Source organism: Ananas comosus, linkage group 13 (assembly GCF_001540865.1).
Source record: "Ananas comosus cultivar F153 linkage group 13, ASM154086v1, whole genome shotgun sequence".
Lineage (NCBI taxonomy): Eukaryota > Viridiplantae > Streptophyta > Magnoliopsida > Poales > Bromeliaceae > Ananas > Ananas comosus.
In genome coordinates, this window is record NC_033633.1 from 8,101,188 (window position 1) to 8,173,276 (window position 72,089).

A 72,089-nucleotide genomic window follows, 5' to 3' on the forward strand; every position below is an offset into this window, starting at 1 on the left:
GAGGACGAGGAACAGATGGGTCTCCGCTAGCACACCGAACTCATTCCATTATTGGACCCATACTATGTCGAGAAGAAGCATCAATGTCCAACAAAGCCTTTGTGCAAGGAAATCGAAAGATCCCCTTCTTAAACCCACTTTTTGCTCGAGAATGAAGGACGTATCCCGATTGATCAGAGCTTTGGTTTGTTTCTCCCAATGACTGATGACAATACATAAAAAACGGCATTGATAGGCCACCCTTCTGATTGCCAAAATCGACATAGGATAGAAGGCCAGCTTTGCAATCTAGCGAGTCTAAGTTAAGAGGGTGAAAAGAGTGGAAGCAGTATTTTGAGGCATCCATCTCCATGTGTGCTCAGTTCTTCATTGATTGCCAATATGCAGTACCAACAGACCCATCAGCTAATCCGCAAATGCCTTTTTGCCTCCTCCGCCAATAGATTAACGATTTGTTGCATACTCTCCGTTCATTCACCTTTAGCATTCTTAAAACAGAAGAAGAAGAAGAAGAAGAAGAAGAAGAAGAAAACTGAAAGAAGCATTGTGCAAGTACGAGTAAAATTGAGAAGGGCGTCCAATTTGTAATTGACCTGCAATCCATGGGTGTCGCTTTCTTTCATCAGGATGATGTTGATGTAACACAGCATACCTCAGGAGAATCTTGCATCCCACCACAAGAAGAAAAACAAAGTATTTCAAGCTATTCATTTATATTATAATGCTAGGTGATTATAATAAGAGTTTCTAAATTGTATAAATTTATTAAATTCAGTTATTATTATTATTATTATTTTGAGAAAAAAATTAATTATTATTCATTAACTGAATTTGACTATATTTAATGAATTTGATCACATGTTAATATCACTAACCACAAATCTGGCCTATACTTATCTTCAAGATTAAATTCTTATAAACAAGCCGCTCCAGGTAGGTGCCTTCGAAGTTGGAAATGAGGCTCTCCATGAGTCTATAACTCGGCTTAGGACAGCAAGTAACTCTTGAGTCAATGATGGCTTGTAGTCAACCAGACTACCACCAAACTCAAAACTGATAAACATCATCAACTGCTAATGAAAAATGGCAGCGTGAACAACAGAGTTGTTATCTTTGTAACCATGGTCCATGTGTAAGCGCAGAAAATTCAAAAATTCAAAGCAAATCTCAAGCATACCTTCACAATTTTGAATTAAGACCTGACTACATAATTCAGGGTGTACCTATAGTTGCCCTCGACAAGACTCCATCAGCGAGCAAGTTCCCCACTTCCCAAGTCTGCCTCTTAATTACGAATGTTTGGAAGGAGCAAGAGCATTTAGGCCAAAGCATACATAATCCCCTTCTGTTACAGTCCATTAATCCCCTCTCAGCCTCTCCCTTTATGCTCCCTTGCACCATGTACTCTCCATTTCATCATCTACTTCAAAAAAAGGAAAGAATAGATATGGTAAAGCGAACTGAACTTACAGGCAAGATTGGCCGTCCGGTGGTTTCCATGCCTTAGTGATCCTCTCGATTTCATGAGGAAGCAGAACTGTTTAGTTGAGTAGGTTAAGCATAAGGGATTCAATGATTCGAAGCAAGAACTGAAATTATCTTCAAACCTCAATGAGACACAAAATTTGAGGTCTCCTATCCAATAAGCATATGATGCAAAATATGCAGCGACTACAAAGAAGAAATCAAGAAACACTTATAACACTCCATTCTTGAGACAGCAGAGCTGACTGGATTAATGTCACTCCTGCCATTCCTTGCAAGGAAATTAAGACCACTAAGAAACCCTACAAAAGAACGTCACACTATTCGAGGCCCAACATACAAATATGGAGTTTCTGACATTCCATGCACATTCACTGAAAATTATGTAGGGGCACAAAAGGAAAGCATCCTACCATTCTAGAGAAATATGACATAATATATTTAAACTATCCAATGACACTTAGGGTCTGTTCATGTCACCACTTTGTAACATATCAGAAACATCATATATTTTATATTTGAAATGGTACATTTGTTACCAACTTACTATACTACTTGGGTTGGGAGGTTATTAGGGACTTGTATATTGTTGTTGATAGATTACTCATAATTCTCGTCAAGAATGGAAATGACGAAACCTCCAAATCCATAGCATTATATAATATGCCAAATAATTGGGAATCAATGATGATTCCACAACTTCACCAACACCTTTTAAAACATTCCCAACTTGAGTTGCATGGCAACAATTTGAATGTCTTGAATAGAAAATATAAATATTTTCTAAATATTACAAATCATAAAACAAACCGCCAGTGATTGTTGTTGTTGTTGTGGTGGTGGTGGCGGCGGTGCTATTCTTAGAGTTTATTACATCGTAGGAAGAATCCACCATCCGCAAGAATAACTCTACGGAAGCCTCACACTAGTTCCTTGTCAAGGAAAAAAAAAGAAGCTAACACAACTGCAATTTAAACAAGAAATAACAGTGTGGATGCATTTAGACATGTACATCACTAAAATAGAAAAAGACACTTACGTGCACTTATATTTGCCAGTTGAAAAGATACTGGAACAATTGAGTTTGATCAAGAGACGAAACGACTAAAATTCTGAAGCAGCCGCATAGAAAAACAAAGAGAATAAATACACAATGATGGCCCCACCAACATTATTTTGGGGAGATGAAAAACACAATGAATTGCTACAGCGCTGCTACCTAGATAGAAAATTCTGCCACTAACAATTATATGAGAAAATGTTTGAATCTAATTCCCAAACTATGCATAAATGCAAATAGTTCAAATTAATAAAGTAAACAGCATTAATGCCCGGTCGGGTGATAGACAAATTGGTATGCATGTTCTTCATCCTTAAAAAATTATTGAAGAGACCCTATTGTCAATAAGAACAATGTGGAAAAATCCAAGTTTGAGACCTGCGGAATAAGTTGTGCAGCAAATGGAAGCTGTTCATGAACGATTCTCCAGCATCATTGTCACTGCAGGACTTAGTATCCAACAAATCTAGAATATGCAGACTTAAGAGAAAACTTTAAGAAATAAGGACACAATGATACAAGCAATCAAACCTGAAAATGGTAACGGATTCCAATGTAATATGGAGAGTTGTTTTGCACTGTTCATCAAAACATGACCAGAAAGATTTAACTGTTTACTGAAGAGAGGAAGTTCTCTTATTTCAAGCTAAAAATGTCAGGTAAAAGTCATAATATTAAGATAGCAAGTAAACAATACTGCAATTTCATATATTGCATATAGTTATAACGCTCATGTCTCAAATCTTGTTTTAATGCTAAATAACAACTGTATTTCATTAGTGTCTTTTCGACCTTTTTTTTTTCCCATTTGTTCAAGAATATAAGAGTTCTACTGCACAATGATATTTCAATATTAGTTTTGAGCAACAATATTCACTATTTGAACAAGCAAAACTTCTATACAATAATTGATGTGTATCATTGACAAACATGTTCTCAAAGACGAATGTCGAACCAATTTCTCCACTACTGCCACAACCACCCCAAGACCTTCAAAACCAAAATTATTTACCAGTTAGATGAATTCAAAGTTGAGCAGAGAGGATTCTTCGAAGAACCTTTCCATGCTTGATGCTCAGATATCGCATCAATACAGGTCTCCATGAACAAGCAAAACTCAAACCAAGTTAGATGTTGGGGTGACAGGTTGGATCAGAGTAGCGAATCGCATTAACAAATTTTACGGAGCCACCAGCCTTGAGAAGACACCAAAATCACACCAACAAATGCGCATCTGCTCCTTAATAATTGTTCTGAACAATTGATACTTCAAAATTATTTCCCAACCTAAAATATTCAAACAGAAAAAAAGGTGGTGACAGTTTCATTATGACATTGAAAAGCAACAACGTAGTTAGCAAGGAAAGCTTAAAAATGTAGCAAAGCAGCTACTTACTTTGATTATCTATCATATACTGGCAGAATTTGCCACATCAACGCCTCCTAGCTATGTGGATCTATAATTTTTATACAACCCAACTATTAAATAGATAAGAAGAGAATATGCCTTCAACATCACAAGACCCATATGTATAGCTATCCAATAGCTTGCATTTGATCAAAATAGGAGCAAAAAATGTTGATATCGAAAAATCATTATGCATAATCTCACACATCTCGTTGACCAAACCGCCTCTCCCTGTTCTGGAAAGAGCATAAAGCCTCAAGATAGTCAATCTCCCCAAAGTCAGGCCACTGTGTCCTTGTAAAAAAAAGCTCTGTGTATGCTGACTGCCATAATAAGAAGTTGCTCAACCTCAGCTCACCACTAGTTCTTATAAGTAAATCTGGGTACGGATAATCAGTAGTGCAGTTTGTTTCTAGCTCTTGTGCAAATAACAATTCTGTAATGTCTTCTGGGTCAACCAACTTATTTTTTACCTTGTCAGCAATCCTTTGACATGCTCGCACTATGTCCCTTCGTCCGCTGTAGCTAACAGCCACAATTAAGTCAAGTTGTGAGTTGTTTCTTGTTGCCTCCTCTACCTCTCTGGCCAACTTTTGTAGAGAATTTGGGAGCTTTGAGGAGTCACCAATTACACAAATGCGAATACCCTCCCTGCTTGGAACCAGCAAAGGAGATTCTGTTTAATGTCATTCTTTACAGCAAAACATCTTTCTTTTGATACATGTTAATTTGCAAACATTAATCCGAGTCCATAGATCACATGCTCGATAGAATACTAGTAACAGTTCTACGAAACGAAAGATTTCCATCAACTCATGTAACAAGGAAAAAAAAAAATTATGCCACCAATATTGATTCTCATGCAGTTCTGCTTCAACAGATACAGGAAAGCTGCCATATGATCATTTATGACACAGACATATAACAGACTCACGCATGCTAAATGTACAAAAAGAGCAAAACACTGTTGTATCCAAGTGGTAATCATAGCTGAGGCGTTCCAAGAAAAATGACACTGCTAACACAAAATTCTTATTAGTATAGATAGTTGGATCATTGATTCTTTAGAGAAATAGCCTTAGAGAACAAGCGGACAACAAAGAGAAGAAGATACTACATTTAGCATTCAGCGGCCACGAAGGCACTTATATGATTACATCCATTCTGAGATTATGAGTAAGATGATAAATATACATAAATGCATACAATAGAATTCTGCCGAAAGCAATCTCTAAACGCTGGTATATAGATCTGTTTCAACCTCATTATTTCAGGGTTTCAAAGCAAACTCTCCAAGACAATCCTAAGAAAAATCACACTGTAATACCTACAATGAAACCTATCTACCCACCCAGCCAACCTTTCTAACACAGACATCATACATGACAGGGATTGCTCTAGAGTGCAATTATGTTCTTCCTTATGTTAATCACTCAAAACACTATACTAATGCACACTCCAAAATCAAGGAACACCACCTCCATCTCAATAAAGAGTACCAGGGAAATTTCAGTGATGTTTCATGCATGCCGTCTACTCTATTGCATCCTCATGTCTAACCTACTTGGTCTTGTTACACTGAAATCAGAATTCCTGCATTATGGTCAAATTGGTGCTCCGCTTTCATCTTCAACTAGAAACTCTTTTCGACGGACATATTATAGAGAAGGCAGGCTTCATTTTGATCAAAGTTTCTGACAGAATATTGCAACAAGATCATGTTATATTTAGTTATTAAATTGAAAATCTTCAACCTCATTATAAATTTAAATGCTACTTAGATCAGATTGAAAATTTTCAACCTCATTATAAATTTAAATGTTACTTAAATCAGCTTGTTCCTGTCTATGTATTTGAAAACTTTGGCACATGTGCTGAGGAAAGAATGTGTCATTCCTAGATGCAATTAACTGTTTTAAGATAAAATTTCATTTGCAGCAACCTTCATCAATACCAATCTCTCAGCATTAAGGAAACCAGCGACCGGTATTCACAATGATTCATCTCCCATGTAGAACACCTTACAAGTAGTAAGTATGGTTCAAGTCTTATATGGACACACCTGAAAAGGATTATTAGTTTGCGCGTTAGTATGGTAATGTGGTGGCTAAAAGCATCAATTTTTATACTATAGATTGCCCAAAAAAAATCTAAAGGCGTTTTCAATCTTTTCTTCTTTTTATTATAAATTGCAATTGCAATTGCAACCGCCGCTGGAGAAACATGCAAGCGGTTGTAACCGCAATTTTATAGTATAAAAAAAGGAAAAGTTGTAAGCACTTTTGAATTTTTTCTTTTTTTCTTTTTTTTTTTGGTCTTCCACAGTATAAGAATAGTGCTTTTAACCACCACATTACCAAACTAGGTCGAAGAGGAATGAAATCCATGAATCCGACCGCAACAGATAGAGACACATAGATTCAAGAAGCTCTCGGCGCCACTCTTCCTGGAAATCTGACTACTTGGGCTATTTTTGTTTAATCTAGAGTATAATAAGGGTCAAGCTTCTGGAAGTTCCTTAGTGGTTTCATCAATGTTATCAAAGTGAAATCTGCATCTGCATAGTACACTAAAACTGGTACCTCAAGAAATCCCCAATATTCTCCCTGAGGACGCCCTCGAAAAGCATCATGAGAAAATCCACCTCTGCCTGCAAAGCGATGATGGACCATCAGTTAGTCATAAAAGAGGGCTATTATGCGGATGATGTCGGGAAAGAAAAAAAGAAAGAAAAAAAGGGTGGGGGGCGGGGAGAATGCGGCGACAAAGAAACCTTGGGGCGGAGCCAATTCTCGGAAGAGAAGGCGAAGACGGTGAGCACTCGGATGCCCCAACGGCGGGAGAGCTTGACCATCTGCTTGAGGGAGCGATAGCCCGCCTCGTGGCCTGCCGACACGGGAAGCCCCCTGGCGCGCGCCCACCGCGCGTTGCCGTCCATGATCACAGCCACGTGCCTAGGAAGCGCCTCCGGAGACAGCCCATCCGGCAGCAGCAGCGCCGCGGCCTCTGCTGATCCCACGCGCTTCTCTTGGAGCTCGCCGGACGCCGAACCCGAACCCGAACCCGCCGCCGCGTCGGCTGAGACGAGACGAGACGTTCGGTACGCGACGCAGGGAGAAGCGGTGAGTTCCGGTAAACCATTGTGTAAACTATTACTGTTGTTGTTATTGCCACCGACATGCAGCCGCTTACTACTCCTCACCCTACTGGCCGCCCCAGGGTAGCAGGGAAACAATAGATTCTGTTGCTGTTGGGGACGACGACTTGGGCTTACCACCAGAGTCCCGTTTGCAGGCCCGGGGAGAGGAGGAAGAGACTGCATTGCATGACTTAGCTGCTGTCTCTGTAATCCCTGCCCTCTTTCTAAACCCAGTCTCATCTCTTTCCTAATCCCCCCAGATCCCAGATGTGTTCAACGTGCGCGAGCGTGCGCCAGCAATCCAGTCCCCAGTCCTCGGTGTAACGGCTCAATACATACGGTCACCAGCGCCAAATGAGGGACCAAATGGACCCCAGGGTTGAAGTGGACTTTGATATTCGTTGCTACTAGATTGGACCTTTGGTCTGCACAAAATTTATTGCATCGGCCGATGATGGGAGGTACATCAATCCTCTTTAAGACTGATTCTGGAGTGTGATGGTGACTATGAGCCTTAGGATATATATAAATAGATATTTAATTCACATTAGTATTTCGGACCAGGCAGTTCTGGACCGTCGGACAGAATACGTCGGGCCGGGCCATACTGGACCACGAGGCACAGCCCGATACTTTGGGCCAGACCAGGCCGGCACAAATGCTATAGCACCCATGTCGTGCTGCAGCCCGGCCCCTTCACCCCACCTCACCGCCTACCCTTTCAAAATTCAAACCATACTCTCTCTCTCTCTCTCTCTCTCTCATAATGTGCAATATTTATAGAGCGATCAGAAGGAAAGAGGGATTCGTTCTGGGGTTTCTCGATTAGAGGAGCCGAGAGAAGAGCGATCAGAAGGAAAGAGAGATTCGTTCTGGGGTTTCTCGATTGGAGGAGCCGAGAGAAGAGCGATCGGAAGGAAAGAGGGATTCATTCTGGGGTTTCTCGATTGGAGGAGCCGAGAGATCGGACAGGAAAGAAGTGGATCGAAAGGGAAAGGAAGGGATCGGTGTAAGGTCTGTGGACCGAAGGAATTGGCAATCGAATGAAAGAGAAGGGGATCGCTCTAGGGGAATCGGAAAATCTAAAGGTAAAGATTCGAAAGAGATGAGACGAAAGTGTTTGGCGGGGGGGAGAAAGAAAGGGAGATCGTGAGCGAGGGATTGTGGTTGGCTTGGCTGGAAGGTGTAGGTGGGCTACGGCCACTAGGACAATAAGTTTGTGCAGCCCAACCCAAGAAGCCGAGAACGTAATTCATTAGCCGTCTCACAATTTTTTATTTTGCTTACATGTCATAATTATTTTTCAACATGTACACAGTATATATTCTCAACGAAGTAATCGAAAATATATGTATTGGAGAGCACCCAAAAAAGGCCAACATATCACATAGAAAATAGAATCATGAAATCATATAATTTGTCACTCAAAAAAGGACCATAAAAAAAATTGGCCACTCAAAAAGGCATATATATCGTAAAATTAGTAGGCTCACCGGATAATGCATCAATTAGGTTTGTCCGAGGTTGAATTCTGATTCTGCTAAGATACTAAGATTGACCAACCAAAAAAGGAAAATGTGCGCACTAGAAGACCAAGATTTTCACAAATCCTAATTTTCTCGAAAATAAAGAAAGATCTATAGGGTATCTAACAAAGGGAGGCCAACATCAACGGAGAACTAATTGAAGAGTATACTAAAGATATTAAATTTGAATATCATGGTAAATTGGAAAGGGCCAATTTGTAAGGATCAAGCTTTGCGTTTGACAAACGTAGGTGCAAGTAAGATGTAACGGCCATAGTTGGCACATAAAGACACTACATATCTTGTAGATAAGTTTTTTATTCAAGTCGAACTTGGAATTTTAAAAAATTTTAACAAACAGGTAGTTGGCAGATTGTTTTTAAGATATGTTGTTTAAGCGGCGAATGGTAAAAATAGGCATCCAAGTAATTAAGATGTGGTTGGTAGATAGTTTCTTTACTCAAATCGAACTTGAAACTTTTTAATTATAAATAGGCATTCAAAATTTTTATTTGTAAAATTAGATTTCAGCAGTGAATGATTTACCGTTTTTAGAAACTGCTTTCACGTAACTTACATATTTTCCACATCCGAACTCCAAAAAATTCAATTTCAAATTGAATATGAATTTGAATTATCAATTAAAATTCAATTTCAAATCAATGACTCACATTTGCCTTTAGATTTTAGCTCAAACTGTAATTTCAAAATTAAACTGAAATTTTATTTTCTATATTCCAATTGATCTTAAATTGTGAATATAAATATCAAGTGAATTTAACTTTTCAACATTTAATTAAAAATTTAAAATTTATATTTTTAATTGTCATTTAAAGTTTTGAATTTAATGTTAATTTTGAATTCAAATTGTAAGAAAAATCCATATCACAAAAACCCATCATGGCTATTTGTAATGTACAATACCCAACCCTCACATATAATCAGATCTGAATACTTGTACAATACAACATTCCTACAATAGAGGAACCAAGACACCTCTAAGAATTTATTAGTTGGCCCCATCTATTAGATCCACACCTTCATGACAAAGTGCATCTTAGAGTGCAAGGGATGATCCACTGGACTTTGCGATGTTTTGTCTAGACCCAATTTGAATTACTCGGTATTCCGCACAAAATCTCATTTGGCAAGAAATTAGTTGCACTCAAATCTTTAGATACATTAGTTTAATTTAGGTTTTTTTCATATGAACTTGAGGAGGGTGTCAGGATCCTCTAACTACACATTATATTTTCTTTTTTGCAAACGTGTATTTTCTAATTTAATTTTTTTTCAACAAAATTTTCTAGCCACACAATTACCTTAGAATACTTCTGACCTAAATCGTAGCACCATGAGAATGCAGATTGTTTCATATATATTTTTTTCCCTTCTATTTCTCTCCCGCTTCCTTTAGTCATCCCCATTTTCTCACCCAATCCAAAAACTAAGCTGCCATATGAAAGAAACCCTAAATTATACACATGTTTGGAATCCAATATGAAACTAATATACTTAATAGAGCTACACAATGTCTCACGCATGTATGGCAGATGCAGGAAACAGAGGATGAGCCACCCATCTCATCATACTAGCAAAATGAACTGACCGGGCGCATTACAATGCATATATTCATTAAACTTACTGAAAGCTTGACTTTTAGAAGCCTTTTAGAACAGCAAAATGAATACACAGATAGTGAATTATAATTAATAACATAGCCAGTAGATATTTTCATCATACTGACTGAAAAATAGATGTTTAAGAGAGCAAACTAAGCTGAATAGCGAAATACGATTCAGCAATCAATATACATCGTATTCTTCCATCAAAAAGTATTGGAGGTTTACGAGAACAAACAGACCTTAACGGCAAGATATGATTCAGCACATATGCTGAATATATTTCATCAAACAAACTGAAAATTTGAGGTTTATTGAGAGCAGTATGAGCTAATTGGGCGAGAAGGTACAATTCATCACACAACTAGTCAACAAACTAAATCATAATTCAGAGTCCACCAGAGAAAACAGAACAATTTATAGAGCAAAATATGATTCAACACGACCAGCATATATATATTAATCAAAACCCGCATTGAAAGTAAACCTATAAATGTAATAAAAGAGAAAAAAAAAAAAAAAAAAATTTCTTTTAAGCAACCGTAAGTATAATTTACAGCCCCATTTCCTACTATCCAAACAAGAAACTGATTCTTCTTTGATAAACCAAGCACTAAGGATCGTCTAAACTTTTCCTTCAATCGAATACTCTTTTCCTCGAAAAAAATATATTATGACATTTTTATGTGAAACCAAACAGGGTTCGAAATTTGGCAGTTGGGTCAAAACAAACGATGGAACAGATGGGAGATCAGTTACGGCGCAGGCTAGTTTCAGTTTAAATAAACAAGTGTAAAAATCAAGTTCGGAAAAAATTCAAAATACATTGAACTTGGATGTATGACTTGTTAGACAAACAAACAAGCAAATACAAGTCGCTTCACTTCCCACTTTTGTTTCATGTCAAATTTCATAGCAAACAGCTTACGAATGAGCAGAGTGAAGATAAATCATACAACAAAGTCGAAAGCTAACTCAACAGCCTAATTCTTATTTGAAATACATTAAGGAGTTCTATTGTTAAAAAAAAAAAAAAGAAGAAGAAATTATTGATAAAGTGTCAATCAGATCAACTAAGAACACTTCAATCTTTCACTGGTGGTATCATAGAATTATGGCGAAATACTTACTGCCTTTAGAAAATTAAGGCACTTTTCAAACATTTGATGCAGTCCCCTGTGTTGATTTGAAGAAGTTTCGATACGTTAAATAAATTGCGCAACAGTTAAACTGACAAGACAGCATAACATAAATGATCTCACGTAATCAAGAATTTTTGGGCAATGCAGAAGCGGGACATCTTCCCAAAGTATTCCAGAGTATGTAGTCTCCAGAGGAAACCTGGCAAATGCAACATTTATAGTGAATTAAAAGGTTATCAACTTCAAAACATAGAGAAGCTGAAAAATAAAAGTCCTCCAATTCTACGATAGGACAAATTGACAAGATGCTGACACAATAAAATAACCATATTGAGAAAATCAAAGACGGTCATCACAAAAGAGGGTCAGATGAGATTTCATTGTCAGTACAGCATAAATAGCTGTCTACAAGGGAAAAGAGGATTTTTTTCTGTAAAGTACCGGACTTCTAAAATCATGAGGTTACGGTGTCCATTTGGTTGGAGAGCCATTTGAATGGTTCCGGTAAGGTTGCGGTGTAATGTAATATACCGGATTTAAATATAAAAATAGAAATAAATAAAAATAGTATGAGATACTATTTTTATTGAATTTAGAGAAGTGAAATATAAGTTGGGAATGACCTGTGCTGAAATCGGAATTAAAACAGAAGATTTAGAATTTTCTGTTGGAAACGGGGCAGATAAATTAGCAGAAAATACAGTCTCAGAAAATTATGAAAATTGGCAGAGATGTCAGAAATATTTTTATGAGGCTAGATTTAAGGTTTCATATTTTTCTGACACCCGTAGAGTGAGAAATAAAATCCGAAAGCTATCTGATAAAGATTGCAGTTCGGTACAGTTTTCAGTGACCAAACGGGGTCGAAACTGAACCAGTGATCGTCAGCTTGTTAAGTTAAGTAAAACCGAACATGACTGTCAAGTTTGAGCTCAAACGGACATTCAGGGAGCTCCGGCGAAAGTTATCAGATTTTAAGTTGCCTGGATGAATAGTGTTTGAGGGGTATTATGAAGAAGCTGATGCTTCTTCTTCTCCTTCGGCCGCACACCACACACGCACACGCCACACACACACACGCATGGAAAGAGGGAGAAAGAGAAGCCTTCCATTTTCTCTCTCTAAATCTCTCCCAAAATGGATGGATTTGGTGGAGAAGTAAGCTTGGAAGTTGATCTTCATCAACTTCATCTTCTTCCTCTCCATTGGAGCATGCTTTGAAGGTAAGCTTTAAGAGCTTTAATGGCATTTCTCTATTGCTTGGGTTTTAAGCTCTAGAAACGAATTAGTAGCTTTCCTAGATGCTAAGTAGATGATTTATGCTTAGATCCTAAGTTCTAATGGTGGATTTTTACCTATTGCAACATAGAGCTCCAAAATGAGGGCTTTAATGGTAGATCTCTAAAGATAGGTCTAAATGCTTTGGAAATGGTTTTAGTGGAACCCATTGATGCCTAATAGATGATTATTGCATGAATCTAAGGTTGTAGTAGAGTATTCTTGCAATAGTTGAAACCTAGGGCTCAAAATGGGATTTTTATAAATTGTTGGGTTTGATCTCTTTTAACCCTCTGTTTACCTAATTGCTAGGTCTACGAACGCGTTGGAAGCGACGGTTCGGCGATTCGTCGAGCCGGTGCAAAGTTATTAAAGAAACGGACGTTTAGGCTTCGTTTCCGCCTGGAGGGCCGAGGCGACGTCGTAAAATCCTGAAAACGGATTTGAAGCATCGTGACAAGAAACCGAAGACCTTTAATTTTCGGATCGCGAATCGGAGGTCGTTTGGTGGTCGCGCACGGATTGGGTCAAGCCGAGCGGCGTGCGCCGCGGGAGGCCGATTGCGAGTGACGACGAGCAATCGGAACGCGATAAAAGGTGGGGGGTGTCATCCCGAAGCAATCGGGCTTCTCCCTATATCTTAGTACTTTATCAATTATATAAGCATATTATATGTTGCTATGCATTATAGGATGACAATACATGCATTCCTAATCCTTGTATGATGTTTATGATCAATATAGTATTATGATATGGATATATGATGTAATGGACATAAGGATTATGAGATGACATTGGTAAACCTATGATGCTAAATGAAAGAAGAACCTAGTATTGTATTTAAAGACATAGTTTACAAGTGGCATTGAACTCATTGTGCTAAAAACACATATGACTTGAACTTAGTAATGGATTGGTTGTTGTACTAGAAACTCTAGTTAACATTGATCAAGTTGCATATTGGAATATTGCATTATAGGGTACTAGTTGGCAATTGTTACATGTCATGGCATGCTAGTGGGAGTGTAGTGTTACTTGATTAATACTTGTACCTAGTATGCATGAGATTGGGACTTAGTGTGGTGAAACCCTATAAAGGCATGATTAATGTGGATTAAACTGTAGTTGAATACATTAATCGATCAAGTTGCATATTGTATTTATTGTATATAGGTGCTAGATGATTATGGTTATTGCTTATATATGCATGCTAGTAGCTATACATCTTGATGATTGATCCATGATCTAGTATGCATGATGATTATATGATGAAAACTCTATAATAAAGACCTAGACCCTATATGAGATGATTAATGCTTATGTTGCTAAAGAACTAGTATGATGTAACTAGTGTTGATAATGAGTCAAAATTGACGAGTGGCATCTAGTTAGAAAACTATGATGAGTAGCATATGATTGTTTATGATCTTGATATGAGAACATTAGTGTAGTTGAGACACTATGAGATTGGGTATAAGAACACCTTGATTCCATGATGAGATTACCCTTAGAGGGTAGGTTGTTGTTGCTCGTGAGTCGATCATGCTCACATTGCCTGTCTGCGCTTGGTGGGGTCGCTCCCCTCAAGTTCTGCGCTCTGGAGTTGGTCACTAGAGAGGCAGCCCGCTTGCTGCTCGGATAGCCGCTTGTTATCCGCAGGCGTACTCGGGGATAGTCCAGCTAGGCATCCCTCGGAGGTTTTCATGTGAGCCTTGCTTGTGAACCTTGTGTTCACTTGGAGATTGGGTTACCTATTGAGTCATACTCATTATTATTGTTCATGATAGCTTGCTTCCATAGTTGTTGTTGTTCATAGTAGCTTACTAGTGTTCATAGTAGCTTACTTATTGCTCATGCATTCATGATATACTATTCCTTCACCTATGAGATTTGAGTGGAGTAGCCCTGTACCTAGTAGGTCGAGATGTGAGTCGGGCAAAGTGCGGGGTAGCCTTTGCCTAGGACCTTGAGATGTGAGTCGGGCAAAGTGCGGGGTAGCCTTTGCCTAGGACCTTGAGATGTGAGTCGGGCGAGGGGCAGGGTAGCTCTTTGCCTGGGACTCACGAGATTGGGTCAGACCTTTGAGATATGAGTCGAGTGAGACAAGAGTGAGGTAGCTCTTCACCTACTAGATTTGAGATCTTAGGCAAGTTAGCCTAGCGGATTGGGTAATAACATAAATAGTATAAGAGTATTGCATTCATACCTTGATTAGACATAGTGCATTGCATAACTATGTTGTTGTTGTATTTATTTCACTGTTGAGGCATACTAGCATGATGGTAGGTTATTGCTAGATGATGTTCCATGCATACTTTGCATTTGATGGCATAGTAGATATAGTAGTAGTATTTCCATATATCTTTCTATCTATCTATCTGTGCCAGCTTGGACCTAGTGGGAAGATCGGCGGAGTCGGCGGCCGAACCCACTGGGAACTATATTTATATAGTTCTCACCCCGTGTGGTTTTGGGGTACAGGTACACACGAGAGCGGATCGGCAGAGGATCGCGTTATGGGCTTAGCGCCCTAGTGCTAGTTGGTAGTTTACTTTCCTATTTTGCATTAGAGTTACCCTATACATGTATTGAGAGTAGATGATGTATAGGATGTGAGGTATTTTGAGATAAATGTAAACTAATGTTTATCTTTTGAAGAATGTAAGCTTATATTCATAGTTTGGAAAAGAATGCAAGTTGTAATTAAATGTATCGAGTTGAATGGTTGTAATAGAATAGTTAAGTATCTCTCTTTTGTTTCACTTGTATGTCTTCTACTTGTGATGCTTGCTCTTGTAATATTCAGCACTGTTTGTGCTCTCGCTGTTGTTGTATGATTGTGTATGTATTCAAGTGTTTTCCTGGGAACTTGTTGTACACAATCTCGTCATTTGAGCCTTGGGCGGACAGGGGAGACTCTGTCCGTTCGGCGTCCGTTCGCCGCGCCCGAACCGTGCCAAATCGGTAGCGGCCTCGGGGCGGGGGCGTGACATTTTCTCTCCTCTTCCTAGTGCAGTAGAGGTTGTGGAGTAATTAGGAGGCGTGCATTTTCGAAGCAAGGGTTTCTCTGCCCATATATCTTTTTCATGTACTAGAAAGGCCCGTGATAATTTTCAATTAATTGAGAGATGAACAGACGTCAAGAATGGCATAATATGTATGGCCTCTAACTCATTGTTTTTGGGGTGCCATAAGCTAGCTTGCAGGTGGAATCTATTATTTCGAAATGCTGGAATTTCTTAACATTTCAGAAATAGTAAAGCATCAAATTGGTACCTAAACTTCAATAGTTTTGACTGTATAACCCAACCTTACAGAAATTTTTTATATACGAAATCCAAACTTTAGTATTTCTTGTTCTACTTGAAGAGAAAAGTATAACTGGCTCCAACCCGAGCACACCCTTTCCTCCCATGTGTAGAAACCGAAAATTCAAGTTTCCTACACGCCTAAGATCGTACAACCACCGTAAAAGACAAAAACGAAGAAATAGAAAGCTCACAATAACAATCTCAAACAACTCTACATATGAATTTAATCAACTTCACCAAGAATATTCAAAACACCATACAATCAAAACTGAAAAATATCAAATAAACCTTCAACCAAAAATACCTTAGAAGGAACGTTCACAACAGAGGACAAGAGGCAGATTAAAGGTCACCCACCTCAAATGTAGCAAAATCTCACAACCTTTGGACTCTCTTTTACACTTCTCTTGCCCTTGAGAGAAACACCACAAAAGAGAATAAAGAACAAAAGAGAAGAAGCTAGTTTTCTCGCTCAACCTATTTTCTTTTGACCCCTAGCTAACCCCATGTGGACCAACTTGACTCACTTAACCCAAAATAAGCCACAAATCAACTTGACTCAAAAGGAACAAAAAAGACCTATTTAAACAATAGATCATTTGGCTCCTAGAAATACACTTTATTAATCTAGTAGACCAAAAAGAAATTAAAAAAACAAGTTTAGCACTAATTTTTAACACTCCCCTTAGCGCAAACTTGTGAGAAACCAAACAGAGCCTTTCGTGAAGTTCTACAAACTTCGCCTTTGGAATAGCTTTGGTGAAGATATCCACCAAGTTTTGTTGCAACCGCACTTCCATTAACTCAATTTCTTCATGAAGCACTTTCTCCCGAATGAAGTGGTGCTCCACTTCAATATGTCTGGTGCTAGCATGAAACCCCGGATTCGCCGCCAACTTGATTGCACTTTGGTTGTCACAATAAACCTTTACCGGAAAGCAACCAAAGTCCGCATCCCTACATATTCTTGTGCCGCAAGGGTTGCCGCTTTGTACTCCGACTCCATGCTACAGAGAGCCACAATGTCTTCCTTCTTTCCACATCATGATACAAAACCAAAACCCAATCCCAACACATAGCCCGTTGTAGATTTCCTCTCATCAAGATCACCTGCCCAATCAGCATCGGTAAAACCTACAAGTTTACATCTTATACTCTAATTATAAAGAAGACCAAGATCAAGAGGAATTGACGAACTTGACAATTCTCTTAGCAGCACTCAAATGAGGCTTTCTTGGTGCTTGCATAAACTGGCTAACTGCCACCACCGAATATGCAACATCCGTCCCAGTAATAACAAGGTATAACAAGTTACAAATAAGTGTTCGGTAAAGGCTTGGATCCTCAAGAGCCTTACAATCGCCCTTTCGCAACCTCATATTTGCATCCATAGGAGAAAAGCACGACTTGCTCTTCTTCAAACCAAACTTTTCAACAAGCTTTGAGGCATAATAGTGTTTTTGAGAGACAAATACTATCAATACCCTTCTCAACCTCCAATCCAAGAAAGTGGCTAAACTCACCTAAAATCTTTCATTTCAAAGCGAATAGCAAGTTCATCCCTAAGCTTACTAATCTCCTCGGCATTGTCTCCGGTAACAATCATGTCATCCACATAGAGAAACACAATGGCATGCCTACCATTATACATCTTCACAAACATACTTGGATTGGAATTGGAAACATGAAAACCACAAAAGAGAAGGTATTGAGCAATTTTACCATACCAAGCTCGTGGCGTTTGCTTGAGCCCATAAATCGCCCTTTTCAACCGGCATACATGATCTGGAGAAATCTTTGAAATAAAGCCCGGCAGTTGGCACATATAAGTCTTTCAGTCCACCTCCCGATACAAGAAGGTATTTTTGACATCAAGTTGCCACATCTTCTATCCCATTGAAGCTGCCAATGAAATGAGAACCTGAACAAATGTCATTTTGGCCACCGGACTAAATGTCTCTTTATAGTCCAATCCATATTATTGAGTGAAGCCACGAGCTACCAACCGTGCTTTGTATCTATCCACGGATCCATCGACCTTTCTTTTATTCTTGTATACCCACTTATATGAAACCGGTTTTATGTCCTTCAGTTTTGGCACCGACTCCCAAGTTTCATTTTTATCAAGTGCACTAATTTTCTCTTCCATTGCCTTCTCCCATTCATGAACCCCTGTAGCTTCATCATAACAAGAAGGCTCATCACCCCACAAAGAAACATGAAGCAACATCCACTAAATTTGCACCGGAATTCTACTCTGGTCCAAAATAATGTGGATTCTTCTTGAATTCTTGTGTAGACCTTCTCATCGGTTGTTCTTGAACCTCACTTCTAGAATATGAATTTTCTACTCGGGTACCTATGCTTCCCCTCTATTCGACTCTCCTCGAAGAAGAAATCAATGTATTTAAAGCATTAGAAGGAAACAACATAGAAGAAGGCCTCTCCAATATTGTTTCAACATGGGAACTTGTAGGAGCTTCATTTGGTACAACATCGGTTGATCATAATAGGATGACATTTCATTGAACACCACGTCTCTAGAGGTGACGAACTTGTGAGTTTTCGAATCCATACACTTCCAACCTTTCTTTTGTGTTTCATAACCAATGAAGACACACTTCTCTGACTTAGCATTAAATTTGGTCCGATTTGCATTCGGTACATGAACATAACAAATGGAATCAAATAAATGAAAGGGTTAATTTCATACAGGTCCCTGCAAACATGGTGAATAGCAAATATATCCCTGCAAAACTCAACTTTCATAAGTTGTCCCTACAAAAGTCCTAATGTATGCAGATGTCCCTCTGGTTAAAATCTGTTAGGAAACTGTTAATTTTTTAACAGTATGCTTGTGAAATGACAATTTGCCCTCACAAATATGTCCCTCCAAAAATACTCCGTCTTCCTCTTCTTCCTCTTCGGGCCACCGGAGCGGACGGCAACGGTGGCAGATCATCGACGACGACGACAAAGAAGAAGAAGGAGGAGAAGAGGAGGATACGAAGAAGAAGAAGGCGGAAGCGGCGCAGGCCGGAGGAGCTTGGAGGCGAGGGGGTTTGCAGCCAGGTCGAGGTCGGGGTCGGGTTCGCCGGCGACGAAGAAGAGGGAAGAGGAAGAAGAAGGGGGAAGAGGAAGAGGAAAAGGGAAGAGAAAGAGGAAGAGGGAGAGGTTCGCCGCCGCGGCGAGGTTGAGGTCGGCGAGGTCGGGGTCAGGTTCGCCGGCGACGAAGAAGAGGGAAGAGGAAGAAGGAAAGGAACAAGAAGGGGTAAGAGGAAGAGGGAAAAGGAAGAGGAAGAGGAAGAGGGAGAGGGAGAGGGTTCACCGCTGCGGCGAGGTCTGGGTCGGGTTCGCCGGCGACGAAGAAGAGGGAAAAGAAAAAAGGAGGAGAAGAAAAAAGGGGTAAAATTATAAATTCACCTTATTAATTAACCATAATAAAGTATTTTAACTGTGGTTAACGAAAATTTTCTAACGGAAACTAACGGCAGGGACATATTTGCATATATTAGGACTTTTGCAGAGACAATTTATGAAAGTTGAGTTTTGCAGGGATATATCTGCAATTCACCATGTTTGCAGGGACGTGTATGCAATTAACCCTAAATGAAAATAGCCAATAGATGGTTTCATTCTATATAACATTTCAAAAGGATTTTTCATGGGTTTTTTAGTGCAATAGTCTTCTCCTAAAATTTTATTCTAAAAATAGACATATTAAATATTTATTTATAAATATGATCCTATAAAAGCGGTGAATGGTTCACCGCTTTTAAAAGCGGTGAACCATTCACCGCTTTCTTTCTTTTTCTCACTTCTTTCTATATTTCTACGGTGGTAAAAGCGGTGAACCATTCACCGCTTTTATTCTTTTTCTACTCCTAATGAGTTATGAATGCGATGAATCATTCACCGCATTTAGAGGTCTATTTTTATAATTATTTTTTAAAAAAATTTATTTTTACAATTATAAAAATCGATAGGATTATTTATAAAAAAAAATTCATATTTCATACTGCAAGAGCTCAACAGCATCCAGTTGATGACATGACATGCCCATGCCATCGTTTCAACGCACAACTCCTTAGGCAAATTCTTAGAGTAGAGCCAACACCAACATGCTTTCGAAAGATGTCGTAGCTTGCGCTCCGCCAACCTACTTTGTAGTGGAGTGTGAGCACAAGATAAATGCCTCCGAATTCCATGCTCTCTACAAAATTCTTGAAACCCCTTTGATATAAATTTACGATCTCCTTCACTTCCCAAGCACTTGATTCCTCTCAAATGCTCCCCTCCACCATAGCTTTGAAAAGTTTACATTTAGAGAAAGCATCAAACATCTCTTTAAGGAAATATACCTATGAAAATCTTGTGCAGTCATCCACAAATAGAAGCATATATCTGCATCCGAAATAACTTGCCTCACTATCTAATACCAAGATATCAATGTGAATGAGATCCGGTGGCTTCTTACTTCTCAACTTGGAGTCTTCAAATGGAAGTCGTTGAAATTTTCTAAGTTGGCCTCCTTCACATACACCACCAACTTTGACTTCACCAATATTAGGCACACCATCTGCTAGATTCTTGGAGAATATTGCTTCATTTTATCAAGAGCCACATGTGCCGGTCTTGCATGCCATAAACTAGCATTAACATTTTTTGCTAGTTTTCTATATATACGAGTCACCGGCGGAAAACACATAAAGTGGTTTTACTCGCTTTCCATGATGCACAACATCGACAAACTCCGAAAGCAATTAAATTCCATTTTGTTTTTGCCATTCTCTCTATGTTGACGAAGGGAAGAGAGTCTCGAACCTGGCCGGTGAAATGTGAACAGTCTTTTTATATAAAGGCAATGTCTTAGTCGAAGAGTCTCTATCTGCCGTGGATCAATGTAAAATAGTGAAATGGCCACATTCCCGATCCAATGCTACTCTACTGATCCAGGATAGTTTACCGGGTAATAGGGCAACTGAGGTAGTTTCAGTTCCAGATCAACCACTGAAATTGCTGAGTCGACGAAGCCAACTAGCCCAGGTACTGGCTTAGACACTGCTACCTCTGCATCTGTCTTTGACAATAGGGCTTGAGGTCGATCAGTCCACTACTAAGGATCTATGGTAGGTCAAAGAGCGCAAAGAAGATTGCCCACCAAAAGTCCTTGTACGTGCTATAAGATATAGGCTTTCAATGAAAGCTCGTAGGATCAGCTGACAAAACAGAGAGGGATTTATACTCACCTGGTTCATGTCTACGGAAGAGGGATCTCAAATTGTGTTTGACCGCAGACTCGTAGCATGGGTGATAATTCTTCATCTTAGGTAATAAAGGTGGACAGCTCGTCATCTTCAAAAAAGAAATGATTCTTGCGCTATTATCTCCTATCAAATAAATTCCCAATTCTCCTTTTGGGGCTTCCGCTCTCACATAAAGTGCTTCGGGGAGTTGAAAATAAGCATAGATCCGAAGATTCCCAAATAGGTCAACCTTTCGAATTGCTGCTGAATCCATGGGTAGGTAAGAGGCAACCTATCGAACTGAAACATCTGTGCTCGAAAGATAGTTGTCCAAACACTGATAAGGGATGTATGGTTTCTCGAGAAGAGAGGAGCCGTGGTGGTCCCCCCCGGACCGCCCAGATCCCACGAGTGAATAGAAAGTTAGATCTACATTGGATCTCACCTGAATCGCCCTACCTATCCTCCTGAGGAGAAGTTTGGTTTCAAACTCTGATTCAAACAGAAAGAGCCTGTTGAAGAATAAGCTGGCGACTCATAGGCAGTGGCTTGGTTAAGGGAACCCACCGGAGCCGTAGCGAAAGCGAGTCTTCATAGGGCGATTGTCACTGCTTATGGACCCAAACCTGCGTGATCTATCCATGACCGGGATGAAGCTTGGGTAAAACTAAGTGGAGGTTCGAACCGACTGATGTTGAAGAATCAACGAACAAGTTGTGGTTAGGGGTGAAATGCCACTCGAACCCAGAGCTAGCTGGTTCTCCCTAAAATGTGTTGTGGTGCAGCAGTTGACTAGACATCTAAGGGCAATTCAAGAAAGTCGAAAACTACATCGGCACAAGAGGCTGGGCTCAGCCCCTATGGTTAGTATCACAGGCAAGCAAGGCAGGATCTTTCCAAAATTGAATCAAGATGCTTAAGACAGGCCTTTGGTTTAATTAATTGGTTTCGCCAAACACTAAACTGAACGAGCCCTTTGTGTGCCCTACGCACGATAGAGAACGAGCTCTTTGCACCCTATGGCTGCATAGGTTCTTAATCTTTCCCCTAATATCCTCTCAACCGCCCCTGCTATCCTATCAACTGGTCAGTCAATATCAGTAGTGGAGGAAGGAAGAAGAGTAGTCCCTTGGTCATCAGTTAGTAGTTGAATAATCCCAGTAGTAGTCCTCTTGCCTAGTGGAGTCAGCCCTTAATGGGCAATGATAGGCAAACCAAAGATTGCACATCGCAGTCAAAGCGTGCTTGCTTTGCACACAGGCACAGCAGAATGAGAAGCTGCTCGGCGCACTAGCGCTGCTTGACATCTCTGTATTGCTTCGTATGAGCAAAATCTTTGATGATCTTATCGGGAAGATCTCTACCCCGGATTATTGGAACCCCCGAGGATCTCCCCTAGCACAGCACGATGAAAGTTGTAAGCTGTGTTCGGGGGGAGTTATTGTTTATCGTTGGCCTCTACGGTAGAATTAGTCGGAGAGGCCTGAGAGAAGGTGGTGTACCCTACGGCGGATGTCAGTGGTTCGAGTCCGCTTATCTCTAGCCCGTGAACCTAAATACAAAATTTTTTCATACTTCTACCCTTATCCGGCATGAGGAAAAAACCTCCTATACATTTCTAAGGGGGGCATTGTTTATTTACATCTATCCCAATGAGCCGTCTATCGAATCGTTGCAATTGATGTTCGATCCCGAAGAGAAGGAAAAGATCTTCGAAAAGTAGGTTGGAACTCAACCTACCTCAAATCGGTGATTGAGATCTTGGCCCGAGGCCGTCTGGCTCGTCAAGCTCGGAAAAGTATCTTAGCCGATGGCGCAGAGAGGGAGAGTTGGATACCCTTACCTACTGTAGTATACTGAATCCCCAGTACACTGAACTTCAGTCAAATTGACCGAAGTGTGGTAATGGACAATTTGGAGAGATCCATGAGATGTTCCGAGTGCTTCGGAATAGTTTAAATAAGTGTATGGGACCTTGGAGAGCAAGTTGGAAAATTCCAAGCTTATTGCGCTGGAAATGCTCTCGGGGTCCTAACCCTGGCTGTAGGATCCAGACCCGACCCCGAACACGCGAAATTTTGGGTTGAGCAAAATGTTAGTTGTGTGAGGGGCCATGGTGCAATTGTGTTAGGGGAAGCCTTAAGTGAGGGTTCTCAACCCTTTTCCCTCGTTCCCTTCACACCAAACCAAAAGAGAAGTTTCTCTTTCCCTCTCTCAACCTCTCTCTCTCTCTCTCTAGGGTTTGCTCCAAGAAGTGTAGACTAGTGGAGAAGAGCATGCTTGGTGGTGAAGCAGCCTCTTGTACAAGCTTGGCTTGGAGGAGAGCTTTGGTTTGAGGTGAGCTTTGTGGAATTTAGAAGTTTTGAGTTAGGGTTTTGTGCAGAAACCTTAGAAATGTGATAAATGGGAACCCCATGTGATTCTAACCTAAGCTATTGCATGAGTCACCAAGAGATTTGGATATTATGCCATGAATGGGTTTCTAGGGTTTCTAAATAGGGCTTTTTAATTGTATGGGTTTTGATGTTAATTGGTCCCACATTTCCACAATTGAAGGTAAACCGATGCGGTGGATTGCTTAGATTGAAGTTTCGTTAAGCCTACGATGGTCAATATGGGGAAATCACCATTTTCTCTTCGTTTGCCGCAGTCGAGTGAAATCGACGAAGATAAATTGCGCAGCTTGGCTTTCCCACTTCATGATGTCGACTCGAGGTGGGGGGTGCTATCCGAATTAGCCGAATTTCATTCTATGTCTAAGTTCTACAGCCATGTAGCATCATGCATTGAGATTATGTGAGAACCCTATGAGTTCTTGATAAATTAATGCTTTAGTGTGAGGAATGATGATCCATGTTGCATGATACTTGTAGGTGTATTTATTTTTATGATGTTGGGATAGATGTATATATGTATGTGCATGAGATGCTAAAGGACATATGCATGTTGACATGTTATGAGAATATGCTAGATTCATGAGAACTAGATGTGTAAGCCTATGACATTGATGAGAATTGGAAACTATTGCATATGTGGCCGACTTTGAGCATTACATGCCTTGCGATTATTTGGGATATGGGATTCCCGAGGTCCTCGGGCGGGAGGACTTGATCATACTCGTATGTTCGTCTGTTGTGGCTTGTGGAGGTCACGACTCCCAAGCCGTGGGCTCCGGAGTTTCACAGTGAGATAGAGACGGGGGTTCAGGCACCACGGTGCGCCCCCGGCAGACGGTCACAAGAGGTGACAGTGTGTGTGGCGAATTGTGGTTCGACCTTTGGGCGAACCGATTGGATTTGAATCAAGGCATGGTCATGGCATTTCATATATGTTGCATACATGGTAGAACTTTCACTTGTTGATATCGGTAAAGGCATAGTAGATATCTTTGAAGCATGATATATATATATATGTTGGACAAGTTAGGCTTATGATTGTTACTTGTTACTTCCTTGTCATATTGACCTATTCTTGTCTCTACGCCTTCTTAAACCTAGTGAGAAAATCGGCAAGGTCGGCGGCCGAACCCACTAGGAACTTTGTTTAGTTCTCACACCCTGTTTTGTAGAGCCAAGCACGAGCGCATTCGTCGAGGATTGCGGCAAGGGCATCGAGCCCTAGATAGTGTGGACCACCAGGACTAGATCACCTACCCTCGTGTATAGCAAGCAAGAAAAGAAAAAGACATGTAAAGCTTTTGAGAAAGAAATGTGAGGTAATCATTTTGTATGTAAAGAGAAGTTGTAACAAGTTAAAGAATGTAAATGGTTAATACACTGTGGAAGTGTTGTAATAGATAGTTTAAATTCTCTTGCATCTGTGATACGCCTCTCGCAAATGTTTGATGCTAATATCTCTTGCTTGGATATGTATGCATAGACTTTGTTACGCCTTGGGCGGGCAGGGGAAACTCTGTCCGTTCGACGGGTCTGTTTCGGGCCCGAGCTGTCCGGCGGCGGGTCGTGACACCTACAGTTCAACTGGAAACTAGTTACTTGTTCAAATACCTAGCGACAAACTCCTGTGTTCCTTTCATTACGGAATTTCCGAACAAGTTCCCCCAAATCGATCAATAATATCACAAGCTGATAAATCGGTCTAGATCGGCTTACTAATTGCTTTCAGAGTGTGGGCCCCGCCTTCCCGGTAAGGAAGAGGATAAAAAGGTGCTGTCATCTATCTCGACCAGTTTCCCGAGGCCTTGGAAATCAAGACCGGCTTAGAGAATCATTGGCGTGCTTTCTCTCCCCATTGTTTCGATATTCTCCACTTCTCATTTTGGATGAAAGAAAGGATGTAGAGGATGAAAATAGAGGAGCTCATGGTGGTTATATATAGGTAACAGAGGAGGATGAGAAAGATGGAACGAGTAGAATGATTGAGAGGTAGGCTAAGTTGGAGGATGTATTTGAGGAGGATGGTCATGAAGAGGTAGCAACCATGGTTGCGACGGCTGTGACGACAGTGATGTCTGCGATGATGGAGGCAGAGGTGGTGAAGAAGGTTTTAAGAAAAAATGGAAGAGAGTATATAAAAGGGTATTTTGGTCATTTCACTATTTTTTTAAAAAAACACCATGACTATCTAAAAATTTCTTATCTATCGATAGTGGTTAAGTGCATTTTTTTTGTGCAAGGGGATTATATGCATTTTAGACAATTTTCCCATTTGTACATTTGCTTTCAAATAGAAGTATAAAGACGAAAAGGGAAAAATAAGGTACCTGCATTGAGAACTCAATTGGAGCTTTTACAGAAGGATAAATGCTTACCTGCATGAGAAAGTAAGTTATTACTCACAAATAAATAGTAATATTTTTGTTGAACCATAGCATAGCACAAATAAGGCATAATATTGAATACATGCAATTAACTTTCCTAAAAAGAGCTGGGCAATGGTAAAAAGGCCACGATCCACAGAAAGTTATTTGCAAATGCAACAAAAAAGAAAAAAAAAAAGGGAAACGAAACAAACAAGGAAGATAGCATGCCCTAAGTAAAGGCTTCAGGCCCTGTATGGATGCATAAATATTTTGTTCAGAACATCTTTGTCATTTCTTCAACTAGCTTATAGTATTTGATAGATAAGGAGAATGATCAAACGTTTAGAAAGTCATGCTATGCTCGCCCTTCAAGTGATTTTCCTCTAATAAGATAAAACAACTCCTGGCTGATATACAATCTATCCTACCAAATCATGGCTGCTGAGGGCTTCAATCGAGCTAAAATCACTTACAGTCATAAAGAAAATACTCATACCAAACTAAGTTATCACTGAATAATTTGTTCTAATATCCATGCAGAGTATTAGAAAGCTCTTTAGAAGGCAACTACTATTAGAGATGTCAACGGGTCGGATTCGGGGCGGATTTTTAAAAACCCGAACCCGAACCCGACTCCAAACCCGAGACCCGAACCCGAACCCGAACCCGACGGATTTTAAAAATCCATATCCAAACCCGAACCCGACCAAAAATCCGAAACCCAAACCTGAACCCGAAAATTTGAACCCGAAACAATTATTTCTTTTTTCAATATTTCAAAATATATTATATTAAACCTAAATTTTTAAAATACAAATTCAAATATAACATCAAATTTATATATATATATTATATATAATACAAAATAAATTCGGATTCGGGTCGGGTTCGGGTTCGGGTCGGGTACAATCAAAATCCATATCCGAATCCATATCCGTCGGGTTTCTACTTTTGATATCCATATCCGAATCCATATCCATATCCATCGGATATATCCGTTTCATTCGGGTTTGGGTTCGGATAAAATTTCGGGTATCCATACCCATTGACATCCCTAACTACTATCTAGGTGCTTACGCTGGGAAATGAAATTATGCTTTAGCAGAAATATGGTGCTCGCACTAATAGTTTAAATATACGTGGAAGCATTATCAATATTAAGTACTAACCAATTCATAGCTAAGATAATTGAAAAGGTACATTCACCAAGAGTCCGACTACTATGCTATCAATAGCACCGAGCGCTTGGTGCTATCAAGCTTTTCGCCGTTAGATCTATCCCTTTAATCATTTCCACCCGTTAGAACATACTATTCAACCAACCACCCACTCAACTCTAGGGGACCATTATCATCCTAACTGCACATCCCTTCATCCAAGGACCGAAAACCTGACTTGGTGCTATTAGTAGTATTCTAGCCTAGTTCCATTCACCAAATAGATATCATGCTGAAACATACCAATTAGTATTATCCTACAAATTATAAAGCAGAACTCAAAGAGTAACAAAGAAAGCGACTTCACTAGAGTAGGGGTCATACCTCATACAGTCTTAAAGTTGTAATGAAAGGAAAAAAGCACCTACTCATAATAATGATCATTATAGCAGTGAGGAGGACAATGATTGGAATGATCCAGACATTGATGATGATCACGATGGTAGGTTGAATTGTCTTGTGAATTGCCATTTACAGTGAGAACAAGGACCCACATGTAAACAACGAATATATAGATAATCCTAATGAGGACTTGAATTTATTGACCATCCGGAACACTTTCCTACATATAACAATTAGGTAAATCAGTATGTCGTGGATTCGACTGAATTCAATGTTAGACAAATCAATACTGACCTATCTAGCATTGACAGGACTTGGGTTGGTCAAATCTTTTGTGAGAAGGCATCTTTATTAGACACTTTAGATCGATGACATATTGCTCATAATGTTCAGATGAAAATTTTGAAATCCACAAAAATGACTTCTACAGTAAAATGCACGGTAGAGGGATGTCCTCGGAGATTACACACTTCAGTTTCCAAAGATGCGGCGGACTGCAGAGTTAAGACATATGCTGGTCAATGCTAAAAGAGTCGCACCGTAATTGTATTTCAAGTCTTATATGTCAAATGATTCTCCCGACAATAAAAGCAAGACTTAATAGCGCCAAAATAAATACAAGAAACGGTATAATCCACTTTGTGTGTTAACATAACCTATTGGAAGGCCTAGTTAGCAAGAAGTAAAGCATTACAGATTATTTACGAGAGCTGGGAGCAATCATACATAAACTTGTCTTGTTATCTTACTATGGTGCAGAAAATTAATCATGTTACTTTATGGCGTCTTGATCATAGATAGCCATCAGATAGGAATTGTTTGTTTGGTCGTGTTTTTTAGTCATTTGGACCTTCTATTCGTGGATTCGCACACTATCGATTGGTAGTGAGCATTAATGGCACTCACCTATATAGCAAATACGAAGACCGTGCATTGATAGCGAAGACTACAGACGCAAATAATGGCATACATCCTTTAGCACTTGCAATTTGCGAAGGAGAGAATGGTGGGAGTTAGCGTTGGTTTTTGCATAACTTGCGTCAATATGTTACACGCAATCGAAAAGTTTGCTTTATGTATGATCGATTTAGTGAATTTCAAAAAATAGTGGCTGAGATACATCCTCCACGCTAGGGTCATGCACATCGGTGGTGTCTTCGACACATAAAAGCAAATATAAATAAGTGTTTTAAAAATGAATCTTTATTGTACAAATTCTATGCTACCGGAAGTGCTTCAACATCGACAGAAGAATATAAGCTTAAGGAAGAATTAGATGCATTGGACCATGATGCCTGGAAGTGGGCGGATGGTCTTGAGAAACACAGAGTATTAGACATGGACATTTGATGGAGGATGACTCTTCAGGTTCATGACCACAAGTATGTCAGAAAGCTTAAATAGGGTAGGTTCTTAAGGGAGTTCGTGCTCTACCTATCACGGCTTTTATTCGCGGTGATATTTTATAAACTTAATAATTATTTCTTACAGCGTCGTGAAGATGGTGAAAGTATGACGAGCATGTTAGCTCCTAAAATGCGAAGTGAGATTACAGCAGACATGGAGACAGCGTGGGGACACATTGTCCATCAATTTGGGCTCGTAAAATTTGAGGTCAATACTAGAGATTTCTCATACAATATTATGAATGGAACATATGTAGAATGTGATTGTAGTGAATTTCAACTAACTGGAATACATTGCTCGTATCTTTTAGCAGTTTATATTACTTCACAGAGAAGAATAGACTCATATTTTTTTGTTCCCGTTAGTACAGTGTTGAATGTTATCGCGAGACATATGCACCACATTTCCATCCTGTTCCCGATAGACGACAATAGTCACGACCCCAGGGCCCGCCAATCGTACCACCTTCTGTTAGAAGGAAGAAAGGTTGCCCACAATCTACACGTACTCACAATATAATAAACGAAAGAATAGAGCGACGAACAAAATGTAGCATTTGTAAATGGCGCGTCCACGTCGGACATAAGTCTAACACAGACATGCAATGCTAATAGCTATGTCCATGATATATGTGCCCAAGCACTTTCATTGCGCAACATGAATCAGGTGCTATTGCCGTTCATTGGGAAGTTAGTTGGGGTATGCTTCGACGATATCCTGATCTATAGCATGAGTCTTGAAGCCCATTTGAGCCATCTACAGAGAGAATCAGCTTTATCTAAACCTTAAGAAGTGTAGCTTTTTCACCGTCAACCTCATCTTCCTAGGTTATAACGTGTTTGCGAGGTGAGCAAGGTTGATCCAGCTAAAATACAGGTGATTCGAAACTGGCCAACCCCGAAAACCCTAACTGAGATACGAAGCTTTCGTGGGTGTGCATCATTCTACCAATGCTTCATTCGAAATTCCAGTTCCTTGGTTGCCCCAATAACTGACTGTTTGGAAAGAGGAAAACGCCTAGCTGTCCTTAACCTTCCACTTGCTTAAACCACCACTAGAAACTATCCAATCTTCTTTTTAATAATTAAGCTTGGAAAGAATCGACTCCTAGATGTTTCATTTTAGGACTATTATGTGTACTTGGTGTTGGTGATCGATCTCAGCTTTTTGTCTTCATTATTAGTTCTTATGGTTGCTATTGATCAAAGTCTTGATTATACTGCTGCTGAAATTTGCTTTATTTCCTACATTGGATTCTATAGTTCATTTTAAAAGGTCTTATAAAAATTGGATTCAGAACCTTATTGCCAAGGATTTAAGTGCCGCGGCACGGGATCGTGCCGGAAACTTGCTAGCACGGTACGGCACGGTGCATGCCGGGCCGTACCGATGAGTTGGTAATAAAAAATATATGTGCACTGACACGTAATGGCATGAAATATTTATTTTCTTTAGCAACAAAATATGTCAATTATTTATTATATATTTTTATCAAATATTTTGAACTTTATTGAGAAAATTACTTACTAATTTCAAGAATAGAGGATTTTGAGTTGTGCTATTGACAAGGGGGCTGTATCATGCCGATATCTTGCTAGCACGATACGGCACGGTGGATACGGCCCGTGCCGATGAACACTTTAATCCTTGCTTATTGCATCATATTTCAATTTCCCCTTCCCACTACACTGCTACAGTACTTTTGGGTTTCTTCACGAACACATACAGATATGCATAGCAATGCTTGGAGGTACACATATAGTTGCATATAAATAAGCTTCACTACTACAAATCTAGTCATGACACAAAAGGCTAAGATTTTGCAAAGGCAAAGAGCACTAGCATTAGAAAAACCAGGCCAACACATTTTGACAATGTAAGAAGTTAAAATACCAAGGAAATCATTGAACCTTTCCAAATCTATGGCACATTAGTCACATCAGATGACTACAACCCCACTATCCAATATATCGAGTATAGAATTAATGGAATTAATATAGTTTCACAGAGGAAATGCTAAGACACAAATTTAATATGCACCTAATTATCAAATTAATTGAACTTCAATGAAATCAATTGTGGCACTGCCTTAATTATCAAATAGGCAAAATAACCAGAACAAACTTACAGATTTTGGATCAATTGTCATTCTGGATAGTGAACCTCCAACAATCTTAAAAGACACCTGCAGAAGTGTTCATTGTCAAGGAAATTGGCGAAGAAGAGAACCACACTAGAGCCAGAAAAGAACATCAAAACTATATTGACAAAACAAAAGATCCAGTAACAAAGGAATATTTAATGTACAAATGCCCAAAGCAAAAAAGCAACTAGTATGGGATAGCACATTACAAACGCATCTGATAAAGGTCAAACTAGTAGGCAATCTGTATCAAAAATATCGGTGAATTAGAACATGTTAACAAGTTTACCATACATATTCCTATATTTAGAAATCAAGAAGTACAAGGCTAGCATGTAAAAAAACTTTAGACTTAACAAATGAAGAATCACGGTCAACAAAGTGTATATTCTATTATGACTAGATGTTTATCATGTCTGGAGCAACATTTTGTAGGGTTCGTCCTCCCAGCCATGATCATAAACAAGTAGGATGGTAGATAATCCTAGGAAGTGTTTCTTCAGGTTTTCACAGCAACCCCCTTTCTTGATGTATCACAAAATTTAGAGAGGGTTAAGGCCAATGATAAATAATTTGCTTAGAGCCTTCTTCATGCCAATTTATGCTCTAGCAAAGCCCATACAATTGCAAAATAATCTAATGCTATACACACACACACACACACACACACACACACACACACATGCATATATGTATTTATGTGTATATGTTGTTTCAAAAATTAAGATAGCACGTACCAATAAGAAGTTACTTTACGAGTGTTGCTTAGATGAATAACAACGAAGACGGGCACTAGGGGGAAAAAAGTGGTACTATCCAAGAATGGGAAGATCTTTTAGCAATTCAGCCAAAAGACAGGAAAAAAAAAAAAAAAAAAAAACAAAAAAAACAAAAAAAAAAACTAGCATCTCTCTACCATGAACTAAAATCTGTCATTTACCAACGTGTTAGGAATACAACTACAATAATAAGGATCCAGTAGTTGCTATTTCTTATTGATAACCTCGCAATTTATATGATTATTTGTTAACATTTATGCATAAAATTGCATCCATAAGACCATAACCTACGACCAATCAACCATGCAATCCCAGAGTCTTTGTCCCAAAGTCACCAAATACATGATATCCGTCAGAGAAATTGATACCAACTATACTCGCTTCAATGCCTAGATGACTAACCACACAGCAATGAAAGGAGGGAACAAATAGACAAAGGACAACAGAAGAGGAATGTGAAAATGTTCTTCACTAGCTCAACAAGCAAGAAAGGTTCTCGATCCTCATGTTGTTGTAGATTTCAGAATTTCTAACTTGATTTTGTACTGTTACACTGATGGCGGTATAATGAAAACTCTGAACAGAAAAATATGTTAATTAATGATCATGACGAACCTATTTGCATGTCATAACAAATTATCCAATGATAACTTTTGTAACACAAAAATTTTATTTTTGTAATTGCAACATAGGAGTGTGATATTGCTCCATTGCAAGGCCCTCATAATCATGATAGTTCACGATTGTGCATTCGATCTAAGAGATGATGTATCAAATTACAAGAAAATAATTCAGATTCCGTGTATAATATGTAGCTGTAAACATGTTTTCATAACACTGGAGATTCATCCGACTTCAATACCCTAAAGGCAAGTGTGTAAGCTATAGAATCCCAAATGGAGCTCCTTCCGCTCTAAACAGCTACTGTGCCCTCTGACATAGGAGCTTAAGCCTTAGTCCATCACGACATCCCTATAGTCAGATGCTCTGGGATATTGCAGTCCACCTATGAGGTGATCTACTCTTCCTGAGGAAAAAAAAAATTAGAGGCCACACATAATATGTGACTGTAGACGTGTCTCACGCTCCCCTCAACCACATAACACAGGCCTATACAGTAAATAAAAGAGAGATGGACACCGAAATAAATATTCATAGCAACCGAAAGGCCCATAAAGACCTCATGACGGTCCTAGTCAACTTAATCTAGCTTTCAATACAATAAAAGCAAGTGATCGAGTAACTAACTATTACTCACTAGTCACTATGCTATGCAGCAAAAAGAAGTAGCACAAGATTAACCAATAAAATGAGTAATAGTAGGGGTGCTACATATACCAGTCATGAATATCTAAACAAGAAGACGTCTCATAAGAGACTACATAACAAGGATCATATATGAAATATTATGATTACATGATCAGACGGGTACGATGTGTATCTGAAATTATAATATATCGTAATATGAAAGAAAAACTACACATAACGCTTGAAAGAGATGCACAAAGCGCAGTGATATGTTTGAGAAACTACAGAAGCCTACCTTTGCATAGTTGTATGCTTGCCAACAAAATGGTTCTTCCAGCTCCACTGCTTGCAGGTCGTTATTCATTTTCTCCATCAGGTATTCCTCTATGTTCATGACATTATTAGAACTATCTTGCTCACCATCACTATCATCTTCAGCTCTAACTGCAGAAACTGACCTAGACAAAGAAAGGACTCTTTGGCTTGCTCTTGGAAGAAATTTCACATTTCCAGAGAAAGTAGCCTCGATGCTTTTCCCACTTATACTGCGTCCACTTATAACAATTTTCCACTCAACAGAATGTTTTGTCATTGAAACTGTCCCGATTGAAGGATTCCCGTCAAAGGATGCAACTCTTCTCCGAGGAAATGGCATAGTAACAGAACAATATTCCATCGAAAGAGGAGACTTGTAACCTTCCATTAACCGCAACCTGAATAAAAAAGCACCTTCATCTTCCGAGACCATTGACAGCTGGTAGAACCCTTTGACAGGAGGATCAAGACCGCGTAAAGCTTGATAATGCATCAAACAAAAATTCCCTAATGGTGGCGAGAACATTAGACCTTGCTTATCATCACCATGCTCTGATACCTGAGAAGATTGATGGAAAGATAAAACCTCCACATGAGCATCTTTCAACCCACTCAGAGTTAATGAAACGTCAGGTAATCCTTCTAACTCAGCCCTGCAGTTCACTTGGCCTGATATTGAAAGAGAATCTGGTATTTCATCACGATCATACATCGCTGCATTGAAAATCTCATGAATGGAAAATAGTATCCGTTGCCTTCCTTTGTATAGGTACGGCTTCCACGCTGGTTGCTTGAGGTCTGCAGTTGGTATATCTGCTGATGAAAAGCCATTTGCCCTAATTGCAGAAATATTGGTATAACTGAGGTCTATAGGAGTCCCTGGTTCAAGATTTGTCAAACTTGCTTTAACTTTATTAACGTAACGATCTATGAAGAAACTAATGTTAAAGAAAAATATGATGAGAAACATTGCAGTAGAAGTACCAACCAAATGGCATTGAACTGCTGATAAAAGCGCGAAGTGCATCTTTGTCAATGGGTTTTGAAGTACTTTTTGGGGCATCCAGAGTAGCGCCGCCAATGACAAAAGCACCTGAGGTGCTCGAAGTTGAAACAGGTGCTACGGCAGGTTTTGCTCGGGCCGAAATGCCTGATATGCCTATGCTACCTGTAAGCGAATCCAATAGGCCCCCTACAGAGGAACCACCTACAATAACCTCAGGATCAAGAACATCGCCAGAAATTATGTCACCTAGGACATGAGCCACCATAAATGCCCTACAACATACAAGTTGGTGTCGGTGCAAAAATTATTACATTGTTAAGTCTAATTTGACACAACGATGCCACTGTGCCAGAGTCTTTAGCTTAATTACATATTTAAAATTCAAACTTAATAACAAAAAATTGTTCTCCAGTGAACAAGTAGGATCACACCAAATCCCCTCATCCTATAAAGGACAATGATTCTCAATATATATATATATATATATATATATATAGAGAGAGAGAGAGAGAGAGAGAGAGAGAGAAACTAGAATAGTAGAAGAGTAGTGTTTGCTATCTACTTATTATCCCTTGGATGCATAAGGTTTACTATTTGGTGGTGGTGCTATTATGGATCCAAGGGCTAAAAAGTAGAAAGCAAACACTATGAATATATATATATGGATCTAGAATAGTTTCAAAAGAACATGAATAGTGCTTGTTAGAACGTTTTTAATTTTTAACCCATGGACACCTAGGGTTTACTATTTGGTGATAATATTATTATGGATCCAAGGACTAAAAAGTTGAGCAGGCACTATTCATGTGCTTTTGAAAGCAATATAGAGAGAGAGAGAGAAAGAGAAAGTAGAACCACTATACTCTTATGAGTATGGAGGCCTTCATACTCATAAGTTATTTTCGATTATATAGCTTTCAAATCGACGATCCATACAATTAAACATGACTTAGAGCATGAAGTAACTAGAAACCGAATTTAGTAAGTTTCTAAGATTATAATAAAGTCCGTCAAGTGGGCATAAAATAACCGATCAAAATCAAATGACCTCCTAAATATAAAGAATAGTGTTCTTTAATTCAAGATCTCGGTTTCTAGAACATTTAAATGCTCTAATTTACAATTAACGGTAAGGATCGTTGATTCAAAAGCTCTGTGATCCAAAACAAATTATGAGTATAAAAACTATCGTATCCATAAAAGTATAGTGTGTGTACATATAATAGGATAGTATGCTTTCGAAAACATGGAGGCTTCAATGCTTTCAAGTTGTTTTCGATGACTAGAAATCCGATTCGGCGATCAACTCTATTAGACATGATCTACAGTGTTCGAACTATTGAGAAACCAAATTTCATAATATTTTGACTTCATTTGCCTAGTGAACGAGTAGTCACCATACTGAAAATAAAAATCTTATACAAAGCAGTGATAGAAGACTTTAAATTTCAAATTGGTAGTATCGATCTTGCTCTTGATGGTAAGTAAAATTTTCTAATAAAAAGTTCAATCAATTATGATTCTTTTATACCGTTAGCTTGAAAACGCCCCATATTGACCATTAAAAATGTCAATTTTGGGGCCCTTTGATCGTAAGGCATATGATGCTAAAAAATCATGAAATTTGGTTTTTAGAATGTTTAAGCACTCTCAATTATGTTAACGGTATGATCTTCGATTTGGAAGCCCCAACATCAAAAACAACTTATGAGTACGAAGGCAATCGTACTCATAATAGTATAATAGTCGGACTATATATATATATATATATATATATATGAAAATTGAACAAAGGAAAGAGACACTGAATACTGCAAAGCAGCGAAGCAAAAAGTATAATGCACCATTAACTTGTTGCTGTGAAGTTTATATGCATATATAACTATTTTTCAGCTTAACTTAAAAGTCTTTTCTAGCACACTTCACTAACTTAAAATATCAAAGATGATCCAAAAGAACAACACATTATTTCTGCAACCAGTATGAATATACTATTTCCGCCACTAGTATGAAACCAAAAATATGCAAGAATCTAGAAGTTGAGAAGTTCCCAATTTATGCCATTCTGATCAAACAGTGCTTAACTATCTAAAATCTTAGACTTCTTCTATAAGTTGGAAGAACTATAAGCTTATGAGAAATAAAAGAACCAATTGACTACACGGTTTGTATCAAAAGAAAGAATAAAAATAAAAATAAAAGAATCAATAATTCTAAATAATAAACTTACACTACCCTGTGATGCATGGAAGATTAAGCAAAAAGGAAGAAAGACTTTGTTTCTCGCCAACTGAGCTTCCACAGTAATTCCTTTTACACAATCTTTCATATGCTTTAAACTGTTGAGGCTCAACCAATGGTAAAATAGCAATATAATAACTGCCCTTTGTATGTAAAACTAATGGCCACAAGATAAACTCATTTTTGTCCTTCTTGTGGATATGAAGTGATATAATATGACGAGTGATAGGATCATCAACCCAAGAATCTGATCCCTTAGATGACCCACTAGTACGAATGCCAGAACCACACACAGAACCTTCCCTGCACAAACCAGAAACCATAATATGTCCATTACTCAATTTATGTAGCTAGAAAACTGCAGTTACCGTCCTAATCAGCTTCAAAATTCACAAACTATTAAATCAATCTTGCAAATAGTTCTATGGTACAGACAACCACACATTTATGCATCATGAAACTACTTATTATATGCAATTTTAATGCCATTTACCTTTAAAAAAGTGAACGATCCGAGTTATCATAAATAGGGTTACTTTGCTGAACAGAATACTCCAACTAGAGAATACACTACCTTTCTAACGGCATTAACATTACAAATAAGACGACAGTGTTTCATAATGCTTCTTCAGGTTAGCTAAGCATTTGTATATTAGAATACAGTATCACAGTAGCTCGTTGTAATTACAACTTTGGTTACCAAATAATTCACAAAACAAAATAACTACTTGATTAAATACAACAGAAATCAAGCCAGAATTAGGTTACCTAGAACGCGGATTGATATGGTTTGTTGAACGGGAACGGGAATGGAATTAGCTTATCTTAAATCTTGAACACTAAGACAGAATAATAAGAAAAGGTCTGGCAGGACTTTAATTTTCAAAAAGCCTAGAAACATGCTTACAAATAAATGGACTTTCAACAGACATATTAAAAATTAAATTCAAATTTCAATACAACAAACGCACGTAAGTTCTAGCTTGTTTCAGTCTATTGGTTCAACTCATGGCAAATTTTGTTGAAAGTTTTGTATAGGAAACAGTTTCCGCAGTATGTCAAATAGGGAGGAAGTGTTGAGGGTTCGAACAGAAGCGCCAACTGACCTCCGCTTCCTCTCTCCAAAAGCTACGGCGAGCTCCGCATCGGTCGGCAGCAACGGCTGTAGTGCATCCCCCAGCTGATCAATTTCTCTCTGGCACGCCGCATGCCACCGCTTCTCCACCGTGGGGAATCTCCTGATATTCAGTACTAGGTAAGAGCGAGAAGAAAAATTCGGGAGGATTACGTTAATCTACCTGGAGAAGACGACGGCGTCTTGGGGATTGAGAATCCATAAGGCTCGGATGCTACTACCGCCGGACATCATTCCTCCGCAGGCTGAGATGACTCGGAAGGATTAGACGGGAAGACGGGTGGGTAGACGGCTAAATCTTCGCTCATTCCGCACGTTGCATTACAATTTTCATCGGTCGAAATGGAATACAAAGTGGTCGAACCAAGGGCCTGCTCAGCATTGCTACAAAATAAGTGGCTGGATGGCCTAAATTTTAAAAAGTGTTTTTTAGGACCAAAAATAATTTATTTTTAATATAATATTTGATAATTTTATTTTAAACATCTAATTTTGATATTTAGAATAAGTTTTTAAATTTTTTAGGCTAAAACTCAAAAACAGATACTAAATGGGTTTGCAAGCATATACTGTATCCCAATATGATCTACAGATATTATATGATTATCAACTCGCTCATTAATCACATAGAGCTTTATTTCTAAATACCGGCGTGAACTAGAGCTCTTGTTACTATTAGCAAAAGAAACAGCAGCTTCATTATCACAGCATATCTGCAATGGTCTTTCTATAGAATCCATGATCTTAAGGCCGGTAATAAATTTCTTTAGCCAAATAGCCTGTGATGAAGCCTCAAGGCAGGCTATAACCTTAGCTTCCATTGTGGATGAAACAGTTGTCTTTTGTTCGATAATTATCCATGTAATAGCACCCCCTAAAAGTAGGAAGATAAGACCAATTGTCGATTTCCTACTATCTGGGCACCCTGCAAAAATCTGCATCTCGGTAACTTACAACCTCAAGATGGTCAAACCAAGTAACCAACAGCGTAAGAAATGTTCGGAGGAATTCACGTGTGAGCATACTGCAGCCTCCCAACTGCCAAGTATATGGTATGTTCCTCATCTGTTTTCTTTCGATTTCATTCTTTGGCCACTGCTTGGAGCTAAGTTTATCTTCCTTCACAATAGGTGCAGGTCTAGAAGAGCAATTTTGCATTTCAAATCTTTCAAGAACTTTAGAGATATAAGCCCTTTGAGATAAACCAAGAATACCTTTAAGTCTATCTCTATGAATCTCAATGCCAAAAACATAAGCGGTTTCATCTATATTCTTCATTTCAAAACTTGTGGAAAGAAATCTCTTTGTACCATACAATATTCCTGAGTCATTGTTGGCAAGCAGCACATCATCTACATATAATGCCAATATTATGAACTTACTCTCACTGACTTTTAAATATATGCACCTATTAATGGTATTTGGCGTAAACCCGTATGATAGGATAACCTTATTAAATTTAAGAAACCACTGACGGAAGGATTGTTTAAGTCCATATATTGACTTTCTCAATTTGCATACCATATGACTTTTATCATTTGTAATGGAATCCTGAAATTGTTTCAGATATACCTTTTCTTCTAGATCACCATTCAAAAAAGCCATTTTCATATCCATTTGATGTAGCTCAAGATCATAATGAGCTGCAAAGGCCATAACTATTCTGAATGAGTCGTTTGAAGAAACAAGAGAAAATGTCTCATTGCAGTCTATGCCCTCTCTTTGGGTAAAACCTTCAGCTACAAGTCTGGCCTTATACCTTTCGATCTCACCTTTAGAGTTCCTCTTGGTTTTGTATATCCATCCGCATCCAATAGGTTTAACTCTTTCAGGTGGATTTACAAGATCCCAAACATGATTTTTATCCATAGAGTCTTGCTCTTCCTTATGATATCAAACCACTTACGTGAGTTTTCACTCTCCATGGCATGTGAAAAGGAAATAGGATCATCTATATCTTCCAAATTCATTCGGCTTGAAAATACACCTCATAATCTAAGGGGATAGCGAATTTTCTTATTCTTGTATATCTCCACAATTTTGTACCTCGATCCGTATCTTGCGGTGGTTGAGTTGATTGTGGCTCTACTGCAACAACTAGGTCAACAATTGGTTCTATTGATTAGCTCTTCCACTTGAATCACAACTCATAGGAAGTATATTGGAGTTTCCTTATCACTTGATGAACCTTGTGACTTCTCAAACCTAACTTCACGAGATATGTCACTCCTACTGAAGTTGCTATTTTCAAAAAATCTAGCTTTTTATGTGTAGTGCACTGAACTTCAGCAAATTGCGGAGTTCTAGTGAGAGGAATGGTATTCTATATTATTCTGAAATTTTTGATTGAGTTTGGAGAGCTTGGGGACATTTTCGGAGCTTAATTAGCGTGAAAATGGACTTCGAAGGCCAAAATCGGCAAAACTGCACTTTTGGCTATTACATGCCGGTATCAAGTCTGGGTATCGAAACTGTAATATACCGAACTTTTACTGTTATGAAGTTTCGGTGCGAATTAGCTTGAAAAGCTATTAAAATAGTTCCAACGAAGTTCGAGAGCATTCGAGTATTTTCGGTGCGAGTTAAGCACAAAAATGGAACTCGGGAAGCCATACTGGACTTTAGCCTAAACCCGGCAAAGTACAAGTGAGAAGATGGTTTAAACATGCTCAAAAATGTGTTTTGAGGGTTTTGGAATGGTAGGAAATGGATTAAAGGCTCAAGGAGCGAAAATGAGCATTTTCGAAAAATGCTGTTTTTTGGGCTGTTGGAGCCTCGGGATGCGAACCCTAGAGCTAGGGTCCAAACCCCGCACGCACGAGTAGCCCAGAATGAGGGCATTTTGGTAATTCTTGCTACGGGGGCTTATAAGAAGACCCTCCCCTCTTCTTTCTTCCTCCGTCAGCCAAAACACACACACACACACACACACACATATAGTGTAACACACTGGACCTTTGCAAATTGCGAGGTTCGAGTGTTTGGACTGTGTGTAATACACTGGACTTTCGCAAATTGCGGAGTTCGAGTATGTGGAATGGTGTGTGGATCACTCCTACATGTTCTAAAAGGTTAGAACAAGTTTTTGGATAAGTTAGAGGATGATTGGAATGCTAAAAGTAAGAAAGTGCATTGATTGGGCGAAATCAGCCTTTTCTGCTTGGTGTACCGGTACAGCCATTATGGTGTACCGGTACACAATGCAGAAACGTGGCAGCTTGGGTAGTTTGGTCTTTTCACATCTTGATCTCATCCATATGAAGCCAGCACGACTTCTGGAGCTCAGTGGAGGTTGCTGAGGCTCAGAGCACCCTTCTTCTTCATCTCTCTCTCTCTCTCTCTAGGGTTTTTCTCTCTCTACATCGAATTCGCCGATTTCGCTCGTTTTCGTCGCCGCGCGCGTTCTTCGCTGGTTGCGAGTGTCGCAGCACCTTTGTGCACGTGCAAGAGAGCGTTTTGGAGGGAATTTCGCAGCCCTGGACCAGTGAGGTGCTGGTTGGAAGCCTGAGAAGGTAAACGACTTGATTTTTCCGTTATCGACGTTCTATTCGTCGATTTGAGTAGCGATTTCAGATTTTTGCTCTTGGCTGTTCTAAACTGAGAATTCAGCTATTATTAATGAGTTAATTAGCTGTGAATTAACCTTCTTAGACCTGGGATAAGCTACTTTGAAGCTTAATTGGAATATTTAGCCATTTATGAAGCTAAAATCGGAACTTAATGCACTAANAGTATTTTATGTAGTGCTAAGGTCACTAAAGAGTTGGACTCAGGCTACCCTCGGATTGCTTTCTGCACGAGGTGTAACCGGTGACAGGTCGATGGCTGTACCGGTACACATTTTGTATCGGTACACTTTTGATGGTTGTACCGGTACACTTGTGGCGAATTTCAAACCTGAGTCTTGGGTTTGCATTTTCGTAGGATGTGTACCAGTACACTTTTCCGTGTACCAGTACACTTTGGCAGAATCTGAGCAGTTTGATCTGCAGGGAATTTTTCGCAAATATGGCTCTCTATATGTATCCCCCACGCCCTTGGGACTTCTCCTGAGCTTGGGACCAGCAAGAGGAGAGGTAAGGGAGCTCTCCACATGTCACGCCCGGGTACCAGCGGCGACATATCCGGTACGTGTACAGACCCGCCATACACCTGCAATATATAAGGCGTCTACAACAAACAAGTCGATAGGAGTAAAAACATAGAATAAGCCTATCCTGATATCAGAGCATAGTAAAAGTCACAAAGACTATCAATAATAGAACAAAGAGTATACAAACCAAAATCTCAACTAAAAGAGAACGTATCACAACTATAGAGTCTAGTCCCAAGAGTACATATACATCACGGGTATACAAAAATAGGTACAATGGTGGTCTCTCTATACATAGGGACATCACCCTCGGCCGTAGCCCGAGTAGCAAGGTGATCGACTAGCATGCTCCTAGCAATGTCTAGCTAGACGCGACTCCCTTGCCACGATCCCTAGCCTCTCCTGTAGATGGCTCTGTAAAAACAACCACCAAAAGGGTGTGAGAACTATAAACAATAGTTCCCAGTGGGTAAGCCGCCGGCCTCGGCGAATTACACCACTAGGCTCATGATGTACTAAATGAAAGCAAGAGCAGTAATTGCATGATATATATAATTATGCAATGCTAACAGGTAATGAGCATGTAAGCAACATGTAATCATAATCTCAACAGTAATGAAGCAACTGAATAATAGAAGCATAGCAACTACTATAAGCATGAACATAAGCATAATTGTGTAAGTAACTACTGTACACTGTAACTGGTAATCATTCATTACTGTCCTTCCTTTAGCCTTTTCTTTCATTCACCAGGGATCTTACTCAAGGTAGTCAGCTGCGCGCGGCCTAATAGCCCCGTGGTAGTATACACTCCCACGCAATCCACTTCGGCACCCATCCCGACGAGGCATGAGAACTGTCGCGTAGGCCAACTCCGGAGTGCCGGTGTAATATACGTAAATTCGGAAAATAAAAAATGTCGAACTTTAGTCAAATTAACCAAAGTGCGAGGATGCTACACTTCGGAGGTCCGAAGGTGTTTTAAAATGAGTAAAAATGAGTTATGAAGATTTTCGAGAGAAAAATCAATTCTGCAAAACTACAGATTTTCAGCTTCGGGACGCCCTGGTGGGAGAGACCGGTCCCGAACGCGTATGAAGTGAGACAGCCGAAAAATCGGCTAAGTCCTGAAAATTAGCTCTCGGAACCGGTCCCTGCCCTGAGAGACCGGTCCCGAGAGACCGTCCATAAGGGGAGACGGTGCATGCGCGCAGCAGCTCTGGCTGCGCTGGGACGACGTTCGGGAACCGGTCCCTGAAGGAGAGACCGTGCTGCCTGCGCGGATGCCCAGTTCGGCAGTGTATTAAGTTGAAAGTTGATGGGTTTAGCTGCAATTTTGCAACCCAAATAGCTATGTTATCAGGGTTAATGAGATTTTTCTCTTTCCCCCTCTTCTCAACACTCTCTCTTCCCTCTCTCTCTCTCTAGAAGACAAAGGAGAAGAAGAAGACAAGGAAAGGAAGGAAAAGAAGAAAGAAAAAGGAGAAGAAGAGAGGAAGTTGAAGAAACTCCTCTCCCTCATCTCTAGCTTGGAAAGAAGGGCTTACAAGTAAGCTTTAAACCCTAATCATGGTAGAACCTAATACTAGGGTTTGGATAACTTAAAATGGGTTTTATGGAACCATTTGAGTATTTGAAGCCTTTCTTTGCGTCTTTTGAGATCAAGACCGTAGAAATGCGTGAAGCTTGAGGTGAGCTTCACCACCTCTCATGGTGAAACCTAAGTAGGGTTTTGATTAGTCTAAAGATGGTTCTAATGAACTTTTTAGAGTAAATGAAGCTACTTTTGCTTCCCAAAGAGATCAAACCCTAGGTTTTGATATAATTGGAGCTAGGGCAGCCCAATTGGGGCTTTGCTCATAGGGATTTCTAAGTGAAATTGACCTCAAAAACCTAAATGGCGGGTATTTCGACGCGTTGTGCGCTCGGATTACGTTACAAAAGCCAAAGTAAAGATATGAGCAAATGGCTAATGAGGGCTTCGTTTTGCCGCAGGTAGTGAACCGGCGGTTAAAATCCAAGAAGATCACGGCAGCCTTTGAAGCCGACGCAGGTGGGTGTGCTTTCAAACTCATTGAACTTCTTTCTATGCCTAATGATGTCATTCATTTGAGCATATATGTATTATATTGTTGCATACATATTAGGGTAAGTAATGATGAAAATGTAATGATGCATGAGTGAGTACAACTTGCTAATATGATGAATGAGACTATGTGATGTCGAAACCCTAGTGGTATGCATGAGGAAAGTGAGCACCCAAAGTGAGCAGGAAGACAGAGTGACACAAGACATAGATCGAAGTGGCATTGAAAACGTAAAGTACGTGACACTAGAGTTAGTGTGAGCCAAAGAACCAAAGTGATGTAAAGAATGATGAAAATGACAATGTATAAGTTAAGTAAAAGGGGGCAATAAGACAAGAATGCTAAAAGGTGGCAAAGTAAAAAAAGTAAGAACAACGATTGGCATGAGTTTGCAATTAAAAGTGATGTAATGAACACTTGAGCTAGCGTAAAGTCAAGATTGAACTTATAAATCCTTGAGTTAAGATATGATCATACTTCTATGAGTTCCGTCTCGAGGGCGTCGTCCCCCTCGGGCGATGCGCTCCGGGAGTTATGCATCGCGGTTTGGTAGTAAACCGTAAGGACGGTCCTAGCTGGTGAGTTCCTGCGATGATGGACTTAATGTGAGCAAGTTAATGTGGCGACACCCCCGGCTAGCCTTAATGATTAAAGAGCAAAAGAGTAAAGAACAAGAGCAAAGAACAAAGTGTAAAGTGCAAAAACTAAGAACATGCATAACCTGCATTTATTTAGATGTTGAGCATAATTCTTTGCTATTTGTTCAGGCATATTAGCATTACTATAGTTTGGTACTATTTACAGCCTATTTCTTCTATTTATGCCTGAATTAGTCCTAGTGGGAAAGTCGGTGATGTTGAGGCCGAACCACTGGGAACTTTGTTGTAGTTCTCACCCACTATTTACACAGAGCGCGAGTGAGTCGGTGAGCGACCGAAGGTAAAGGTATCGCGCCTTAGTCAGAGGCCACCAATGTCGGATTTCATTTTGTAGTAAAGTACCTTATGATCATCTTTGTATGTGATGATTAGTAATGTAAAGAAAAGAATGTAAAGCTTATTTTGAGGTAAATGTGATGTAAGAAAAAATGATGGAATTATGTAATGAAATGCAGAGCCTAATGTAAGAGACGGATGCAATGTATATGATCTAAAATGAATCACTATTACTTGTGAATGTTTAGTTTATTTTTCTTTCACTAATGGCTATTGCTTACCTCGTATAAGCCGTTTGTGTATGTTTCCGCTAGTGCTTTTCTTAATTGATGAAAGTAATGTGATGAGCCTTGGCGGATAGGGGAAACTCTGTACGTCGGCGTCTGTTTGACGTGCTCGGTCGGCCAATTGGCATCGTCCCGGGCGTGACAGCGCGGCTTGTAGGGAGCTACCCTCACAAGCTGTGCGAATGAGCACGATGGCAAGCAAGCAAAGTCCACAATCCAACTATCTCAACTAGCCCAATTTAGCTCACAATAATTCTCGCTCTCGATCTTTGAACGGAATTTCAATACACAAAGAGTAACAAGATTAGTATCCACAGACTGTAAACATGTAGAGTAATGCTAAATCATATGGCATTATAATCTTTCCACTATTATGGTACTATTAACTTAGTCACTGGCATGTCACATGTTTTCTACTTTATAATCAATAAAGTCGAGAATATCATTGTTCTCTACTTTACAAAAGATAATTATCATGTCCATTAGTTATTCAACTTAACTAAACATAAATAAACATGAGCATAAATACAATTATCCATGAGCTTCTCTCTATTCATAGAGGTTCTATTTCCAATATATCAACGATATGGCAAAGAGGTCCCAAATCCATTTAGTACCACATAGTGACAATAACACACGACTAATCAATTCTATAGTTACATATAGAACATAGGGAGCATCACTTGCTCTGGTTAGGTCAAAACCATCTGTACTAAGCTCAAATCAGTCCAAAGGAATCCTCAGGATCAGCTCCACTAGGTCTCAATCCTGCTGAACACGAAGCATAAATATCGTATCAAAACTACGATCGAAATGTCCAATTTCGGCGCAATTGCACTTAGTACATAGAAATAGCTTAAATCCCTGTTTTGACTCAATAAATACCTCAAGAAGAGTCTCCAAGAGCTCTCCCAAGCCAACTAACACGATCCAAGGCTCAATCGCACTCTCGCTGCGAACAACATCGAAACGGCGTCAAAATGCTTGTATATGAGCTTATATAGTTCAATTCTTGCGAAATTGACTTTCTAACGGAATTTCTTGCTTATCCTTGATTAGAGCAGCTTCCAAATCAGCTTCTAAGAGTACGAATTCAGCTCAACGAAGCTCGAAGACCTGCTGCGAAGAAAAATCCCCAATTTGCATCAATTCGCTCAAACAATTGCATTTCGTTCCAATTTAGCTTCATAAATGGCTAATTATTCCCATCAAGCTTCAAAGTAGCTTATCCCAGGTCTCAGAAGGTTAATTCACAGCTAATGAACTCATATATACTTGCTGAAATCTCAAGTTAAAACAGTTGGAAGTAAAAAACCTGAAATCAATAATCAAATCGACTAATAGAGCGCCGATAATGGAAAAAAATCGAGTCGTATACCTTCTCAAGCTTGCAACCAGCACCTCACTGGTTCAGGGCTGCGAAAAGCTCTCCAAAACACTCCCTCACACGTCCACCAAGGCTCAGCGACACTCCCAAACAGCGAAGAGCGAGCTCGGCGACGACAACGGTACAAAACGGCGACTTCCTTGTAGAGAGAGAAAATCTTAGAGAGAGAGAGAGAAAAGAAGGTGGGAGAAGCTCCCTCAGATCACCAGCAACCTCCACTGAGCTCCTGAGGTCGAGCAGGGGGTATAGATAAGGGTTAGGATGTGAAATTACCAAAAGACCCTTGCTGCCACGTTTCTGCCAGTCTGTACCGGTACAAGGTGATGGCTGTACCGGTACAGCAAGCAGAAAAAGGCTGATTTCGCCAATTCAATGCATTTTCTCACTTTTAGCATTCCAATCATCCTCTAACTTATCCAAAAACTTGTTCTAACCTTTTAGAACATGTAGGATTGATCCACACATCGTTCCACACACTCGAACTCCGTAATTTGCAAAAGTTCCGTGTATTACACCACACTCTCCCCTTTGATTCCCTTGGTTTTTATTTGGATTTAGAGAGATTAAAGCCTCTCTTTTTGCTCCTTTTTGGGTGTTGGAGGCTTTTCCACCATTGGAGCTTAGGATTGGAGCTTGAGAGGGGGAAGATCTCTACACTTGGTGGACTTGGAACCTTGTTGGAAGCTTCTAAGAGGTTAGTAACCCCTTCTCTCCCTCTAGATTTGATTTTTGAAGGGTTCTTTGAGATGAAACCCTAGAAATGAGATTTAGGGCTTATTTTGGGCATTTTGAATCTAGGGCTTTTGGAGCTAAATTAGTTGGATTAGAATCTTCCTTTGGGTTGGATTGGAAGGATTCTAACTCTCTTTTGGAGCTTGTGAGAGTTTTTCTACACTTTAGGTGAGTTTTAGCCCTTTTACCTTATTGGTTAATGTTTGATTTTATTGCTGATCGTAATCCCTGTGTATCTCTTCGCTCAATACTTTTGGGGTATTTGAGACTCATGGACAACTTTGTTCGGCGAAACGAGGCACTACGCGACGGTTCGGTGGGTTTGACCTAGCCACACAATGAGAAAATCTCATTGTTGTGATTTAAGTATTATCAAATGAAAAAGCATGCATATTCTTGTTATATGTATTTATTGTGAATTTTAGGATGCTTAAAATGCCTATGTTACATATAGTGTAATTTTGGACTCCTATATAGTAAAGAGTTGCATATGAAGCTTATGTTTGATTGTTTAGTATCCTTATGTTGGGCCATGTTCCTTATAATGAAAATGAGCTTGATTCATGCATTTAAACCTAAGTTTATTTATGACATGAAAGATAACTAATATGCCTTAAAGAGGCATCAAACTAGAATGCTATGTGAATTAGAGAGCTAATATCATCAAGCGGCATTGAGCTCGAGACATGGGTGAACCTAGTGGATAGGGCCATTGAGGGATTTGGTATATGCTCAAACATTGAAATGTCTTAGTGTCATCAAGGGGCACTAGACTTCATGAACGTTGGAACTTCACTTGTGACTTAGAACTAGATCTTTGAGATGCTAGTGACTATACCATGTTAGAGACATGATGATTGGATACTTGAGACGTTGACTATGCTTGATTACCATTTGTGCTCATTCGCACATACTTGTGAGGGTCACTCTCTACAAGCCGGCACTCCGGAGTTAGCCTACGCGACTTATGTTCGCTCGTGCGGTATTGAGAAGCCTACGGGGTTGAGTGGGACAGACACATTCCAAGAGTAGGAATGTAGGGCTACCACAGGCACTTAGGCGGCACAAGCTGGACTACCTTGAGTAGGTCCTTAATTGGAAATGAAAATCGATACGGTGTTGTGTGTGTATAATCACTACTAGATAGGGGTAGTAGTTGGATTACTTGGACTTGCTTCTAGCATAGTTTTGGACACTTGAGTATACATACATACATGTAGTATGCTAGGAGATGTTGCTTATTGCATCCATTTATACATTGTTGCCATATTAAAGCATGATCTTTATAACTTCATAAAGTAGACCGTGACATTTACCTGTGGCCATGTTGGGACATATTACTTATGCATTGAACATTCTTCATTATGAAAGAGTAAATATAAAACATTGACATAGTAATGTTTATGGTATAGTAAGCTTAATAAACATGCATACTTTCATACCGCAGTTATCATTATTATTATTGTTGTTTACTGTACTTACCCCTTTTTTGTTGGGGCCTAGTGGTGCATTGAGCTGAGGTCAGTAATTGCCCACTGGGAACTATAAATTATAGTTCTCACGCCCTCTGTTTTATGTTTTCTTTCAGAGCCTTCCACGCCGGGAGAGGCTAGGGACCGCGGGAAGGGCGTTGCTTCGAGCTAGCTCTTCAGCGAGGGACGAGTTGCTAGGTGGTCTACCTCTCGATGTATTTTATTTTGGGAGAGGTTGAGAGCTGTACCAGTGTACTAGAGATCACCCTTTTGTGTACTTTTGGGACAGATGTTGTATTACTTTATATTTCACCCTTATTGCTTTAGTATGTTTCCTTTATTCTCGTTTTAGAGGTTAGAACTTTACTTGCTCTGATATCTCTAGTTGTGGATTATTTCTTGCTTTTACTTCCGCTTTTATCGTAGACGCCTTATATGTGTAGACATATGGCGGGTCTGGGCATGCTACCGGGAGGGCCCCTGCCGGTCCCGGGGCGTGACATATAGTAGAGAGAGAGAGAAGCTCTCTTCTCCCTCCCAAATCTCATCTTCCTCTCTCTTGATCTCTCCCAAACTTGGGGTTTTGGTGGAGAAAGAGCTTGGGAACGCATAGGGAGCGATGGATCGAGCCCTCCAGCGCTTGGTAGCTCGACGTGCTTCCGACTCGAGGCTCGTTTTTGGGTTAAAAGTTTAGGATTTGAATTAAATCCTTTAAAATGGATGTGTTGGAGATCCCTAGACTATTCTAAGCTAGATAATCATGTTTCTCCATGAATTTTTGGGGTATTTGGAGAAAAGGGAAATCTAGGGCTTGGATTGGGGGTTTTGGGGTTTAAGGGTTTTGATCTAAATTGACCATTTGGTTCTCTAATTGAAGGTTAGAGGAGAGCCCCAAACGACTTTGATTTCGAAATCGGCGAGCGTTTGGTGATCAATTTGAGTAACAAGCCGAACCGAGCAACGTTTGCCGTGAGAGTCCGATTGCAAGTGTCTACAAGCAATCAGAAGCATTGTAAGGTGGGTTGTGCTTCACCGAAGTGATTAGGTCACTTCCATGCCAAAGAGTGAAGTATGGTTTGGTATTATTGTTGATGCATGTAATAGTAGTTTAATTGTAATAAGGAATGCATGAGATGTGTGCTAAAAATGATTGCATGAGATATATGCTAAGTTGTATATTGATTACCATTGGACAAGGACATAGGCATGTGCAAACATATAGGATGTATGTATATGTATGCCTAGATGTGGATGTTGAACTTTGGTCGATAAACTCTAGAAAGATTAGAGAACTCGACAAGTGTGGCATGAAAAACTATGAATCCTAGATGTGGACAACTAGGATAGAAAATGAATGATTGGACATTGAACCTAGTGTTATTGAACATAAGTTGAACATTAAATCTAGAGTCGGATGAACCTAGGTGAAAAAATATTGGACCTAGTGTTGTTGATCCTAGGCTATGAAACGGTGGTATTGAACCTAGAGTTGAGTGGATCTAGGTGGGAATGACATGGAACCTAGTATGGTTAAACCTAGGTTGTGAGTTATAGTAGTAGAATGGCCACTAGGATATGTATAAGTCGAACCTAGAGAGGTTGACATTATAGGGTATGTGACTAACCCTTGAGACATGAAAAATGGGTTCCGGAATCCTAGGACTTGGGGATATCGATAGTTCTCGGCCGTGGGTGTATGTGGCAGGTTTCTCTCCCACCGCAAGAACTTCGAGGTATGTCATGTGGAAGATTCTTGGCCGCGGGTGTACGTGGGCATGTTCCTCTCCCACCAGAAGAATCTTCGAGCGCTAGGGTGTATGTGGCATGTTCCTCTCCCTATCGGGGATCTCGGATGCGAGTGTATGAGGTATGTTCCTCTCCCACCAGGGGATCCTTGACCACGGGCGTACGCAGTTCTTCGCGACCTGTTAGGCGATGTGGTTTTGGCTAAGGTAAATGAACCTTAGGAGTAAATGGTAAATGCTATGGATTGTGGAATAGGAAGTAGAAACAGTAGATCTACTTACATGAGTTGCATTGTTGCATTTGTGAGGCATAAGCATGATAGTGGTTAGTTGCATGAAAATTATATGATGATATATATATATATATATATATAATATAAGTATATTATATATATATTATATATATAACTATCTATTTGACTAACTGCTTTGTGCCTCCTTTGGACTTGGTGGGTGCGAGCTCTTCCCTTGGGTGGCCGTACCCACTGGGAATTATTTATATAGTTCTCACCCCATGTTTTTCAGGTCCATACGTGAGCGGCGCGACGACGCGAGGAAAGGACGTAGCTCAGTAGATAGCGCCCTACCACCGAGACTAGAGATAGCAGTACCCCGAGTCAGCCTAGCTTAGGGGTGTTGAGAGAAAGAAATAATTTGTAATAATTTGTATTAAAGCTGATTGTATATGGAAGTTGAATGTAAAATTAATGTAAATGTGTTGTAAGTGAGTTGAATGCTTGTAATAGCTTAGCTGTTATGTTTTTTATACCTTCCTTATGCAATCTATGCATGAAATTTGTTCCTGGTTGGAACCTCTTGATTTGTACTGTTGCGACGCCTTGGACGTACAGGGGAAGCTCTGTCCGTTCGACGGTCTGTCGGCATGCCTGAATCCGACCAAAGAAGCGGGTTACGGGGCGTGACAGAAACCCTGTTGCGTAAGGGTTGGCACATCTCTTGGGTTTTACGGAGCTCGGTTGAGTACCGATACTAACTTGTTTAGTACTGGCACTGAAATGTGAAGTACTGGAATCCAGTAGGAGCCTCTGGTTTTCAACGTTCGGATTTTGCGTGATTGGACCTGCGTACCGGAACAGCTAGGTTGCGTACCGGTACTCAATGGTACAGAACTATTTTTCAAACAGTTTGTAATTTTTGAAGTTATGGGGGCTTTTTGGGATATTGTGCAAGTGAGTATAAACCCACTTCATGTAGCACACTGAACTTCAGCAAATTGCAAGGTTCTAGTGTTCGAATAGTATTTTATACTATCCTTGCTATCCTTGAGGGTCGTCGACTATGTTCCAACCAATTACTCGCGTCTTAAGAAGCGAGGATGAGTACTTAGCACCAAAACCTCCAAACTGTAAGTTTTCGGGCGCTGGATACCGGTACCAGAGGGAGGTACTGGAACCCTGTCGCGTAACTAAGAGGGCTGCTCTCGGGTTTGAGCTCTGTGAGGCAGAGTACCGGTACTGCATTTCCCGAGTACCGCTACTGGGGCTTGGTACCGGTACTGCATCGTGCGGGTACCGGTACATTGCAGTTTGTCTGCTTGACAGAGGCTCGGGTTTACGCGTTCGACTGCGGGGTACTGGTACTCCAGCCCGCTGTAAGGACTGAGATTTTTGCAGTGTAGCTAAACTCTCTGTTGACGATGTTTTTGTGTGTAATTTAATTACATAAGCACTCGTCAAGTTTTAGGAAAAATTGAGCTAGAACGGAGAAGTTACGCGATCTCCAAGTTTCACTTAAAGTGAATAGTAACTCGGTTTTCCGGAGAAGCCACGATGTGAAGTTGGCTTCAGGCTCGTATCGGACTCCATTCATAGCAGTCCAATAGCTCGTTTCGACCGGTCCAGCTATTCTGGAACTTTTGGCGTTGACGGATTTTGAGTTTGACGCACGGATTTCGAGAAAATCCAAAAATACATGTTTTATATGTATTTGTGGGTTGTTTCTTCAGTTGGAAGAAAGATTGGATTTTGTCGTGAATCCGTGGTCGATCAAAATGAATCGAAATCGTAGCTTTGTTGTCTCCGTCGTGCTGATCGTACTGGTGCTATCCGTTCGCAAATCTGTCGGACGAATCTGCGGAGATTGCGCGTTGATCGAGGAGAGATCGGTGATGGTAAAACGGTAATTTTGCAAAAGTCGCTACATTTTATGTACCGTTTCGAGTGAGATCGCTCATGGAGGGGTATTCATGCGTTTTACTCGTGCTGTGAGGGACTGAATTGCAAATTATCTAGTTTGGAGGGACTTTGACGTAATTTATTGCCTTGCATATATATTAATCTAGGGTTTTGCTTTATGAAACCCTAACCCTAACCCATCCCCCGGCCAACCTAGCCTCCTAGCCGCCTCAGCTCTCTTCAGCCCACCTCGTGTTCATGCCCCGGCCGCCGGAAAACCCTCCCCAGCCTTTCCCCCATTGCTCTCACCCTCCACATTGCTACACTCTCGGCCGTGGAACCCGGGGGAACTTCAAATCATCCTTGGNATATATATATATATATATATATATATCTATTGGACTAACTTGCTTTGTTGCCTCCTTTGGACTTGGTGGGTCGAGCTCTTCCCTTTGGTGGCCGTACCCACTGGGAATTATTTATATAGTTCTCACCCCATGTTTTTCAGGTCCATACGTGAGCGGCGCGACGACACGAGGAAAGGACGTAGCTCAGTAGATAGCGCCCTACCACCGAGACTAGAGATAGCAGTACCCCGAGTCAGCCTAGCTTAGGGGTGTTGAGAGAAATAAATAATTTGTAATAATTTGTATTAAAGCTGATTGTATATGGAAGTTGAATGTAAAATTACTGTAAATGTGTTGTAAGTGAGTTGAATGCTTGTAATAGCTTAGCTGTTATGTTTTTTATACCTTCCTTATGCAATCTATGTATGAAATTTGTTCCTGGTTGGAACCTCTTGATTTGTACTGTTGCGACGCCTTGGACGTACAGGGGAAGCTCTGTCCGTTCGACGGTCTGTCGGCATGCCTGAATCCGACCAAAGAAGCGGGTTACGGGGCGTGACAGAAACCCTGTTGCGTAAGGGTTGGCACATCTCTCGGATTTTACGGAGCTCGGTTGAGTACCGGTACTAACTTGTTTAGTACTGGCACTGAAATGTGAAGTACTGGAATCCAGTAGGAGCCTCTGGTTTTCAACGTTCGGATTTTGCGTGATTGGACCTGCGTACCGGAACAGCTAGGTTGCGTACCGGTACTCAATGGTACAGAACTATTTTTCGAACAGTTTGTAATTTTTGAAGTTATAGGGGCTTTTTGGGATATTGTGCAAGTGAGTATAAACCCACTTCATGTAGCACACTGAACTTCAGCAAATTGCAAGGTTCTAGTGTTCGAATAGTATTTTATACTATCCTTGCTATCCTTGAGGGTCGTCGACTATGTTCCAACCAATTACTCGCGTCTTAAGGAGCGAGGATGAGTACTTAGCACCAAAACCTCCAAACTGTAAGTTTTCGGGCGCTGGATACCGGTACCAGAGGGAGGTACTGGAACCCTGTCGCGTAACTGAGAGGGCTGCTCTCGGGTTTGAGCTCTGTGAGGCAGAGTACCGGTACTGCATTTCCCGAGTACCGCTACTGGGGCTTGGTACCGGTATTGCATCGCGCGGGTACCGGTACATTGCAGTTTGTCTGCTTGACAGAGGCTCGGGTTTACGCGTTCGACTGCGGGGTACTGGTACTCCAGCCCGCTGTAAGGACTGAGATTTTTGCAGTGTAACTAAACTCTCAGTTGACGGTGTTTTTGTGTGTAATTTAATTACAAAAGCACTCGTCAAGTTTCGGGAGAAAACGAGTTAAAACGGAGATTCTACGCGATTTTCAAGTGTCACTTAAAGTGAATAGTAACTCGGTTTTCTGGAGAAGCCACGGTGTGAAGTTGGCTTCAGGCTCGTATCGGACTCCGTTCATAGCAATCCAATAGCTCATTTCGATCGGTTCAGCTGTTCTGGAACTAATGGTGCTGACGAATTTTGGGTTTGACGGACGGATTTCGAGAAAATATGAAAATACATGTTTATATGTATTTGTGTGTCATTTTGGCCTTTTGGAGAGAAAGCGGATTTCGTCGCGAATCCGTGACCGATCGAGGTGAACCAAAATCGTGTCTTTGTTGTCTCCGTCGTGCTGATCGCACTGGCGTGATCCGTTCGCAAATCTGACAGACGGATCTGCAGAGATCGGGCGTTGATCGTGGAGAGGTCGGTGTTGGCAAAACGATAATTTTGCAAAAGTCGCGACATTTTATGTACCGTTTTGCGTGAGATCGCACGTGGAGGGGTGTTCTCGCGTTGTACACGCGCTATGAGGGACTCAATACTAAATACTGAGGTTTGGTGGGCTAACTCGCATAGTGCACCTTGTATATATGTTTGTTTTAGGGTTTGCACTAAGAAAACCCTAACCCTAGCCCGAGCTAAACCCCCAGCCACCTCCCTTGGTTGCCCTGCCCTTGTTGCGCCACCCTCGACCGCCGCCGACCGAGCCCCGGCCGGCCAGCAGCAGCCGTAGCCTTCCTCTCCATCTCTCTCTCTCCATCTCTCTCTCCACCCTCTCTTTTTCTCGGGTTGCAGCCTTGACCAAGGCTACATTGCCTCCCTGCACCTTGCCGGCGTCGCCCAGACACTGTCAGAGTTTCCCCCGCCGACCGCCGCCTCCCTCGAGTGTCGCCGCGCCGCACTGTAGCCGCCTGCAGCCACCTAGCCCGAGCCTAGGCCGAGCAGATCGTGCGACCTCTTCTCCGCGCCGCAGCCGCTTGGGGTCGCTCCCGCGGCCTTCCCCTGGGCCTCACCGACCTTCCCGGCCGGTCGCTGCTGCCCCTGCAGGCTGCCGTCGCTGCCTCGGCCAGCTGCAGACGCCCCAGACCTGTGCAGGCCGAGGCAAGCCGCGTCTCCGACCCCCGCGCCGCCGCCGCTCGGGGCCGCGCCCGAGGCAGCCCTCCGGCCTCCAGCAACCCTCTGCCGCCGTCCCTGAGTGCCCTGACCGCCGCCGTGGCCGTAGCTGCCCTTGGAACCCGAACCGGATCTTGTGCTGGCTTGGTTGGTTCCACCATCGCCGTCGCCACTCCTCGCTCCCAACTGAGGTGAGCACCTTGCTCCTCCACTCCCCCGCACCCATCCCTGGCCCGCGCGTGCCTTGCCGTGCCGCCGGAGGCCGGCCGGAGCAAGCTTGCTCCGGCCAAGCCCGAAATAGGGCTTATTTTGGATGGTTTACTGTTCCGAGCTTCCCGAGACATCCCGATCACTGCAGAAGGGAGCACGATGATCGTGACTCATCGCTGATCATCGTGCTCACCATATTTTTTGTTGGGAAGGCTCCGTTCCGCTGTTTCGGCGGTGTCGGCCCTTTTTGGGCCTTTTCGGTTGCTGTTTCGTGTTTGCGGGCACTTTTCTGGCGATCCGAGGCTATCCTTGTCACGCCCCGAGACTGCTACCCATTTGGTCCGGTTCGGGTGCGTCGAACAGACGCCGAACGGACAGCACCTCCCCTGTCCGCCCAAGGCTCAACCGCGGGATCATATACAAGAGTTCGCCCAGGAACAATTCAAAATATACATGATCCATATAATAACAATAGAAGCACCACAAGTGCTTAACAACAAGAGCAAGTAACACAAGTAAACATACAAGTGCAAAAAGAGAGAATTCTATCTATTACATCACATTCATTCATTGTTTACACTTGTTTGATCCAAAATACAGATACAAGTTCATTCACATCTCTTCAAAATGCATCTCACAACCTATACATCATCTACTCTCATATATATAGGTACCCCTAATGCAACTGGAGGGATACTAATGCTAGGGCGCTAAGCCCTTACCGCAATCCTCGCCCGGAGTGCTCGTACTCGGCTCTGCAACAACGTGGGGTGAGAACTATTGTCAATAGTTCCCAGTGGGTTCGGCTGCCAACTCTGCCGATCTCCCCACTAGGTCCAAGTGGGCACAAGTAGATAGATAGATAGATATGTGAAAACAGTAACGACATAGTAAGAAAACTATGCTACTATGCCCAAATCGTATACTATGTATGCATGCACAAATGTGATAAATAATCAACTAACATGCCACTATGTCCAAGAAGTAATGTTATCTACTTGTTCATCAATTGTCTCAGCTTATCCAAATTCGTGACCAACCCTGAGGTTCGCCCACGACTCACATGCATCTCATGGTAAGGAAACTTAACTCGTTCACAAACCCGAGACCGTCTGCGGGACCCCATAAGGCTACCCAGGGACCCCATAAGGCTATCCCTCATGTGACAAAACTCCGGAGCGCACACTTGTGAGGAGCGACCAACACAAGTTCTGAACAGACAGCGAGTATGATTCAATCCTCTCAACTCGAGGATACCCTATCCACTAAGGCTAACAATCACTCGGGAATCCACCTATCCCAAAGTCCATATGCAAGTGTTTAACTACACTAAGTTCATGTTCAATGACTCATCTCTAGGGAATCCACCTATCCCTAAGTCACACGTCAAGTGTCATTTATACACTAAGTTACATGCCACTCGTTCTGTTGTTATTGTTATTTACATGCCACTCGTTATGTCTTTTGTCAACCATCGAGTCCATCTCTTATCTCGGTACTATAGGATTCAATGTCTCGACCCAATTCTTATCTATCCCCTATATCAAGCATTTAACTCACACTATGATATCATCTAGGAAAGCATAAGGAAATGGCAATGCACATTTATCCTACAATGCATGTATGCAAGAGATGCTAGATTATAATGCACTAAGACATAAAGAGGAGCCCGGTTGTTTCGGGATGACACCACCCACCTTCTGGCGTTGTCACGACTCTAAGAATGGAGTTCGGCGGATGTCGTCTGGGCCTCCCAGGCGGAAACGAAGCTCGGAAGGTCCTTTTTGCCAACAACTCCGCACCCGCTCGACGAATCGTCGAACCATTTTCGCCTACGCGTTTAAACACCTAGCAATTAGGTTTACACTTGATCAATTTAGATCAATACCCAACAAATCACAAAAATCCATTTCGGAGCCCTAACTTGTAATCATGTAAGAATCCATCTCTAAATCTCTGAACTCATACATAAAGCATCTCTTTAGTATGCTAGGGTTCCAACTAAACCAATTCTAGAGTATGAGATCCAAACCCTAGAAGATCACTATTATTGAGCTTCAAGCTTACCTCCAAAAGCTTGCTCCAAGCTTGAGATGAAGAAGGAGATGACGAAGATCCTTCTCCTTGCTTGCTTCTCCACCAAAACCGACTCCTTCTTCACCTTCTAGAGAAAGAGGAAGAGAGTCTAGAGAGAGAGAGGCTTTTAGGTTTAGTTGGGAGAGAAATGAGAGAGAGAGAGAGCACACTCTCATATAGCCCCAATTCATGCTACAAATGCATAAAAGCCCCTCAACTTTGCCATCATAACATAGCCCATCTTGGGCAAATTTGGGCTACGGGGACCGGTCTCTCTAAGAGGGACCGGTCCCCGAGAGTGGCTTATTTACAGAAAAGGGGCCTTACCCCTTTTCCACGCTTATGGGAACCGGTCTCTCAAACGAGGGACCGGTCCCCGAGAGCTCACTCTCGCAGGACAACTCCTTGGTCAATTTGCATACCTACGGGGACTGGTCTCTCCCTCTAGGGACCGGTCCCCGAGAGCAAGTTTTGTGCGCAAAGCTCTCTGCCACATTTTTCAAGCTACGGGGACCGGTCTCTCCCACCAGGGACCGGTCCCCGAGAGCAAAAATCCTGCATTTTGCAGAATTTTCACAACTCGCTCTCGGAGGCCACCTCCAATGCACTTTTGGCCTTCTCGATGCCTTCGGCTTTTTCGAAGCATTCCAAGTCGACAATCAGTCGATTCTAACCAAAGTCCAACTCTCGCATTTCAAGAATTCACTTCCTTATAGTCCCGATGCCTCCGGAGGTGAGCATGGTGACCGCTGGTCAGTGCTGATCACAATTCTCACCTTACTTTGGATCAGCAGATGTCGAATCGGCCTGTTCGGCGCGATTTCCCCGACTGCGCGATGTTCGCAGAACCTTCGGGTTGCTCCCGCGCTTCCCACAGTGAGCCGTTGTGCTCCAGACTGTGAGCACGGCCTCCAGCACGTCGAAACCTGTCAGTGCGTGTCTCGGCGGACCTCGGGAGTCCTCGGTTTGCGTGAACGAGCCACTTGATCGCCCGATTTACATAAAATGATAGGATTTTACGTAAAGTGAGGGGCTTTTATGCATTTGTGCACCTTGTGGCTATTGTGGGCAGTGTGTTTGCATGTGCGGTGACCTCTGGACTGATTGTCCATGATCCGATAGCCTTCGTGGAAATTGAAGAGTCGATTTCAATGCGTTTTTCGGCGAAATTCGCCGAAAGAACGCGGTTTCGGTTCGGATTTCTTCCGACGCGGTTTGGTTGTCCTGTGAATTGTCGCTGAGCTTTGTTGGCTGGTCACCATCATCATTTTGTGGGTTCGGTGATGATGGGTGAGCGACGGTAGGTTCTGGTGTCGAAATAGACACTTCCGGAAACCCAAATCCGAAAAATTATCCGACGATAATTGTTGGGTTATGTTACCTTGTGTTTGCTGCCAGGACGTCCAAATCGAAGTGTTTTGTGGCAGCGGGTGACTCATGACACTAGTCGGTGAGTTTTGGAACACTTAGTGGGTCCTGACGGCGTCTCGGTGTGATTTTTGGGACTTCCGGTGAGTTACGGTGATCGATTTTGGGAAACCGATTCGGGAATCTGTGTGGGGTTTTGTGAGTCTTGTGCTTTGGATTAGTGGGTTGGATACTCACCCGGTGGACCTTTGTAGGTCCGGTGGACTTGTGTGCATCCAGGTTTTCCGATGCGATTATGACAGGTGGGTGCTTCGAGCTGGTAGTCGGTGAGATCGTTTCACCTTTCTTTGTTCTTTCATTCAGTATCATAGTCTCTGCATGTCTATTTTGCTTGGTTATCATTGTTCATCTTACCGTATTGATTGCATATTATCAGTTGTTGATAGACATGTAGAGCAGGTTGGCATTTGTATTTCAGTATCTCTGTGGACCTTGGGTCTAGGCAAAACATCGACTCTCTCGTCATGTGTTTCGATCTTTGATCGAGGTTCGGCGTTGTACGCCTTAGCATCTATCATAGTTTGGCGCTGTACGCCCTTGTTGTTGGCTTCGGCCTAGGCACCTGCTTCAGCCGGTTTTTGTTTGAGCATACCAGCATGACTTAGTCACAGCACTTGGGGGTATTCATGACACCGGATCAGTTTGGCCACCGATCGGAGGTGTACTTATCCGAATGGGTCGTCCTGTGGGGCGGATGGATCAAGTCGGTGCAGATAGTGACAGGCAGCGCTTGAGGCCTGTGGACCAATATAGCAGGCACTAGATTGGGTACAGTTTCTGGTTGATTACTTTGAGGCATTTTTGCATCATGTTCTATACAGTAGCAGTTTTACTTCTTGCTTCTTATTATATCTGTTATAGCTACTGTAGTTCTATTTCATATCACAACATCTATATTTGTTACCTATCTTCTTTGGTTTCCTGTGATTACGGTTTCCCTTCATGGCTCTGTCATACCTACTAAAAAATCATGGTTACGGTTTCTCACCCCCCATTTTTTCAGGTGATTCGGGCTTGGAGTTGGTGCTGGGCGCGGCGAGAGGACGATCTAGCTAGTCTGGTCACCCTGGTTACTTTCATTTCTGCACTTAGTAGTTTTAATAATAAATGATTCAGTTAGATGATCATATTGATGTTTGAATATTCGTGAATTGGTTTTGTTTGATGATTTACTATGATGCATGAGACTGGAGTTTTTAGATCTGTGGTTTTGGTTTTATAAATTATTGGCTTCGGATTTATGTATTATACATTGTGGTTTTCTACCCCTCGAGGTGGTCGGTTTTCAAAATAGAGTTTCTGAGTGGGAAACAGCTTTTAAAATGATTTCGAATGGTTTTGTAAATGATTGAATTATATTCTAAAAACAAAGCTTCCGGGTGGGGAGCACTTTTAAATAGGATGATTGTTGTATTGTGTATTGCATCATCCAGCGCTTAAAGAGTGCTTAGAGGCATGCATCATCTCTAAGGATCATAGCTGTATGGAAATGCATATCATGTTGATTGATAAATGTAGGTTGTGGTTGAGATCCTATTGTACAGTTGGTACGTCGTGCAAATACAAAGGAGACTCTGTCCGAATGGACAGAGGAACTTCGTATTTGTGGCTGGTCTGTACGTCACGTGTGCCAGGTTGAAAAAAGAAAGTGGCACATCTTCCGCGACTCTGAATTCCAAAATCGTAACGGATTTAAAAAGGCTTTTAAAATGGGCCCCGGGGCATGACACCCGCGTACCGGTACGCAGTGGAGTTGTAGACTGCATGTTTTTTAGGGGTCTTTTTGGAATTGTAGCATCTCTATTTATATTCCCACACCCTCATGAGGGGTTTCCTATGCTGGAAACCAGAGAAGAGAGGTAAGGAGCTCATTCCCATCCTCTCTTTGATTTTCTTTCTCTTTTTGCATGATTTTTGGTAGATTAATCTCCTCTTTTTGCTTCTTCTTCATGGGGGTTGCTATTGGACCTTGGAGAGAAGGATTAGAGCTTGTTTGAGGGAAGAACTCCAACCCTAGCACCATTCTAGCTTGGTTTGGAGCTTAAAGAGAGGTCAGTAGTTTTGATCTCTTCTTTGGATCATGTCTTGTTGGATTTTGGAGATGAAAACCTAGTTTGAAAAATTAGGGTTTCTTTTGGGATTTTTCTTGGTAGAGCCTTAGGGGCTTAATTGATGGTTCTTATGCCTTCCTTTAGGTTGGATTAGAAGTATTCTAACTCTCTTCTGGAGTTTGGAAGAGTTATTCACCATATAAGGTAATTTTCTACCAATTTATCAGTTGAATTTTGTGGATCTTGTGGGGTATTCGTTTGAAATCCCTAACCCTCTTAAAATTTTTGTTAGGGAGGTAGGAGACTAGTGGGCATCCTCGTTCGTGCAAACGAAGGGGGTTCGAGGGGTATCCGGTCGGTTTGACCTTACTGAAATGGGTGAATTCCTCTTATGTCATTATTTTTATTGTAAAATAAAAAATCATGCATATTCATGCTAGATAGAGCATAAATGAATTTTTGAATGTTTAAAATGCATATGTTATATATCATACTTTATAACCTCTATGCAGTAGAGAGACAAGTATATAGTAAACTTGCATGTGAATGGCACTCCTTACCTATGGTTGGAATCATGTTTCATTTAGTGAGAATGACAAGTTGTGCACGCTCTTGGACATAGAACTTATGCTTGACATAGTAAATATTAATGTCATATAATGACACTTGACTTAGTAATTGGTTAAATCTTTACATGATGACCTAGTGAATTAGTAATAGACCGTTTGGTCATTAGTATTTATACCATGTTTTAAACATGATGACAGTGGACTTGGGACGGATGATTATGCTTGCTTGCCATTGTGCTCATTCGCACATGCTTGTAAGGGTCGCTCCCCACAAGCCGGCACTCTAGAGATAGCCAACGCGATATAAGCTCGCCCGTACGGGATTAGGCGCCGAAATGGGATGCCATAGGGGAGGCTCATTCCTAGAGTAGGAATGTTTACTATCACGGGGCCATTAGGTAGGCGCAAGCCGGACTACACTTGCGTAGATCCTAATTGATTGGAATAATGATAAATAAAAGTGAAATGTTGCATCATACTAGTTAGTGCATACTAGTTGTACATGCTCATTCATGTTAGAATAGCACATATATATGTGAAACTTCACGCTAAGTAGAGGCATAGTAGTTAGTAAATCTTAATATTCGCTCTTTATACATGTTGCTTATTTAGTTACATCCTTATACTATTTATGCCTCCATGACCTAGTGGTGTATTTCGCTGATGTCGGCGGCTTACCCACTGAAAACTATTGACTAATACTTCTCATTCCTATTGTATTGTTGTTTTTGTTTACAGAGTCTTCCATGTCGGGAGAGGCTAGGGACCGCGGCAAGGGAGTAGCCTCTAGCTAGACAGATTGGAGATTGTACTAGGTAGTATCTCTCATTTTGTTTTAGTTGGAGAGAGAGATTTTTGTACCCTATGTGTAGAGACCACAATTTTTGTATCTAGTGCTATGTTTATAAACCTCTGTTGTATGTTTTACTTCATGGATTATGATAGTTGATTAGCTCTTTTATTTTCTACTTGTCTCTAGAAATTAGCTGTAGCTATGCTCTGATATTACACTAGTTGTTGCTATACTCTTGTTTATTTATCATATTGTTGTAGACGCCTTATATGTTGTCAGCATATGGCGGGTCTGGACACGCACCGGGCGGGCTTCCGCTGGGTCTCAGGACGTGACAGATTATATTGGTATCAGAGCCTAGGGTTGAGTCTCAGTGGACCTAGCAAACCTTAGGCCAGTTGGACTATAGGAAATATGCTCGTGAGAGACGGAGTTTATTTGACTTGTAAGCGAAAGTATCGTGATTGGGTTTTGAAATAACTCTAAAATGTTGGAGTTTAATCGAAGTGTATAACTTCTAACTTCGCGGAGGGTTACGTTGGCGATCGACGACGTAACATCGGAAGTTAGTAGTGAGGCACACTTCATTACTTTCGCATGATTTGGGGTATTATTTTTCTTCGAGTGGGGTTGCGATAGCGTGGGTTTTACTAACTTGCGTTTTTATGTTGTTGTTGTTGTAGTTGCTATGCCGACTACTCGCTCTAAATCTGTTGGAGCGGACAATGCGGCAAACTATGAGTAGGTGGAGACCTCCGCTACCTCCAAATCTAGTGAGGTCCGCGAGTTGAGGACCCAGCTTTCGGTCCTTACTGACTTGGTGGCACAGCAGGCGGCGGCAGCTCAGCAGCAAGCCGATGCGGCGCGCCGACAGGAGGCGCGGATGAAGCGATTGGAGGACTTACTGCTTCAGCAGTCAGCTACGAGGGAAGTTCAGGATCCCGTACCACCCGCGCTAGCCGAGGATGTAGCAGCGAGGGCGTCGTCCCCTGCGCCCGGCATTTCACGAGCTGCACCTGTTATTGAGCCTTGGGAGGAGGTTATGGTAGCACCACTGGTTCAGGTGCCTCTGGTAGGAGCGATTTTCCCGATGATGGTTGACGGGGTGGAGCGAGATCGCCTCATGGATCGCCTCAATGAGTTTAGGAGGTGTAATCCTCGGATCTTCGACGAAGAAAAGGCCGACCACTGGATCTTGGAAAAGTCATTGATGTACATGGAAAAGTTATTCTATAACACCTTTGTGGAGGAGCTTGATTGATCGAGTTTGGCTCGCCACTCACCACCTAGACAGTGAGGCCTACCATTGGTGGACGGATATCCGGGATAACCCCAACACTGATCTATCAGGTATTACTTAGAAGCGGCTTAAGGAACTGTTGTTGGCGGTCTATTTTTTGGAGAGTATCAAGAGACAGATGCAACGGGATTTGCGCAACTTGCGCCAGGGAGACCGAACAGCGGCGGAGTATGAGCGAAAGTTCTCCCGACTCCTGCACTATGTACCCTTCATTGTGAGGGATGATGAAGACAAGGCCTGTATTTTTGAGATGGGCCTTCGGCCGTCGATCTTTCGCTTCGTGCAGTCATTAAACTTACGGACATACCGGGATGTGGTGAACCGCGCGCTCATTGTGGAGAGAGGCGCGACGGATGTGCAAGAGCACCGAGAAAGCTTTGAAAGGGAAAGAAAAGAGGCCCACGATTGAGGGTGCTAGCCAGATGCACTCTAGGAGGCCGCCGAGACACCCGAGGAGCCAGTCTCGAGGGCACGGCTCTTCAGAGCAGCGAGGAGGTTTTGATCGTCGCCAGCCTCCCCAGTGTGTGATCTGTGGTGGCCCCCATATTCCACCGCAGTGCCTACAGCGTGGAGGTAGGGGTTTCCTTTATGGTCAGGAGGGTTATTTCCGGACCGAGTGCCCGAGGGGTTCTTCACCGGTACCGCCATCTGTGTCGGCATCGGCTTTGCCAGCATCTCGCCAGTGGACACCATCGACGCACTACCAGCCTGGGCGTCCACCCGTCCAGCGTCAGACCGAGGGGACACGACAGGCCCCGAGCAGGCGCATGTATGCGGCCCAGACAAAGGAGGCGGCAGCAGCTGAGGATGTCGTGGCGGGTATCATTTTATTAAATGGCATTAAAGTTCGAGCTTTGTTTGATACCGGTGCATCGCATTCATTCATAGATCGGTTGTTTGCCGAGTTGAATGCATCCCATTAGTATCTTTGTTGCATCCTGGACGTGTTGTAGTACCCGACCACACCTTGGACATTCGGGAATTTTGCCCCAGTTGCCCTGTTCGGATAGGAGATTGGTTTATGCCTGTGGACTTGCTAGCCTTGCATAAACTTGAAGAGTTCGATGTGGTTTTGGGCATGGATTGGCTGACTAAGTACTATGCCACTATCGATTGCAAGAATTGAACGGTGACATTTAGAGCCTTGGAGAGCGCCGGTTTTATTCGTCAAGAAGAAGGACGGATCATGTAACGCACTGGACCTTTGCAAATTGCGAGGTTCGAGTGATTGGTTGTGTTCTGAGTTTTTTTAGATTTTCTGGTGGGTCGTTGACAGTGTTCCGACCTATGTCTCGTATTCCGAGAATTATAGTATTTTAAGTAGCGCTAAGGTCGCCAAAGTGGAGGACTTAGGCTGCTCTCAGATTGCTATTTTCGGGGCTGCGTACCGGTACAGGGTTGATGGCTGTACCGGTACGCGGGCTTGTGTACCGGTACACTGCGGCAGAATTTGAATGGTCGAAACTGCAGGGGTGTTTTTGCATGGTGGCATCTCTATATGTGTCCCCACGCCCCTAGAGCATTTCCCTGAGTTGGGAACATAGGGAATTGAGGTAAAGGAGCTTCTCCTTGTCCTCAATGGTCATTTTGTCCCTTTCCCTTGGATTTTGGTGGATTAATCTCTCTCTTTTTCCCTCTTGGTACATTTGCACCATGGTTGAAGCTTGAGGCTTGGTTTTAAAGCTTGGTTGAGGGAAGATCTTTGAAGTTTGAGGACTTTGAGCTTGGATTAAAGCTTCCAAGAGGTTGGTAACAATTTTCTTTTATCTAGATTCTGGTTTTGATGGTTTCTTTGAGATGAAACCCTAGAATGAGATTTTAGGGTTGATTTTGGGCATTTTTGATTTAGGGCTTTTGGAGCTCAATCTCTTAGATTAGAACTTTCCTCTAGGTTAGATTGGAAGGATTCTAGCTCTCTTTTGGAGCTTGAGAAGATATTTCTTCACTAGAGGTGAGTTTTGGCCCTTTTCTTGAGACGATTATTGATCGAGCTTATGGTTGTTCGTAATGTCCGTTTGTCTTCTCTTTTATCACCTTTAGGGTGCTAGGAATCATGTGGACAACTTCGTTTGAGCTTACGAAGGAATCCGAGAAGACTAGGTGGGTTTGACCTAGCCTACAATATGAGAAATTCTCATATTTGGTGATTTATGTTTCGTAAAGTGGAAATTCATGTATCTTCATGTTAAATGTATTTATTGTGAATTTTAGAATGCTTAACATCCCTATGTCATGTACAATGAATTTTCGAACCTCTATGTAGTAGAGAGCTTGCATAAGGGACTCATGTATGTGTGTGGGCATTCTATTTGGACTTAGAACTTTGATTTCCTATAGTGAAAATGAGAATTGTATTATGCATTTAAACCTATGCCTAGATGAGACTTAAGAGATTTGAGTAAGCCATAAAGAGGCTTGGAACCTATATTATTTGCAAACTATTGAGCCAAGGTCATAAAAGGGCATTGAGCTTGTAATGTGCTTGGGACAAGTGAAACCTAATGTCATAAAGCGGCATTAGTGTTGAAACAAAATTTGGACATAGTGTGATTTAATGCCATAAAGGGGCATAGATGTACATGATGTATGATATAGTAAGGTAATGTCATAAAGAGACATTAGGCTTGAAATACATATGGACTTAGTAAAGCTAAGGTCAATGACAAAGAATTTATTGAACGGTTGAATCTTCACTTTGAGACATTGAACTAGATCTTTGAGATGCTAGTGACTTTTACCATGTTAGAGACATGATGATTGGACGTTTGAGATGTTGACTACGCTTGCTTGCCATTTGTGCTCATTCGCACATGCTTGTGAAGGTCGCTCCCTACAAGCCGGCACTCCGGAGTTGGCCTACGTGACTTATGCTCACTCGTGCGGTATCGAGAAACCTACGGGGTCGGGAGGGATAGACTCATTCCTAGAGTGGGAATGCTGGAGCTACCACTGACACTTAGGTGGCAGAAGCTGGACTACATTTATGTAGGTCCTAGAACATGATTAAATAATGACATTGAATCGAAAAATGACAATCACTATTAGATAGTCTTAGTAGTTTGATTATTTTGACATGCTTATAGCATAGTGTTGGGACATGTAGTATACATGATAGTCTTATTTGTTGCATTATAGTATACTTGGCTGCCATGATAGAGCATATTCATCATGTATTGATATATTTGATCATGATACCTACTTGCTCGTTATGTTGGGACATATTAGTCATGCTTGGACATACTTCATTTTGATAAAATAAATGTACAACACATTGACATCATGTTTATTTGCGACATAGTAGCTTGGCATTTTATTTATGCTTTCATAAATGCAATCTATTTATTATTATTGTTGCTTTTTCGACTTACCCCATTTCTTTTGGAGCCTAGTGGTGCATTGAGCTGAGGTCAGTAATTGCCCACTGGGAACTATAAATTATAGTTCTCACGCCCTCTGTTTCATGTTTTTGTTTCAGAGCCTTCCACGCCGGGAGAGGCTAGGGACCGCAGAAAGGGAATTGCCTTGAGCTAGCTTGCTTTGAGGGATGCGTCGATAGGTGCTCTACCTCTCATTATTTTCTTTTGGAGAGGTTGAGAGTTGTATCCATGTATAAAGACCACCCCTTTTGTACCTTTTTGGAGAGGATTATTTGTATAACTCAATATTTTACCTTTATTTTTTAGTTATGCTTTATTTACTTTTGTTATAAATGATAGATGTATACTTGCTCTGATATCTCTAGTTGTAGATCATCTTTGGTTTTATTTTTCGCTGTTGTTGTAGACGCCTTATATGTGCTGACATATGGCGGGTCTGGGCGCGCTACCGGGAGGGCCTCCGCCGGTCCCGAGGCGTGACAGATTAGTTTAGTATCAGAGCCTAGGGTTGAGTCTTAGTGGACCTAGCAAACCTTAGGCCAGTTGGACTATAGGAAATAGGCTCGTGAGAGACGAGGTCTATTTGATTTGTGCGCGAAAGTATTATGATTGAGTTTTATGATAACTCTAAAAAAATTGGAGTTGGATCGGAGTGTATGGCTTCTAACTTCGCGGAGGGTTTGGCGGCCGACAACGAAACATCGGGAGTTAGTTGTGGATAACACTTTCTTACTTTCGCATGATTTGGGTATTGTTTATTTGAGCGGGGATTCGACAGCGTGGGTTTACTAACTTAAGCTTTTATGATCTTGTAGTGACGATGCCGATTACATGCTCTCAATCTGCTGTGGCGGATAATGCGGCACATCTCGAGGAGGCCGAGACTTCCGCTACATCCGGATCCAGCGAGGTCCGTGAGTTGAGGGGCCAGCTTGCAACCCTCACTAATTTGGTGACGCAGCAGGCGGACGCAGCACGCCGGCAGGAGGCGCGAATGAAGCGCCTGGAGGACCTTCTGCTGCAGCAGGCGGCTGCCAGGGAGACTCAGATCCTTACACCACCCGCACCAATGGAGGTGGTTGCGCCCAGGTGTCATCCCCTGCACTCGACGCTTCTAGGACGGCACCAGCGGCGGCACCTCGGGAGGAGGACATCGTGGCACCACCAGCGCGAGCACCTGTAGCGGGGGCGGTTTTCCCCGTGATGGTTGAGGGAGCTGAGCGGGATCAGCTCATGGAGTGCCTTAGTGAGTTCAGGCGATGCAGTCCACGGACCTTCGACGGGGAGAACGTGGACCATTAGATAGTAGAGAAATGGCTGATGCATATGGAGAAGCTGTTTCGAGACACCTTTGTCGAGGAGAGGGAACGAGTGTGGCTCGCCACACATCATTTGGACGGCGAGGCCTACAGATGGTGGTTGGACATCCAGGACAACCCCAGCATGGATCTTACGGCGATTTCATGGAGAAGGTTCAAGGAACTCCTACTGGAGCATTACTTCCCTGACAGTGTCAAGAGGAAGATGGAGCAGGATTTGCGCAATCTGCGCCAGGGGGACAGGACGGTGGCCGAGTATGAGAGAGAGTTCTCCCGACTTCTTCATTCATTCATAGACCGGCTGTTTGCCGAGTTGCATGGCATTCCACTGACATATTTGTTATATCCGGGACGAGTTGTAGTACCCGATCACTCTTTGGATATTCGAGAGTTTTGCCCCAGTTGCCCTGTTCGGGTTGGAGATTGGATCATGCCCGTGGACTTGCTAGCTTTGCATAAACTCGGAGTGTTTGATGTTGTTTTGGGCATAGACTGGTTGACCAAGTACTACGCCACTATCGATTGCAAGAATCGAACTGTGACGTTTAGAGAGCCGGGGCAGGCGGAGGTTGTGTACCGAGGATACCAGAGTTCACTGTTTGCGACGATTAGCTCCTCTCGAGCTAGACAGTTGATCAACAGAGGCTGCGTAGCCTATTTGGCTACTGTTGTGTTGCGGGGCGATACAGACGCCCATAGGATTGAGAATATCCCCGTAGTACGGGAGTTTGGAGATGTATTTCCAGCAGAGCTTCCAGGCATGCCACCTGATAGGAAGATTGAGTTTGTGGTAGATCTCGTCCCCGGGACTACTCCAATCTCAAAGGCGCCCTATAGAATGGCACCAGTGGAATTGAAGGAGCTGAGGGCACAGTTGCAAGATCTTCTGGACAAGGATTTTGTGCGACCGAGTGTGTCACCTTGGGGAGCATCGGTCCTATTTGTCAAGAAGAAGGATAGATCACTTCGCTTGTGCATGGATTATCGTGAACTCAATAAAGTCACGATCAAGAACAAGTATCCATTGCCGAGGATCGATGATCTTTTTGATCAGCTTCAGGGATCTAGTGTGTACTCCAAGATCGACTTGCAGTCAGGATACCACCAGTTGAAGATCAAGCCTGAGGATGTGTCGAAAACGACCTTTAGAACACTGTATGGACATTATGAGTTTACAGTTATGCCGTTTGGGCTTACGAATGCCCCGGCAGCTTTTATGGATTTGATGAACCGTATTTTCAAGCCTTATTTAGACAGGTTTGCCGTGGTATTCATCGACGACATTTTGGTCTATTCCTGAAGTGATGCGGATCACGAGGAACATTTGAGGCTAGTACTTCAAGTGCTTCGGGAAAGGAAGCTCTATGCCAAGTTGAAAAAGTGTGAGTTTTGGCTTAGAGATGTGACGTTTTTTGGCCAAGTTGAGATTAATGGCGTTAGTGGTGCAACCTACCTTATTGGAAAGGATAAAGGAAAAGCAAGTTCACGATGTGGAATTGCAAAAGATTCGAGCTAAGATGGTTGATGGTTACACCGGTGATTTCCTTGTGGACGACCAAAGGTTGTTACGTTTCCGCGAGCGAATTTGTGTGCCGGCGGAGTCGGGGATTAAAGAGGACATTCTTCTTGAAGCTCACCGTGCACCCTATGCTCTACATCCGGGAGGTACAAAGATGTACAAGGATTTGAAGCTATTGTATTGGTGGCTCGGAATGAAAAAGGACGTTGGCGAGTTTGTAGCTCGTTGTTTAACTTGTCAACGAGTGAAAGCTGAGCACCGACTACCGGCGAAAAAACTTTAGAGTTTGTCGATCCCTGTTTGGAAGTGGGAAAAGATCACCATAGACTTTGTCATGGGATTGCCTCGCTCACAGGCCGAGCATAATGCTATTTGGGTGATCGTGGATAGGTTGACGAAATCAGCTCATTTCATTCCTATTCACACGACTTGGTCAGGAGAGAGACTTGCACAGGTATATCTTGATAAGATTGTGCGACTTCATGGAGTGCCTGCTTCAATAGTATCTGATCGAGATTCTCGATTTGTATCTCACTTTTGGAGGAGCCTGCAGGATGCATTAGGCACTTGTTTGGACTTCAGCATTGCTTTCCATCCTCAGAGTGATGGGCAATCTGAGTGTACTATTCAGACTCTCGAGGATATGCTTCGAGCGTGCGTGATAGGCTTTCAGGAAGGATGGTCACAGCACTTACCCATAGCAGAGTTTGCTTATAACAATAGTTACTAAGCAAGCATCAAGATGGCACCTTTCGAAGCACTTTATGGACGGAAGTGTAGATCGCCTCTTCATTAGAGTGAAGTTTGCGAGAGATTTGCTTTAGGCCTTGATGTGCTCTAGGAAGCAGAGGATAACGTTCGCCTCGCTTGAAAGCGTTTGTTGACAGCTCAAAGTAGACAGAAGAGTTATGCCGATAAGCGTCAACGAGACTTGGAATTCCAAGTTGGAGATCATGTCTTCTTGAAAGTCTCACCGACAAAGGGGATTAGAAGATTTGGCATTCGGGGTAAGTTGAGCCCCCGGTTTATTGGACCTTATGAGATTTTGGAGCGTGTAGGCCCGGTAGCGTATCGACTTGCTTTACCATCGAAGCTATCGGGAGTGCACAATGTATTTCATATTTCGATACTCCGAAAGTACATCTTCGATCCGGCTCATGTTTTGGATGCTATACCATTGGAGCTGAGAGACGACTTGAGCTTTGAAGAGCAACCTGTGAGGATCTTGGCTCGCGAGGTGAAGAAACTTTGGAATCGTGATATTCTGTATGTGAAGGTCCTTTGGAGCAACTACGATGAACGCGAGGCCACGTAGGAGTTGGAGAGCGCACTGCAGGAACGCTATCCCCATCTTTTTTAGATAGAGTCTTGAGGTATCTTGCTTTCTAGTTTCGCGGACGAAACTCCTTTTTAGGAGGGGAGAATGTAGCATACTGAACTTTAGCAAATTGCAAGTTTCTAGTGTTCGAATAGTGATTTGTACTATCCTTGGTATTCTTGAGGTTCGTTGACTGTGTTTCGACCAATTACTCAGGTCTTGAGGTGCGAGGATGAGTACTTAGCACCAAAACCTCCAAACTGCAGGTTTTGGGGTGCTAGGTACCGGTACCAGAGGGAGGTACCGGAACCCCGTCGCATAACCGAGAGGGCTGCTATCGGGTTTGAGCTCTACGAGGCAAAGTACCGGTACTGCATCGCCCGAGTACCGGTATTGGGGCTTGGTACCAGTACTGCATCGCGGGGTTACTGGTACACTGCAATCTGTCAACTTGACAGAGGCTCGGGTTTACGCGTTCGGCTGCGAGGTACCGGTACTCCAGCGCCCGTACCGGTACGCAGTGCAGTTGTAGACCGCATATTTTTTAGGGGTCTTTTTGGGATTGTAGCATCTCTATTTATATTCCCACACCCTCATGAGGGGTTTCCTATGCTGGAAACCAGAGAAAAGAGGTAAGGAGCTCATTCCCAT

The 72,089-nt window shown here is 41.6% G+C and overlaps 2 protein-coding genes, 1 long non-coding RNA gene and 1 pseudogene across 7 annotated transcripts; 1 reads left to right on the plus strand and 3 right to left on the minus strand.

Moving 5' to 3' along the window:
* The window catches only part of LOC109719278, a 2,293-nt pseudogene extending 1,324 nt beyond the window's left edge, over window positions 1–969 (minus strand).
* LOC109719538 (dehydrodolichyl diphosphate synthase 2-like) lies at window positions 3,391–7,545 on the minus strand. 2 transcript variants are annotated; one of them, XM_020246283.1, is made up of 5 exons: window positions 6,727–7,545; window positions 6,536–6,603; window positions 4,427–4,604; window positions 3,942–4,276; window positions 3,391–3,832 (listed from the first exon to the last, which is right to left on the minus strand). In XM_020246283.1, exons 1-4 carry the CDS (start codon window positions 7,330–7,332, stop codon window positions 4,154–4,156), a joined length of 975 nt encoding a protein of 324 aa, XP_020101872.1. In that variant the 5' UTR covers window positions 7,333–7,545; the 3' UTR covers window positions 3,391–3,832; window positions 3,942–4,153. The 2 variants fall into 2 exon arrangements, with proteins under 2 accessions (XP_020101872.1, XP_020101871.1); XM_020246282.1 differs by having other exon boundaries at window positions 3,942–4,604; window positions 6,727–7,542.
* On the minus strand, window positions 11,108–38,174 carry LOC109719339 (AP-5 complex subunit mu). Of its 4 annotated transcripts, XM_020245940.1 has the most exons (9): window positions 37,976–38,173; window positions 37,784–37,915; window positions 36,672–36,980; window positions 34,419–34,708; window positions 33,411–34,309; window positions 31,074–31,130; window positions 25,941–25,988; window positions 11,503–11,581; window positions 11,108–11,416 (listed from the first exon to the last, which is right to left on the minus strand). In XM_020245940.1, exons 1-8 carry the CDS (start codon window positions 38,044–38,046, stop codon window positions 11,507–11,509), a joined length of 1,881 nt encoding a protein of 626 aa, XP_020101529.1. In that variant the 5' UTR covers window positions 38,047–38,173; the 3' UTR covers window positions 11,108–11,416; window positions 11,503–11,506. The 4 variants fall into 4 exon arrangements, with proteins under 4 accessions (XP_020101529.1, XP_020101528.1, XP_020101531.1 ...); XM_020245939.1 differs by having other exon boundaries at window positions 11,108–11,581; XM_020245942.1 differs by lacking the exon at window positions 25,941–25,988 and having other exon boundaries at window positions 11,108–11,581; window positions 37,976–38,174.
* On the plus strand, window positions 13,198–15,376 carry LOC109719340. Its single transcript, XR_002218660.1, has 2 exons — window positions 13,198–13,257; window positions 15,142–15,376. It is a non-coding gene; the product is annotated as an uncharacterized LOC109719340 (long non-coding RNA).

Bases quoted from the DNA above. Each gene is read 5' to 3' on its own strand.
- LOC109719339 (XM_020245940.1), bottom strand. From the start codon at position 38,046: ATGATGTCCGGCGGTAGTAGCATCCGAGCCTTATGGATTCTCAATCCC. The intron at 37,916-37,975 runs GTAGATTAACGT...ACTGAATATCAG, and splicing joins GACGCCGTCGTCTTCTCCAG to GAGATTCCCCACGGTGGAGA. The intron at 34,310-34,418 runs GTTGGTACTTCT...ATCTTGAACCAG, and splicing joins CAGCAGTTCAATGCCATTTG to GGACTCCTATAGACCTCAGT.
- LOC109719538 (XM_020246282.1), bottom strand. From the start codon at position 7,332: ATGAGACTGGGTTTAGAAAGAGGGCAGGGATTACAGAGACAGCAGCTA. The intron at 6,604-6,726 runs GTTTCTTTGTCG...ATCGCTTTGCAG, and splicing joins AGAATTGGCTCCGCCCCAAG to GCAGAGGTGGATTTTCTCAT. The intron at 4,605-6,535 runs GTACCAGTTTTA...GGTTCCAAGCAG, and splicing joins AATATTGGGGATTTCTTGAG to GGAGGGTATTCGCATTTGTG.